General features: G+C 46.3%; 2 protein-coding genes across 6 annotated transcripts; one reads left to right on the top strand and one right to left on the bottom strand.

Moving 5' to 3' along the window:
* The first annotated feature begins 43,573 nt into the window (after nt 1-43,573).
* FAM110A (family with sequence similarity 110 member A) lies at nt 43,574-56,078 on the top strand. Of its 5 annotated transcripts, XM_054468140.2 has the most exons (3): nt 51,130-51,167; nt 51,911-52,006; nt 54,509-56,078. In XM_054468140.2, exon 3 carries the CDS (start codon nt 54,606-54,608, stop codon nt 55,491-55,493), a length of 888 nt encoding a protein of 295 aa, XP_054324115.1. In that variant the 5' UTR covers nt 51,130-51,167; nt 51,911-52,006; nt 54,509-54,605; the 3' UTR covers nt 55,494-56,078. The 5 variants fall into 5 exon arrangements, with proteins under 5 accessions (XP_054324116.1, XP_054324117.1, XP_054324114.2 ...); XM_054468141.2 differs by lacking the exons at nt 51,130-51,167; nt 51,911-52,006 and adding an exon at nt 43,574-43,826; XM_054468142.2 differs by lacking the exons at nt 51,130-51,167; nt 51,911-52,006 and adding an exon at nt 43,591-43,826 and having other exon boundaries at nt 54,512-56,078.
* Nucleotides 49,291-51,092, bottom strand: LOC129022017 (small ribosomal subunit protein eS10-like). The gene is made up of 2 exons (XM_054468143.2): nt 50,804-51,092; nt 49,291-49,857 (listed from the first exon to the last, which is right to left on the bottom strand). Exon 2 carries the CDS (start codon nt 49,826-49,828, stop codon nt 49,331-49,333), a length of 498 nt encoding a protein of 165 aa, XP_054324118.1. The 5' UTR covers nt 49,829-49,857; nt 50,804-51,092; the 3' UTR covers nt 49,291-49,330.
* Nucleotides 56,079-66,157: the final 10,079 nt, after the last annotated feature.

Here is a 66,157-nt window from a genome sequence, read left to right as displayed (position 1 = left end):
TAAAAGGACTCCAGCATGAGGTAGAACAATGTAAAAGAGATATTCAGAATTTCCTATTTCCCTCCGTACCTAAGAGGTCAGCCCCTACCCTCTTCCCTTTGAAAGAGGTACCACAAGTCGGTGGGGGGTGGGGGCGGGCCTTCACTTTGTAAATGCTCCCTTAATCAGTTCAGAAGTCCAGAATTTTAAAAAGGAGCTTAAACTGCTACTGGACGACTCTTACAGAGTGGCAGACCAAATTGACCAATTCTTAGAACCTCAGTTATACACTTGGGTCAAGTTAATGTCCATCTTGGGCATCCTCTTTTCAGGGTAAGAAAGGAGTATGATTCGTAGGGCTGCTATGGTAGTTTGGGAATGTGAGCACCCTCCCAATGAAAACATTCATACCACGGACCAGAAATTCCCCGCCTGGGACCCCCCCATGGGGAAATAACAATGCAGACCACCAGGAAAATATGCAGAACCTAAGGGAGATAATAATAAAAGGAATTCAGAAATCAGTACCCTGAACCCAAAATCTTTCTAAAGCATTTGATATACAACAGGAAAAAGATGAAGGGCCTATGAGATTCCTAGACAGACTGAGGGAGCAAACGAGGCAATATGCAGGCCTCAATTTGGATGACCCCCTTGGGCAAGGAATTTTGAAACTCCAATTTGTCACTAAAAGTTGGCCAGACATTTCAAAAAGAAAGTTACAAAAGATAGACAATTGGGAAGACCATCCCCTAAGTGAGCTTCTCAGGGAAGCTCAGAAAGTATATGTAAAAAGGGACAAAGTAAAACAGAAACAAAAGACAAAACTTATGTTTTCCACCTTCCAACAGATGGCTTCAAACCCAGGTACTTCTAGAGTTTCCAGGGAGCCAGAAACTTTAAAGGGTCTGAACTCTCTTTTAAAGGACCCCAGCCTCCATCTGGAGGACCAAGGTCCTCATCTACCAGACCCCGTAAAGAGTATGGGTAAGCAGGGTTAAAGAATCCCAGAACTAAGGGGAGGAAGGACAAGATAGGTGCTATAGATGTGGAAGAACAGGCCACTTCAAAAGAGGATGTCCTGAACTAAGAAAGGAGAAAGAAGCTCTTTCACTTATGACTTTCGAGGAAGAATAGGGTGGTCAGGGGCTCTGTCTCTTTTATCTTGAATCCCATCAGAAGCCCTTGATAAATCTGGGGGTGGGACCTAAAAATGAGCTTATCCCCTTTTTAGTTGTTTCAGGGGCTGCTCGTTCCTCTGTTTCCTCCCATCAATGTTGTCTCCTCCTCAGAGGAACTTTTAGTCTCCAGGGTAAAAGGAGAAGGGTTAAGAGCAAAAATTTTAGAAAGCACGGAAGTTAGATACCAGGACCACTCAGCTTATATTCAGTTCTTGTTAATCCCTGAAGCAGGAACTAATTTACTGGGGAGGAATTTAATGTTAAAGTTGGGCATAGGTCTACAAGTCAGCCCAAGAGGATTCCTCACCTCATTAAACCTACTCACCACTGCAGATGAAAAATATATTAATCCTAATGTCTTGTCCAAAGAAGGAAACCAAGGGAAACTCCAAGTCCCTCCGATCCACATCAAGCTAAAAAAACCCAGGAGAAGTAGTAAGAAGGAAGCAATACCCTATTTCCCTAGAAGGTAGGATAGGGTTGAAACCTATAATTGAAGGCTTTATTTAGGATGGGCTTCTTGAGCCCTGTATGTCCTCTTACAACACCCTGATCAAGAATCAAGAAATCAAGACTGCTACCAGCCAGTCAAGAAATCAGATGGGTCATACTGGCTAGTACAGGACCTTAGAGCTATCAACCAAATAGTCCAGAGTACTCACCCTGTTGTCCCCAATCCTTACACCATTCTTAGCAAGATTCCATATAATCATCAATGGTTTACTGTAATAAATTTGAAGGATGCTTTTTGGGCATGTCCCCTGGCTGAAGATAGCTGAGATATATTTGCTTTTGAGTGGGAGGATCCATACTCAGGGTGGAAACAACAATATCGATGGACAGTCTTGCCCCAAGGGTTCACAGACTCCCCTAATCTTTTTGGCCAAATTTTAGAACAAGTACTAGAAAAAGTTGTCATCCCAGAACAAATATGCTTTCTTCAGTATGTGGATGACATTCTTATATCTGGTGAAGATCTAGAGAAGGTAACTGACTTCTCTACACATATGCTTAACCATCTGCAGTTTGAGGGGCTATAAGTCTCAAAAAGAAAGCTTCAGTATGTAGAGCCCGAAGTTAAATATTTAGGCCACTTAATAAATGTAGGCAAGCAAATAGGGCCTGAATGAATTGAGGGAATCGTGTCCCTACCCTTGCATCAAACTAAACTCAGGAAATTTTTAGGGTTAGTCAGACACTGTCACTAATGGATTGACTCATATGCACTGCCCAGTAAACTGTTCTATCAAAAACTTGCCCAGGAGAAGCCTAACTGTCTCCTGTGGACTTCTGAGGGAGTTGATCAAGTCGAGAGGTTGAAGGAAAGGCTCATAACTGCCCCCGTTTTAGGCTTACCCTCCCTACAAAAGCCATTCCACCTTTTTGTTAATGTGGACAGTAGGGTACCTTTAGGAGTGCTGACTCAAGAACACAGAGGCCGCCGGCAGCCCGTAGCCTTCCTGTCAAAGGTGTTAGACCCAGTCACTTGTGGATGGCCTCAATGCATCCAGTCCATCGCTGCTATGGCAATACTAGTTGAGGAAAGCAGAAAATTAACCTTTGGAGGAAAATTGACATTAAACATGCCTCACCAAGTTAGAACTATCTTAAACCAGAGAGCAGGGAGATGGCTTACTGACTTGAGAATCTTAAAGCGTGAGGCCATTCTGTTAGAAAAGGATGATTTAACATTGACCACTGATAATTCACTCAACCCAGCAGTTTTCCTAACAGGGAATCCAAATCTAAGGAGGGAACACACATGTTTAGATTTAATTGATTACCATACAAAGGTTTGACCAGACCTAGGAGAAACCCTCTTCTGGACTGGATGGCACTTACTCATAGATGGTTCCTCCCAGGTGATTGAGGGAAAAAGACACAATGGGTATTCAGTGATTGTTGGAGAAACTCTTGTAGAAATAGAGTCAGGAAAACTGCCCAACAGTTGGTCTGCTCAAACGTGTGAGCTGTTTGCACTCAGCCAAGCCTTAAAGTACTTACAGAACCACATCTATACAGATTCCAGGTATGCCTTTGGAGTGGCCCATACATTTGGGAAAATTTGGACTGAACGAGATCTCATTAAAAGTAAAGGTCAAGACCTTGTTCACAAGGAGCTGTTCACCCAAGCATTGAATAATCTTCAGTTGCCAGAAGAAATAGCTATTGTCCATGTTCCCGGACATCAGAAAAGCCTTTCTTTTGAAAGTTGAGAAAATAACCTAGCAGATCAGGTGCCAAGCAGGCTGCTGTGTCTTCTGAAATGCGTGTTTTTCACTTAACTCCTTATCTCCCTCCTCCTACCATAATCCCCATTTTCTCTTCCACTGAAAAAGAGAAACTAATAAAAATAGGTGCTAAAGAGAATTCAGAAGGAAAGTAGATACTGCCAGACCAGAGGAAAAGGTTGTCTAAACGCTTTATGAGGGAAGTCATATCCCAACTACATCAGGGGACCCATTTTGGGCCCCAGGCCATGTGTGATGCAGTTCTCAGAGTTTATGGTTGTATAGGAATTTATACCCTGGCAAAATAGGTTACAGATAGCTGCTTAGTATGTAAGAAAACTAATAGACATACTATAAAATGATTACCTCTCAGGGGAAGGAATCCAGGCTAAAGGCCATTCCAAAGTATCTAAGTTGATTACACAGAAATGCCTCTGATAGATCATCCAAAATATTTACTAGTGATAGTAGGCCACCTCACTCCCTGGGTCAAAGCTATCCCCTTTTCAAATGCAACAGCCAATAATGTAGTTAAGGCCCTAATTGAAAATATAGTACCCAGGTTTGGACTAATGGAAAATATTGACTTAGACAATGGAACTCATTTCACCGCACACATTATTAAAAAGCTATCCAAAATATTAGACATTAGATGGGAACACTATACTCCCTGGCACCCCCACCTCATCAGGGAGAGTAGAAAGAATGAATCAGACTCTAAAGAACCACTTAACCAAATTAGTCTTAGAGACTTGGTTGCCATGGACCAAGTATCTTCCTATCACCCTGCTGAGAATTTGAACTGCACCACGGAAAGACATTGGTCTTTCTCCTTATGAGATGCTCTATGGATTACCTTATTTGCACTCCACTGTTGATATTCCTACCTTTGAAACAAATGATCAATTCCTTAAAAATTATATACTTGGTCTATCTTCTACTTTCTCCTCTCTTAAAACTAAAGGTCTTTGGCACAGGCACCATCCTTGGAGTTCCCGGTGCATCAACATCAGCCTGGGGATCACGTCCTCATCAAGAGCTGGAAAGAGGAGAAGCTTGAGCCAGCCTGGGAAGGTCCTTACTTAGTGCTCCTAACTACTGAAACCGCAGTCCACACAGCAGAGAGAGGATGGACTCACCACACCCAAGTCAAGAAAGCACCGCCCCCTCCAGAGTTGTGGGCCATAGTCCCAGGGGAAAGCCCTACCAAACTAAAGCTAAGAAGAATTTAACTCCCTTTCATCTATTCTATTACTCTTTTTTCTTTCCTCACTCTATTGCTGACCATATAGTTCTTAACATAACCAAGTCAATTTCACCTCAAACTATTGCATTTGATGCTTGCCTTGTTATATCCTGTGGAGATTTGTCAAGCCAAAGACAGCTCTCTACTTCAGAAAAGTACCTCTGTCCCTCCTGGCTCTCCTCAGACTAGGCATTAGTGAATTGGGACCATTTAATCTGGGGAGATTTCTATAAAGGTCCCAGTGGCAACCAGGAGTCTTCCCCAAGTGATGTAGAGCTTTTAAGCCGTAGTTGGTCCAATGTTCTGTGGACCACTAAAGAGCAAGGATGGATTGCCCCAACCAGTTTTTGTAATTTCCTAAAACCATACATTCGTTTTACTAAAGGGACAGCCCCCACTAACTGTCAGCTAAACCAGTGCAACCCTATACAGGTTATTATTTTGAGCCCACAAAATTCTTCCCCTTTTCTAAGCTGGTTCCCTTCTTTAAGCCAGTTTTATGGTATGCGGGCTGAAGTTTCAGGGACAGACCCTATTGGATTCTTTGAAATGCACTTCTTTGATCCCCTGCTGCCTGCACCTGCCTCTGAGTCTTTTTCCAAAACCTCTCAGAACGGAACCATTGTTCCTCCTCTATCTAATGACAAGGACAAGATAGCGATGGTAGAAGTTAAAGACTTAAAACAAACTTTGGCAATTGAGACAGGATACCAAGATGTAAATGTCTGGTTGGAATGGATCAAATATTTCATCCACACGTTAAACAAAAGCAATTGTTATGCTTGTGCACACAGCAGGCCAGAGGCCCAGATTGTCCCCTTTCCACTAGGGTGGTCCTCCAGTTGACCGGGCATGGGCTGCATAGTAGCTCTTTTCCAGGATTCTATAGCCTGGGGTAACAAGTTGTGCCAAGCTCTCTCTCTGCTATATCCTGAAGTTCGACACCTTGTGGGTCAGCCCCCAAGGGCCATCGAGCTTCCATCTCCCAAAACTAAGTTTATTTCCTGTCTCTCATGACAGGGAGGAAACTTAGCATTCCTTGGAGACCTGAAGGGATGCAGTGAGCTTAAGAACTTTTGGCCAGGCGCAGTGGCTCATGCCTGTAATCCCAGCACTTTGGGAGACCGAGGCAGGCAGATCGCAAGGTCAGGAGATTGAGACCATCCTGGCTAACATGGTGAAACCTCATCTCTACTAAAAAAAAAAAAAAATTAGCCAGGCGTGGCGGCATGTGCCTGTAGTCTCAGCTACTTGGGAGGCTGAGGCAGGAGGATGGCATGAACCCAGGAGGTGGAGCTTGCAGTGAGCCGAGATCGTGCCACTGCTCTCCAGCCTGGGCAACAGAGCGAGACTCTGTCTCGAAAAAAAAAAAAAAAAGAATTTTCAAGAGCTTACCAATCAGCCAGCCCTTGTTCATCCCTGAGGAGATGTGTGGTGGTATTGTGGTGGACCTTTACTGGACACTCTGCCGTATAACTGGATTGGCACTTGTGCTTTAGTCCAACTAGCTATCCCTTTCACCCTGGCATTTCATCAACCAGAGGAAGGAAAAATAAGACATCGTAAAGTGAGAGAAGCCCCTTATGGGTCTCTAGACTCTCACATCTATTTAGATTCAATTGGGGTCCTATGGGGAATACAAGATCAATTTAAAGTCTGGAATCAAATAGCTGCAGGACAAGTCAGTATTTTGGTGGGTGACAATTAATAAAAATGTAGATTGGATAAACTACATCTATTACAACCAACAGTGATTTATTAACTACACTAGAGATGCTGTTAAAGGAATAGCTGAGCAAGTAGGGGCTACTAGCCAGATGGCTTGGGAAAATAGGATAGCCTTAGACATGATATTAGCAGAAAGAGGAGGGGTTTGCATCGTGATTAAAACTCGATGTTACACCTTCATCCCAAACAACATCGCCCCTAATGGAAGTATAACAAAGGCATTGCAAAGTCTGACTGCTCTATCCAGTGAGTTAGCCAGCAACTCAGGGGTAAATGACCCCTTTACAGGATGGCTAGAAAAATGGTTCGGTAAATGGAAAGGAATAATAGCCTCAATTCTTACCTCCCTCGTAGCTGTAATAGGTGTACTTATTCTTGTTGGGTGCTGTGTCATACCATGCATCCGTGGGTTGGTGTGGAGGCTCATAGAAACAGCACTTACTAAAACCTCCCTTAACTATCCTCCACCTTATCCAGAGAACCTTCCTCTTTTGGAAAATCAAGCAGAACAACTAAGTCAAGACATGTTAAATAAGTTTGAAGAGAAAGCCATAAGAAAAATGCAAGAGGAGGAAGTTGTTAAATATGAATTCTAACTTTCTCTTCAAAGAATTAATATGTCAGTATGTTCAATTCTTTGCCTTCTACTTTTAAACTTAATTTCCTCATAAAGCAACCTTTTTCAATTACCTACTCCACCCTGACTCATTCCGATTACCTGCTCCACCCTGACTCATTATTCTCCACCCTGCATAACCATTATTTTCATGCCAAAGCACTCACCCCATCGCTCTCTTTAAATTAGCCAATCAGAATTAGTTTAGCCTGTGTGGTCTAACCATAGCCAATAGGGGAATGACATAGCAGCATGGGCCACATCCTTCAGGGATAAGAACCCCTTTCCTTCCCTTGTCCAGATGTGCACTTACCATTGCTCCATCTGTGAGGGTGCACCCTTCTATAGAAGTACCTTGCCTTGCTGAGAATTAAACAGAAAAATTTTATATTCAAGTGTTATTTATTTTGAGGCACTGAAACTTTATATATAACAATATAAACCCGAGACCTTGGCAGGCACACACACAAGCAGCTGAATGTCAAGAGGAGCAGAGGAACGGAGTGGCAGAGAATGGCAGAGAGCGCTGGAGAGTGGCAGAGCAGCATGGCAGAGAGGGAGGGAAGAGGCATCTAAATGTTGGAAGCCACCTTCACTGCTCAATAAAGTCTCCGCATGTATCATCTTTCAAACAGTTCATGTGACCTGATTAATCCAGAATGCCAGACAAGAATCTGGGGAAGTTAACATTCAGCCATCCCTGGATGGCAAGGCTAAAGGAGCACACTGTAACATATGCCCACTTGGGCTCCAGCACCTGTCCATCTGTGTGTTCCCCCTTCCCTCAGGGGTTTGAGCAGTGGGGTGACCAAACAGATGAGCCACACCCCCTGTTGCATGTCCTGCAAGGAGAATCAGGGAACTCTCCTGTTTCAATTGGAAGAGAAAGTGTCCCTCTCTCTCTCGTGGTGGGGGGCCACCTCTTTCTTCTGGGCTATCACAGTCCCAACCTCATCAACCTACCTGACAAGGGAGTCTGGCAGAACAAGGGCAAGTGCAGGGAGAAGCACCTCTAACTCTATTCCTGGATAATAAACAAGTCTCTAAAAGTCATCCTGGAGCTGGGCACAGTGGCTCATGCCTGTAATCCCAGCACTTTGGGAGGCTGAGATGGGTGGATCACCTGATGTCAGGAGTTCGAGACCAGCCTGGCCAACATGGTGAAAACCTAACTCTACTAAAAATACAAAAAAAGTTAGCTAGGCATGGTGGCAGGTGCCTGTAATCCCACCTACTTGGGTGGCTGAGGCAGAAAAATCACTTGAACCTGGGAGGCGGAGGTTGCAATGAGCTGAGATTGTGCCACTATGCTCCAGCCTGGGTGACAGAGTGGGACTCTACCTCAAAATAAATAAATAAATAAATAAATAAATAAATAAATAAATAAAGTCATCCTCTAGGGCTTTGAGGCCGTTCAAGCCCCTATTTTTTCTGTCTCTGTGGATGAGCCTCTGTTAAATCTGATTGTGGCTGAACAAGAGATAATGTTCCTAATAGATACAGGGACCGGTTATTCAGCTTTAAGTGTTTATTACAGCCCAATGTGCTAGTCCTCCATTTCATTATGGGTATTGATGATAAACCTCAGTGAGGCTGTTTCACACCGCCACTCCCTTATAAAATGAAAGGCTATTCCTTTACCCACTCTTTAGTCCTGCCAAGCTGCCCTGTTTCTTTATTAGGTCACAATTTACTCACAAAATTACAAGCGAATTTACAGTTAAGACCTCACATTCTAGCTGTAATTAACTCACACTTCACCAAAAAGTTTGCTGCAGTCTATAGAACATCACATTTTAAAACAAGTGCCGGCCGGGCGCAGTGGCTCACGTCTGTAATCCGAGCACTTTGGGAGGCCAAGGCGGGTGGATCACTTGAGGTCAGGAGTTCGAGACCAGCCTGGCCAATATGGTGAAACACCATCCCTACTAAAAATACAAAAATTAGCTGGGCATGGTGGCACACACCTGTAATCCCAGCTACTCAGGAGGCTGAGGCAGGAGAATCACTTGAACTTGGGAACTGGAGGTTGCAGTGAGCCAAGACTGTGCCACTGCACTCCAGCCCGGGCATCACAATAAGACTCTGTCTCAAAAAAATAAATAAAGATTTTTAAAGTGCCATTTGAGGTTTAAAATACTTCTATTCCTGGCCATTCAAGATCAGCTGCTCTCATCATCATTCAGCTTAAAAATGCCAGTAAGGGGCTGGGTGCAGTGGCTCACACCTGTAATCCCAGCAATTTGGGAGGCCAAGGTGGGTGGATCACCTGAAGTCATGAGTTCGTGACCAGCCTGGCCAACATGGTGAAACCCCACCTCTACTAAAAATACAAAAATTACCTGAGTATGGTGGCAGGTGCCTGTAATCCTAGCTACCCAGGAGGCTGAGGCAGAAGAATCACTGGAACCGGGAGGCAGAGGCTGCAGTGAGCCAAGATCATGCCACTGCACCCAGCATGGATGACAGAGCAAGACTCTGTCTCCAAAAACAAACAAAAAATGCCAATAAGTTCACCAGAACCCCCGATATCCCTTGAAATCAGAAGCACAAAAAGGGTTAAAAGCCCCTAATAACACAATTTTTAACCCATTGATTATTGCACCATGGAACTCCTGCAACACTCCCATTTTATCTATAAAGAAATGAGATGGCTCTTACTGACTAGTACAGGACCTTAGAATTATTAATTAAGCTGTTAATCTTATTCATCCTATTGTCCCAAACTTTTACACCCTTTTCATACAGATTCCCTTCACTACAGCTTGGTTCACTGTACTTGATCTCAAGGACACCTTTTACTGCATTTCTGTACACCCACATAGCCAATTTTTGTTCACTTTTGAATGGTGAGACCCAGATACTCAAATAACTCAACAGTTAACTTGGGACAGTCATGCCCTAGGGATTCAGAGATAGCCCCCATTTTTCTGGGTAGGCCCTAGCTGAAGACCTGTGCATCCTTCACCTTCTCCCAGACAGCAATCTACTCCAGTATGTGGATGACCTACCAATCTGTAGTCCTAACAAGGCTGTTTCAGACCAAAATACAGTATGAGTACTAAACAAACTTGCTGATGGTGGGTACAAAGTATCTCCTTCTAAGGCACAAATGTCTACACAATGGGTTCAATTTTTGGGTCTTATTTTAGCCCCCAATACAAATAGCCTCTCTAGTGCTCTTAAAGATCTTATCTTAAACATGGCAACCCCAATAACCCCAATCATTTTGGTCCTTCTGGGGTGTGGCTGGGTTTTGTAGAATATAGATTTATTCCTTTGGAGTAATAGCAAAACCTTTATATGAAGCCTTCATGATCATGAGAACTGAGGAACAACCTCTATCCTGGACTAATGATATGAAGCATGCTCTAAACAGTTTAAAACAGGCTTTAATCTTGGACCTGGCCTTAGCTTTACCAAATCTGGCTAAACTGTTTTTTTTTTTTTTTTTGGTATGTACATGAACAAGGGGAAAAAGGTTTGGTAGTTTTAGCCCAAGATCTGGGATCCTGTAAGTGCCGTATAGTGTATTTTTCAAAAACTTTAGAACCTAGTATCTCAGAAATGCACTCCATCCCACCCTCCTCACCACCACCTGCTTAAAGCCTTAGCAGCAGTGGGCCTCTTGGTCCAAGAAGACTCAAGAATATATTACCTGCCCCTTCTGAACTCTTATGACTTTGCAGCACTGCCAATAATTATTTAAATGCTTTTCGAGCTTTGGCCCTATGCCAGCTTGATAATTCTCTTCATTATGGTGATTGTACTCTGGGAATAATAGCTCTCACCCAAGTCACTGTCTTGAACATAACTTCCAATCTATAATTCCATTCTAGAAGAAAATGGGCCCTAGGATTTATTGTGGCCATAGTTATGCAAACTATCACAACTCTTGCCCCTTAAGGAGGTTTTACTTACTATGAAACCACACTATGGGAACTTACCGCCTGTCTTGAGATATCCTTAGCAAAAACTGGCACATGTCTATCAGCGCTAGAAAAGTCTTTAGACTGTGAAAGGAAAATAAATCTTGACCCCAAAATCACTAAGCCAAAAGGAAAAGACAAGCTGGGAACTGCATCAGGCAAACTACCTTCCATTCCATGCCTAAATAAGATAGCTACAAAGATTTTAAAAAGCTACATACCTCCCTCACAGTGTTCCCACAAGGAAATTCCTTGTGGACATAGGACAGACAGAACTCAAAAGTCATCCCTCTGCTCATGGGAGACAAATGCATATCTGATGGCTTCCTTTGCCCTATTGTTTCACTAAGCCAGACTAAGGCATACGTGACTATTCCTGTAAATTGCATATTCAGTGAAAGGTTAATCAGAAGCTCAAAAGAATGCAACCCTTTGTCTTTTATCTACTTATGATCTGGAAGCCCCCTCCCCACTTTGAATTGTCCCATCTTTCTGGACCAAACCAATATATATCTTATATATATTGATTGATGTCTCATGTCTCGCTGAAATGTGTGAAACCAAACTGTGTCCTGACCACCTTGGGCACATGTCATCAGAACCTCCTGAGACTGTGTCAAGGGCGTGTTTATAACTCTGGCAAAATAAACTGTCTAAATTGATTGAGACTTGTCTCAGATACTCCTGGTTTACAAATTGGTCATCCAAGGAAGGGACTCGGAGTGGATATGGCCCTGGCTTTTGACAAATATATTGGTGCTTGGTGCTGGGTTGAGCCATCTTTATGGCTCAAACCAATGGGACAACTGGCTGAGGCCTGGGAGCCCCTCTCCAGATAATTGTTGATCTCTCCAAATTTAGTCAAGATATAAAGTTTATTTTACTGTACAACTCTTTTTTTCTTGAGTTTTATTTGCTTCCAATGAGGAAGGCAAGGTTTCCTGCCTCCATGATGACGGAAGGCAGGTAACTCCTTTCTGGAGTTAGAGCTTGCTTCCAAGAGGGAAGGTGAGTTCGAGTTTTTCCTGCTTCTAGGATGGTTGAGAGCAGTCTTCAGCCTGAGACGCATCCCTAGGTAACTAGCTGAATTGGGAATTTTGTCTTGATAAAGTTAATATTAACAACCAGCTAGTCTTAATTTCTTCTTACCATTAGACTGCTCAGTAATCATATTGTTGGGTTTTTTTCTTATTTGTTCTGTCTTTCTTCCATCAGATTTTACCAAGTTTACCCGGCTTCATCGAATCTGAATGAGAATTTCAAATGTTGGGGAACAAGGCCTCTCTGAATTGGCTAAAATTACTCACAGCTGCAAAAACAAAAACAAAAACAAAAAACAAAAACAAAAACAAAAACAAAACAACCACCATGAACTTGGTTTCTGTGTTTGCTTTCTGTCTTAAGAAAAAAAAAAATTGGCTGGGTGTGGTGACTCACGTTTATAATCCCAGCACTTAGGGAGGCTGAGGTGGGTGGACCACCTCAGGAGTCAAGAGTTAGAGACCAGCCTGGCCAACCTGGTGAAACCCCGTCTCTACTCAAAATACAAAAAAATTAGCCTGGCATGGTGGTATGTGCTTGCAATCCTAGCTACTCAGGAGGCTAAAGCAGGGGAATCACTTGAACCTGGGAGGTGGAGATTGCAGTGAGCCAAGATAGTGCCATTGCACTCCAGCCCTGGCAACAAGAGTGAAACTCTGTCTCAAAAAAAAAAGTTGTTCTTTTGTTTGCTTTTCTTTCACCCTGATTCCTCCTTCCCTCTTTGCCATCTTCAGTACCAAGCTACAAAGTTAAGGGTGGCTGAGGACAGTAAACAGAATGTGGTCTTAGCTGGTTTTTTCTCTCCTGGGAAGTTGTTGTTTAGGATCCTAATTCTAGTTCAGAGGTGCATTCTAAATCGTCTTCTCCATTGCCTTTCCCCCTAAAATTAATCTCACACATTGGCTTGTGTGTGCATTCACGTGAAGAACTGAACTGTCATTTTCGTAGATAAATAAGAGATAGAGTTTCCTCAGCTCCAAAGAGAAAGGGCATTTTCTCCTCCCAGTAGAAAGTTATCCGAGTGACTGGAGGACCTTGTGGGAGTGTCTGGAGGTTGAGCCCCTAGCGACATGAAGTGGTTCTGCAGGGAACTCACAACAAAATTAGTTTTGAAAAGGCTTGTCCATGAAGCACATATAGGAGCTGGTCACTCTGAGTTTTGAGCCCTCTTGGAGGTGCTAGACCTCCAGAGAAAACACCAAGACACCTAAGAGGGTGGTGGCAATGATTCAGTGGTGACACACTGTGGAGTTTCACCCACAACCATTACACTTTGACCTACTCCACAAAAACCCTAGGCCACAGCTCAGTTACTCGTTTAAAAAAAGGTGGGAAACAAGTAATCTAAGAATAAGGAAAAACAAGGTGTTGACAAAAAGAGTTAAACTGTGTGAAATAGTTGAAGATATTTATTCTGAGCCAAATATGAGTTACCATGGCCTGTGACATAGCCCTTAGGAGGTCCTGAGAACATGTGCCCAAGGTGGTTGGGGTGCATCTTGGTTTTGTATATTTTAGGGAGGCATGAGACATCAATCAATCAAATACATTTAAGAAATACGTTGGTTTGATTCAGAAAGGCGGGACAATTCAAAGCAGGGGTCAGGGTGGGGGTGGCTTCCAGGCTATAGGCTATAGGTAAATTGGTAAATTTAAACTTTTTTGTTTTTGTTTTTGTTTTTTGAGACAGAGCCTCACTCTTTCACCCAGGCTGGAGTGAAGTGGCACAATCTCAACTCACTGCAACCTCCGCCCCCCAATGTTCAAGTAATTCTCCTCCCTCAGCCTCCTGAGTAGCTGGGATTACAGGCGCCCACCACCACACCTGGCTAAATTTTGTATTTATAGTAGAGGCAGGGTTTCCCCATGTTGGCCAGAGTAATCTTGAACTCCTGACCTCAGGGGATCCACCTGCCTCGGCCTCCCAAAGTGCTAGGATTATGGGTGTGAGCCATCTTGCCTGGCCTAAATTTAAACATTTTCTGATTGACAATTGGTTGAGTTTGTCTAAAGACCTGGGATCAATAGAAAGTAAATGTTTAGGTTAAGATAAAAGATTGTGGAGTCCAAGGTTCTTTTGAAGTCTTATAGTGGCTGCCCTTAGAGATAATAGGTGACAAATGTTTCCTATTCAGACCTTTAAAAAGTTGCTAGACTATTAGTTAATCTGTTCAGGATTGGGAGGGCCTAAAATAAAAAGCTCTAGCTATGTTAATAGAGATTCTTTACAGTTGCAAATTTTCCCCGAGAAAGGACAGCTTGGCAGGACCATTTCAAAATATGGCAAAGAAACATGTTTTGGGGTAAAATAATTGACTTTCTTCTTGGTCATGCAGTGTTATGCCAGAGTCAGATTGGAAAGTAGTCATGATATATAACATTAAATAAAATCCATCTGATGAGAATTTATGATTTGTAGGGCATGACTCCTCAGACCCCTTAGATAGGAATTTAGGCAAGATAAAAAAAATCAGAGCTTAGTCTTCTCACAAGAGAATGACCCCCTTTTAGGCACCCCATTGGTTTTATGGCATCTCTACTTTGCAAGTGTTTGTGTAAAATGGAGATATTATGGTCTCTTTGTGCACAATTATACCAAGGACAATTTAGAGCTTGAAGGTTGACCTCCAACTGTAAAGTTCCTAAGTTCTCTAACTCTCTGCTTTCTTTTCTGCCTGTTTTAAGTCTGCTATTATTTTTTTTATTTTATTTTTTTGAGACAGAGTCTTGCTCTGTGCCCAGTGGTGCAATCTCAGCTCACTACAACCTCCGCCTCTCAGGTTCAAGCAGTCCTCCCACCTCAGCCTCCTGAATAGCTGGGACTACAGGCATGTGCCACCACTCTTAGATAATTTTTTTTTTTTTTTTTGAGACAGAGTCTTGCTCTGTTGCCCAGGCTGGAGTGCAATGGCATGATCTCAGCAAACCAATGAGTTTGTATTAATATCTCATGGCTAGAGTTCTGAGGTAAAAGCTATAGGATCTTTGGTTGTATGAGTGTGTATATGTGTGTGTTTATGCATACATACACTTATTTTGTTGTGTTTTCTAGCCACAAGATACTGAATTGGCTTAAAGTTAAAGAATACTCATAAATTAAATAATAAGCCTAAATGCTTTTCAAGTTCACATGACTTAAGTAAAATCTTTAATAAGCTAGCTTTAAAATTATTGGTAAAGTAATATTAGAAATGTCTTAAAAATTGTTAGAATAAATTTTTGTTTGCATTTATTGATCAAAGGATTTCATATACTGCCAAATACTATATGGTGTCAAAATTTGCCATAGGGTTCTAAAACTACAAACCCAGCTCAAAACAGAATGATCTTTGCCTGTGTAATTTTTGAAAAATAAGACATTGATATTGGTTTAATGAAAACAGCTAAATCATGAATTATTTAGTAAAATAACCATATATTTAATCTTAAGGTTCTTACTTAGAAAACACCTGAAATTCACAGGCTATCAAATGGTTGACAGGGAAATAACTTTAAATGATGACTATCACAGTTTTCATAAATAATCTGGATAAACTATTAAAATATTTAGGTAAATGTAATGGGATAAATACTTGCAGACAAACTTGTCATAATTTAGGATCTAAAGTTATGTTAAATTAAATAATAGATATTTCATTAACTGGGTATTTTTTAATTAAAAAATATATTGTAGGAAATAATTTTTTTCAAAAAAAAGTGTTCTTGTTAAAAGGAGGATAATTTTTGTCTAATTCAAAGCTTATTTAAAGGTCATGTATAAAATAAGGTAAAAGAAACAAGAAAATAAATGTAAAGAAGTTATAGAAATAAAAAAGTGTTTTTGGTAAGAAAGCTTAAAGAAAAATAATTTTACATGACAAAGAATCTTGTATGGTACATTTTTGTCCTAGAATAAAATGACTGGTTGTTTAAGAAAGAGGAAATGTTCATACAAACCAGAAAGTCCAAGCATGTGGTGAATGGTCTGTTTAAGTTATAATAAGAGCATTTATGAAAAAAAACCCACAAACTTTTATATAATCAAGTTGTCTATAATTAAAGGAAATTATTTATAATGATCTTTCGAGAGATTGGGTTTTGATATTAAAAAACACTTAGACACTATAGAATTGGTTAGAACGACATTTTCTTAAGGTATTGCTTTACTTCTAATAAATTACAAGACTATATATATATAATATTTTTTTTCTGCAAAGTTCAACTTTTATTGCATCTCACTGTTTTCAGCTTTCTCTCCCCTTTTAAAGCACCTGAAATAATAACTTTATCTTTCAACTCATTTTTAGCTCCTGTAAGTTTTTTTATTTTCTCCTTTGGGTTCTAACTGTTGTGGCCTGATGTTAATAAATGTTTTATCTTTGTGGTCTAAAGGAAACATTCCTTCCAACATAATATTCCCTGTAGGGAACAGCAGTTGAAATGCAGAGGGTCTTTTGTTTTCCCTTTGGGAAACTGGCCTAATAAACAGATTTTATGCTTTATTGAAATAATTCCTATGTCATTTTACTAAGTTTTGGTTTGTTTAGAAAAAAACCTGAGATTAAATTCTTTTTTAATTAAGATTATTACATCCATGTAACCCTCTGTATGTGCTTTTAAAGTCCTTGTGCCATTAAGTTACAGAGCTTTGAGTCCTTGGTCTAAAAAGAACACGAAGTCCTGCTAAATGTTAAACACTGACAGCAGTTAAAACCTCATTTTCTGACCTGGTAGAAGATACCAATCAAAATAAACTGTGTTCATGAGACAGAGGGCCAGAAATTAAAAGTATTCAACTCCTCAAGATCCAGAGACTATCACAGAAGAGGTGGGTGCATGAGATTGTAAGGGCCAATTTTGAGAGATCAAATGATTATAAGGCCAATTTTGAGAGATAAAATAATTGAGTTTCTCTATAAATTAACCATTAATCTCAAAGGCACACTGATGCAAGACTAGCATATGGGCTGCTGTGTCACATTAACAAGATTTTCATGGAGAATTAACCCACTTCTTAATAAAAGGTTATAAAGGTTATAAAAAGGCTTATGGAATTTTTATCTTGTGATCAAGATGATTAAAATTTTATAGATTGTTTATAAATTTTGAAAAACAAATTTAATTGGCCTCATGTTGTTTTTATTAGGGCTTACTGTCTAGGAAATTAAGTCTTCTCTTTCAAAGAATCAAGGTTTTTGCCTTTTTTTTTTTTTAAATCTTTGAGTTATCAAGTTAAGTAAATGAATGACTTATTTTACAATGACTTGATCTGTGGTCCTATTTTGTGATATCAAGCATTTTATTTATTTATTTATTTATTTATTTATTTATTTTTGAGATGGAGTCTTATTCTGTTGCCCAGGCTGGAGTGCAATGCTGTGATCTTGGCTCACTGCAACCTCCACCTCCTGGGTTCAAGCAATTCTCCTGCCTCAGCCTCCCAAGTAGCTGGGATTACAGGTGCCTGCCACCATGCCTGGCTGATTTTTGTATTTTTCGTAGAGACAGTGTTTACCATGTTGGCCAGGCTAGTCTTGAACTCCTGACCTCAGGTGATCCACCCACCTTGGCCTCCCAAAGTTTTGGGATTACAGGCATGAACCACTGTGCCCAGCCAAATCAAGCATTTTAAACTTTTTATTTTTATTTTTAAAATGTTAATTTTTGAGATGGAGTCTCTGTCACTCAGGCTGGAGTGCAGTGGTGCCATCTTGGCTCACTGCAACCTGTGCCTCCCAGGTTCAAGCAATTCTCATGCCTCAACCTCATGAATAGCTGGGATTACAGGCATGTGCCACCACACCCAGCTAATTTTTCTATTTTTAGTAGTGACAGGGTTTCATCATGTTGGCCAGGCTGGTCTTGAACTCCTGACCTCAGGTGATACACTTGCCTTGGCCTCCCAAAGTGCTGAGATTACAGGTGTGAAAGGTGTTTAAAGTCCACTGTGCCTGGTCTTTAAACTTTTTATATTTGACAAACTTTCCAAAGTCAAATTCTAACTTGGTTCCTCAATGGTTTTTTGATATTAGTCCCCTGAAGTCCAAAAGAGACATAGTCAGCTTATTTGGTATAAAAATCATACAGGAAGCATTGTCAAATATGAAATAGTGTTTGGCTTTCTTCAGGCTGTATTTGTATAAATATGTTATTGGCATGTGTTCCAAAATTATGGGAAAATCCTATAATTCTGAATGACTTAGTATATGTTATTAATCATTATAATTATTACGTAAAATTGTTGTATGATATGGAAGTAACCAAGTTTCTTTGTCTATTGTGTCTTAAGTATGACTTTTCTAAAAGTTTTGTCATCCACAGTTTTTTACTTTTATCCTTTTCAAAAGGATGGTTTTATAATCAGCATAGGACTCTGACAGTTGCTCTTGAATACAGATTTTGGAGACTGTGACACTAAAATAGAGAAAAAAAATCCAATACTCCCATAAAGAGCTGAAATATTCATGAATATCAAGCAGAACAGGAGTTAACTGCATGGACTGAACTAATAGAAGACTGAAATAATCCTTTTATGAGTTTTTGCTTAAAACGTTGCTAATCCTTTGTTTTTCAGAGCCAAAAAAACATTTATTTTGAGCTTTTAAAAAATTTATTGTTATTATTATTATTTACAAATAAATAATCTTCTTTCTTTTTTTTCTTTTATTTTTTCTCTGCAAGGCAAGTTCTATATTTACAGCTTTTAACAATTGAGGAAATTATACTCCTATAAACAAAATTTGGAGCATATTTCTCTTTACCTGGTTTCTCTAAAATTTGGAAACTAGCTGTGAGTATTCTTAACTTATAGCAATATAGTTATCTGCACAAGTACAATAAGACTCTGTCTTCTTTTGTAAGAGGACATAATTGGAGACAGTGGTCATTTTACCAAGGTTTTGACTGGAAGAACATGCTGTCAGATGCAGACTGCTTTAAGGAATCAAAGTTGACTTACAGAGCTAATAAAAGCCCCTTGGGAAAGCTGGCCTCCTATCTTGTCTACACAGTCCCTGCACAGGTTCCTGACCTGTGGTAAGTAAAGAATGTCACTTTCTAACAGGCCCAGAAGCCCCAAGTCTTCCTGAGATGAGGAATTCACCCAATTAATACAGGTATTTGTAGGCACAGGCTGGGCTTAAGACATTAAAGTCGAATGTGAGATTACTTATGGAATAAAGTTCCAGGAAAGCCAATTAAAAAAAAAGCAGCCTACATGGCAAATAATTATTCTTGATGATTTTATGAAAATACCCCAGCCAAATATAATAAGACAGAAACTTATTTTGCAAATGAATTTTGTCCTGTAATTTGTCCTCAGTGAAAGGGGACTGGAGAGAGAAAAAATTATGTTTCAAAATCACCTATAGTACACCTGTTGTTAGACTTTAGTCTCGCTTAATGTTTTTAAATTTTTATTATTTTCTATAGTTTGGACTAAATTCTAAAATTTTTCCTGGCTACAAGTCTCCAAAATAATTTTTTTTTCATTTTTTTCTTTTTTCCTTTCCTTTTTCCCCCATATTTTTTCCTGATTAGAAATCACTAAACATTAGACTGTGCTTTCCTAAAGCCCTGTGAACTAAAGCTAGACAATCTATTTACATACATAAGCTACTTTCGTACCTGCCTACTGATGTATAAACTTCAGAGTAATATGGCCTATATTGATTTTCCAGGATTATTGTTGTTGTTGTTGTTGTTTTTCTCCCTTCCTCCCCTATTTTCTCTTAGGACATGAGAAAATTTCACAGCCTGCTAAAATGAGCTTTCCTAATAATGTGGAACCTACCTGTGTATGAATAAACTGTCCTAGTCATGAGAGATCAGACAAAACCTGAGACCAGAGACTAATTTTCTTCTAAAATGCTTTGAAAAAGAAAAGGGGGGAAATGTAAAGGGAAAATAAACTTTGGACCCTCAAATCACTAAGCCAAAATGAAAAGTCAAGCTGGAAAAGGCATGGGGCAAAACTGCCTCCCATTCTATTCCTAAATAAGATAGCTACAAAGATTTTAAAAAGCTACATACCTCCCTCACAATTTTCCCACAGGGAAATTCCTTGTGGACATAGAACAGACAGAACTCAAAGTCATTCCTCTGCTCCTGGGAGACAAATGCATATCTGATGGCTTCCTTTGCCCTATTGTTTCACTAAGCCAGACTAAGGCATAGGTGACTACTCCTGTAAGTTGCATATTCAGTGGAGGGCTAATCAGAAACTCAAAAGAATGTAACCATTGCTCCTTTATCTACCTATGACCTGGAAAACCCCTCCCCACTTTGGGTTGTCTCACCTTTCTGGACGGAATTGATGTACATCTTACGTATATACTGATTGATGTCTCATGTCTCCCTAAAATATATAAAACCTAGCTGTGCCCCAACCACCTTGGGCACATGTTATCAGGACCTCCTATGGCTGTGTCACTGGTGTGTCCTTGACCTTGGTAGAATAAATTTTCTAAATTGATTGAGACTTGTCTTAGACAACTCTTGATTTGCAGTAAGTAGCATTTCTATACATCTCTGGAATGCATGCATATTGAAACTCATTATGCAACCCTTGCTGACATCAAGGCAGGAAAATGTCTACAAATGTAATCATTTAGCTTGACCTATGTGGCTAATGTGGTCCAAATTATCCTTGAGCTCCTGCTTTAAGGTCCATAAATGCCCCTGAGGAAAAATCCACCTTGGCACTCTCCATCCTATCTTGCTGAGATGCTCACCTGCACTCTTCTACAGAGTTCTTTCTTTCTAATAAAACTTTCCTTTTTTCAAACCAATACTATTATCCATAAATTCTTCTCTTTTTTTGTTTTTTTGAAATGGAATCTCACTTTGTTGCCCAGGCTGGAGTGCAGTGGCGTGATCTTGGCTCACTGCAACCTCCGCCCCCCGGGCTCAAGCGAGTCTCCTGCCTCAGCCTCCAGAGTAGCTGGGATTACAGACGTCCACCACCACGTCCAGCTAATTTTTGTATTTTTAGTAGAGATGAGGTTTCACCATGTTGGCCAGGCTGGTTTTGAACCCCTGACCTCAAATGATTCACCTGCCTTGGCCTCCCAAAGTGCTGGGATTATAGGTGTGAGCCACCATGCCCAGCAGTAAATTCTCCTTACTAATCCACAAGTGGACCACTTTCCAATGCTGAGGCTCTGACACCTCGCTGGGCAGCCACTTTTGATTATTTTGGGTTGTCAGGCCTCAGGGACACAAGAACTTGCTCCCTAGGGGAGCTGGAGGCCTGGTAGGGATTGCTTGTTCTCCATCAGGCCCCCAGTAGGGAGGCCTCTCCTGTCCCCAATCCCTGTCTCCCAGGGATGCTCCCCTCCAAACCCCAGCAGGAAGTTCCCCCTTAGGTCTGACCCACAGCCCTGCTGCTGTGGTCTCACTGCAGGTCATATTCTCACAGGGGCCTCTTATATTATTTTAATTTTAATTTTAATTAAATTAAATTAAATATTTTTTTTAGATGGAGTCTTGCTCTTATCGCCCAGGCTGGAGTGCAGTGGTGTGATCTTGGCTCACTGCAATTTCTGCCTCCCAGGTTCAAGTGATTCTCCTGCCTCAGCCACCCGAGTAGCTGGGATTACAGGCATCCACCACCACGCCTGGCTAATTTTTGTATTTTTAGTAGAGACGGGGTTTTGCCATGTTGACCAGGCTGGTCTCGAAATCCTGGCCTCAAGTGTTCTGCCTGCCTCAGCCTCCCAACGTGCTGAGATTACAGGTGTGAGCCACCGTGCCTGGTCTTGTATTATTTTAATTTTAAATTTAAGAATACATTCTTAACATCAACCTTCAAAGACTCCCTGTTGCTTACCAAGTTAAGAAAACTACTTGAACCTCACATATAATTCCTTTCTCAACTGGGATCAATAAACCGTGACAGCTTTATTGAAGGGGGCCAGCCCCTCCACACCTGTGGGTATTTCTCGTCAGGTGGGATGAGAGACTGAGAAAAGAAATAAGACACAGAGACAAAGTATAGAGAAAGAACAGTGGTCCCAGGGGACCGGCGCTGAGCATACGGAGGACCCCCACCGGCGCCAGCCTCTGAGTTCCCTCAGTATTTATTGATCATTATTTTTACTATCTTAGCAAGGGGAGTGTAGCAGGGCAACAGGTGGGGAGAAGGTCAGCAGGGAAACATGTGAGCAAAGGAATCTGTATCATGAGTAAGTTCAAGGAAAGGTACTGTGCCCGGATGTGCATGTAGGCTAGATTTATGTTTCTCTTTACCCAAATATCTCAGTGTAGCAAAGAGTAACAGAGCAGTATTGCTGCCAGCATATCTCGCCTCCAGCCACAGGGCGGTTTTCTCCTATCTCAGAATAGAACCAATGGGAATGGTCGGCTTTACACGGAGACATTCCATTCCCAGCGAGGAGCTGGAGACAGAAGGCTTCCTCTTATCTCAACTGCAAAGAGGCCTCCCTCTTTCACTCCTCCTCCTCAGCACAGACCCTTTAAGGGTGTCGGGCTGGGGGATGGTAAGGTCTTTCCTTTCCCATGAGGCCATATCTCAGGCTGTCTCAGTTGGGGGAAACGTTGGACAATACCCAGGCTTTCTTGGGCAGATGTCCCTGTGGCTTTCCGCAGTGCATTGTGTCCCTGGTTAATAGAGAATGGAGAATGGCGATACCAAGCATATTGCCTACAAACATATTGTTAACAAGGCACATCCTGCACAGCCCTAAATTCATTAAACTTTGATTCAATATAGCACATGTTTCTGTGAGTACAGGGTTGGGGCTAAAGTTACATGTTAACAGCATCTCAAAGCAGAAACAATTTTTTCTTAATACAGATCAAAATGGAGTTTCTTAGGTTTCCTTTTCTACATAGACAGAGTAACAATCTGATTTCTCTTTCTTTTCCCCACACTTTATCATGTGTTCTTTCTTTCTTTTCTTTTATTTTTTGAGATGGAGTCTCACTCTGTTGCCCAGGCTGGATTGCAGTGGTGTAATCTCAGCTCACTGCAACCTCTGCCTCCCAGGTTCAAGTGATTCTCGTGCCTCAGCCTCCCGAGCAGCTGGGATTACAGGCGTGCACCATGACGCCCAGCTAATTTTTGTACTTTCAGTAGAGACAGGTTTCACCATCTTGGCCAGGCTGGTCTCAAACTCCCGACCTCAAGTGATCCACCCACCTCAGCCTCCCAAATTACTGGGATCATATGCATGAGCCACCATACCCGGCCCATATGTTCTTTCTTGTACTTTAGGCTTTGCTACTTACAACCAGAAGTGTTTACCATTCTGTCAGAGGCCTTCCAATCAGGGCAACTCCATCTTGAATAGGGGCTGGGTAAAATAAGGCTGAGACCCACTGGACTGCTTTCCCAGGAGGTCAGACATTGTTAGTCACAGGATGGGATAGGAGTTTGGCAGGACTGGTATCACAAGTACAGGTCACAAAGACCCTGCTGATAAAACAGGATGCAGTAAAGAAGCTGGCCAAAATCCACCAAAACCACGATGAGGATGAAAGTGACCTTGAGTTGTCCTCACTGCTCATTATATAGGAATTATAATGCATTAGCATGCTAAAAGACACTCCCACCAGCACCATGAGAGTTTACAAATGCCATGGCAACGTCAGGAAGTTACCCTACATGGTCTAAAAAGGGGAGGAACCCTCAGTTCTGGGAATTGCCCATCCTTTTCCTGGTAAAACAATGAATAATCCACCCCTTGTTTAGCATATGATCAACAAGTAACTATAAGTATATTCAGTTGAGCAGCCCATGCCGCTGCCCTGCCTATGGAGTAGCCATTATTTTATTCCTTTACTTTCTTAAATAAACTTGCTTTCACTTTACTCTATGGATTCACCCCAAATTCCTTCTTGCGTGAGGTCCAGAAACTCTGTCTTGGGGTCTGGTTTGGTACCGCTTTCTGGTAATAATTCTGTAAGTATTTATAGTACGCTGAACCACCAAAATTTCCATACTGATCCTTCCATTAGAATATCCTTTCTGCCTGTCTCTTTCTGGCAGGATCTGATCCATATTTCAAAGCCAGTCTCAAATGCCACCTTTTCCAAAGACACCTGTCCTGATATCTTTATCTAATATAAACAGTATATATTGGGAGCCTAATAAATGCTTGTTGCATACATAAATGAATGAACCCAAAACCAATGCATTTCTCCCTTCCTTGTAATCTCCAGAAATTTTTATAACCTTTGTTGTTTATTTATTTGTTTTATTTTTATTTTTATTTTGAGATGGAGTTTTCTTCTTGTCGCCCAGGCGGGAGTGCAATGGCCCGATCTCGGCTCACCGCAACCTCTGCCTCCCGGGTTCAAGTGATTCTCCTGTCTTAGCCTCCCGAGTAGCTGGGATTACAGGTGTGCACTACCACACAGAGCTAATTTTTGTAGTTTTAGTCGAAATGGGGTTTCACCATGTTGGTCAGGCTCGTCTCAAACTCCTGACCTCAGGTGATCCACCCGCCTTGGCCTCCCAAAGTGCTGGGATTACAGGCGTGAGCCACCGTGCCCGGCCTGTTTCTATTTATTTAATATACTTTATTTTTTGAGCGATTTTAAGTTTTTATATATTTATTTATTTATTTTTGAGACAGGGTCTCCTTGTCACCCAGGCTGGAGTGCAGTGGCATGATGTTAGCTCACTGCAACCTTTGCTTCCCAGGCTCAAGTGATCCTCCCACCTCAGCGTGCACCACTATGCCAGGCTACTATTTTTGTATTTTTAGTGCAGACAGGGTTTTGCCATGTTGCTCAACCTGATCCTGAACTCCTGAGCTCAAGCAATCTGCCCGCCTTGGCCTCCCAAAGTTCTGGGATTACACGGGTGAGCCACTGCATCTGGCCTTAGGTTTACAGAACAGCATTCCATCCATGTTATTTATGCAGGGGAGCACACCACACACATCACTTTGCAGCTTCCTTTCTCCTTTTATATGTCTTAAAGATCTTTCTGTGTTCTGTACATTGAGACATTCATTGGCTTCACTCATTCATTTGAATTCATTCCTTTGTTCAACAGATATTTATTGTCAGCTCTATGTCAGGCACTATGAGAAGTGCTTGGGATATAAAACTGAACAAAATAGCCAAAGTCCTTTCCATTGGAGAGATGACATTCTAGTGTAAGGAGATAGACAATAGATAATAAATACAACAAATAAATACATGATTTAGTATGTTATAAGATGCTTTCTGTAGGAAAAAAGTGAGAGGGACCTGGAGTGGAGGGAGGATCGAGTGGGGACAGGTGCAGGGTGGGGGCAGCCAGTAGAGCCCCTCTGAGGAGGAGTGGATCACAGGAGGATGACTGGCAAGACCTAAAGGTGGCAAGCTGTCTCTGGTGCTGGCTCTGAGAGCAGGATAGCTGGAGTAGAGTGAGGGAAAGGCGAGGTCAGAGGTGAACCTGCAGGGCAGGTGGGGCTCCTTCCTCTAGCGCATGGTGTTCCATTATCCAGATGCACCAGGACAAATGTCGCCCACTGCCATTACTAGGTGCTTACCATGTGCCATCAAGAACAATACCGCAGGCCAGGCACGGTGGCTCATGCCTGTAATCCCAGCATTTTGGGAGGCCAAGATGGGTGGATCACTTGAGGTCAGGAGTTTGAGACCAGCCTGGCCAACATGGTGAAACCTGGTCTCTACTAAAAATCCAAAATTAGCCTAGCGTGCAGGCGCACTCCTGTAAACCCAGCTACCTGGGAGGCTGAGGCAGGAGAATCTATTGAACCCAGGAGAGAGAGGTTGCAGTGAGCCTAGATTTTGCCATTGCACTCCAACTGGGCAAGAGCAAAAATCTGTCTCAAAAAACAAACAAAAACAATACTGCAATAAACATTCTGTCAGTCTGTCTTTTTGCCCATGGGCAGAATATCTGCAGAATTAATTCCCGGCAGTGAACTTGCGAGAGATCACCCAATTGCCTTCCATAGGAGCTGTGCCTGGACCACGGGTTTCAGCACAAAGTGCTGCTCCCTCCAACTTGTAGACTCTTCTGGCAGGTCACGGTGGAGCTCACATTCTAGCGGGAGAGTGTCCAGGGCAGAGATATTCCATTCCGTGTCTTTTCTCCTAGGGCTCGCACAGAGGGTTCACGCGGTAGTCAGTAGGTGGGCAGTGCTTGGTAAAGGCATTGATGGGGGGAGGGATTGAAGGATGAATGAATGGATTAGGGGCTGACAGTGCCGCTGCAGTTACTCAAAGGAGCCACCAGGAGGCGCAAGGAGCCCACATTCTGGAGACAAACCTTTTAAAAAAAGCATCTGGTGACTTAAGACCTTTTCACCAAGGGCTTGTGTGGGGCCTTAACGCTAGGGTGAGAAAAAGGTGGGAGATGGAAGAAAGGGGAGTGGGTAAAAGGACATGTGGGAGAAGAAGGCAGAGAGAGGGCCTTCTGAGGGGGCCTCCACGCCAGGTAAGGACCATTTAGCTCCCCATAAGAGCTTGCAGCATTGATGCAAACCCCAGCAAAGCCAAAACCCCCTTATGCCCACAGTTGAGCCCCAAAGCCCAGAACAGAGGGGAAAAATGAATTTCAGGATAGGCCAGGTGAAGTGGCTCACGCCTGTAATCCCAAAACTTGGGGAGGCCAAGTAATCCCAAGTACTTTGGGAGGCTGACAGGGGAAACTCTATCTAAAAAAAAAAATAAGAAATGGAATTTCCAGGATAAATATGTACAGTATAATCCCATTTATGTGAAAAAAAAAACTCCACCAATAAATTCCTGTGTGTGTGTGTGTGTGTGTGTGTGTGTGACGGAGTCTTGGTCTGTCGCCCAGGCTGAAGTGCAGTGGCACGTTCTTGGCTCACTGCAACCTCCGGCTCCCAGGTTCAAGCAATTCTCCTGTCTCAGCCTCCTGAGTATCTGGGCTCACAGGCGTGCGACACCACACCCAGCTAATTTTTGTATTTGTGGTAGAGACGGGGTTTCACCATGTTGGTCAGGCTGGTCTCGAACTCCTGACCTCGTGATCTGCCCGCCTCAGCCTCCCATAAATTCTACATATTAGTTTGGGGTGTGTGTATTTACCACATACACATCTATAGGGAAAATCTGGAAAGGTAAATGTCAAATTGACAACAGTGGTTACTTTTGTTATTGTGTGTGTAGAGAGGGGCAGGGGACAAAAAGGAAAATGAGGAGTGATCAAAGGGGACTTTAATTTTCTTTTTATTTTTTCGAGACAGAGTCTCGGCTCACTGCAACCTCTGTCTCCCGGGTTCAAGTGATTCTCCTGCCTCAGCCTCCCAGGTAGCTGGGATTACAGGTGCCCGCCACCATGCCTAGCTATTTTTCGTATTTTATTTTAGTAGAGACAGGGTTTCACCATGTTGGCCAGGCTGGTCTCAAACTCCTGACCTCAGGTGATCCTCCTGCTGCGGCCTCCCAAAGTGCTGGGATTACAGGCATGAGCCACCGCACCTGGCCCCCAAAGGGGACTTTAGACTAAACTGAAACATTTTAACTTTCCAGGAGTCTGTAACCCAGCTATTATATAACCATAAATTAAAAATTACTTTAAAAAATGAAAAAAAAAAAAAAAGGCTGGGAGCAGTGGCTCACTCTTGTAATCCCAGCACTTTGGGAGGCTAAGGCAGGCGGATCACGAGGTCAGGGGTTTGAGACCAGCCTGGCCAACTTGGTGAAACCCTGCCTCTACTAAAAATACAAAAATTAGCTGAGTGTGGTGGCACGTGCCTGTAGTTCCAACTACTCAGGAGGCTGAGGCAGGAGAATGGCTTGAACTTGGGAGGCAGAGGTTGCAGTGAGCCTAGACTGCGCTATTGCATTGCAGCCTGGGCAACAGAGCAAGACTCCGGCTCAAATTAAAAAAAAAAAAAGGAAAAGAGGAAAAAAAAAGGAACAACAACAACAACAACAAAAATAAATGCTATCTTGTTACATGCAGCTCAAGGGAGGTGACAGCCCCCTCTGCTCTGCTCAGACCACACCTGGGACCTCCTTTCCTCTTCTTGGCCCTGTTCTGTGAGAAGAATAATGACAGCCTAAGGCATGCTGGGGGTTGGAGGTGGGGGGAGGCTGGGGCCATCTGCACGTGATACAGATCCAGGAACAGGCCCTTTACCCAAGCGGGAGAAACTGGGCAGGTAAACAGCTTCCAGGTTTGTGGATGGAAAATGGATGCCAGACTTTAGGATAGGAATCCAGGGGTGCAGGGGATGGAAAGTCCAGCCCAAGAGGGGGCAGAGTTTTCCCACCCAGCTAGGGAGGGTGGGTAGGGGCTACTCTGGGGTGTCAGGAGAGCCGAAGCCTGAGATAGGTGCAAGCCAGGTAGCATGCCAGCATCCTTCCAGAGGGTGTCGTGTAGCTGTGGAAAACAATAGCTGGGAGGCCAGCAGGGGCAGTGGTGGAGGAGACCAGAGCTCAATTCTAGGTGGGTCACAATAGCCTCATCTGTAGAATGAGTGAGGGGTGGGGCGTAGTTTCAGTTTGTTTGTTTTTTTTTTTTTGAGACGGAGTTTCATTCTTGTTGCCCAGGCTGGAGTGCAATGGCGCGATCTTGGCTCACCGCAACCTCCGCCTCCCGGGTTCAAGCGATTCTCCTACCTCAGCCTCCCGAGTAGCTGGGATTATAGCCATGTGCCACCACGCCCGGCTAATTTTGTATTTTTAGTAGAGACGAGGTTTGTCCATGTTGGTCAGGCTAGTCTCGAACTCCTGATCCGCCCGCCTTGGCCTCCCAAAGTGCTGGGATTACAGGTGTCAGCCACCGCGCCCCACCAGTTTCTGATTTATTTTATTTATTTATTTATTTATTTATTTTGAGACGGAGTCTCGCTCTGTCGCCCAGGCTGAAGTGCAGTGGCGCGATCTCGGATCATTGCAAGCCCCGCCTCTCCGGTTCGCGCCGTTCCCGGGCCTCAGCCTCCCGAATAAATAGCTGGGACTACAGACGCCTGCCACCACGCCCGGCTAATTTTTGTGTGTGTGTGTGTATTTTTAGTAGAGACGGGGTTTCACCATGTTAGCCAGGACGGTCTCGATCTCTTGACCTCGTGATCCGCCCGCCTCGGCCTCCCAAAGTGCCGGGATTACAGGCGTGAGCCACCGCGCCCGGCTCAGTTTCTGATTTTATGCAGCTGGCAGGATCTTGTTTTTGGTCCTTTAAGGCCCGCAACCTGAGGGATTGCAGTTTTAAAAATTCGCCAGCAGAGGTCGCCTTCTGACGTATTTGACCAAAAAATCCATTCCGGTGGGAAAGGGGAACCTGAGCCTGGGATTCTCGTCTCTTACCTTATTTCTCTTTCTCTGTTTCTCTTTCTCTTTCTCTCTCCCTCTCTGTCTCCCCCTCCCTCCCTCCCTCTCTCTCTCTCCCCCCGTCCCCCTCTCCCCCTGTCTCCCTCCCTCCCTCCCTTCCTCCCTTCCTCCCTCTCTGTCTCTTTCTTTGAGACAAAGTTTCACTCTGTCACCCAGGCTGGAGTGCAGTGGCACGATCTCCACTCACTGCAACCTCTGCCTCCCGGGTTCAAGTGATTCTCGTGCCTCAGCCTCCCAAGTAGCTGGGATTACAGGCATCTGCCAACACGCCTGGCTAATTTTTGTATTTTTAGTAGAGACGGGGTTTTGCCATGTTGGCCAGGCTGGCCTCTAACTCCTGACCTCAAGTGATCTGCCTGCCTCGGCCTCCCAAACTAAGACTCATTAGTTGACTGAGTGAATAAAAGAGGAGACATTGAAGAGGGGGACCTAACTGGATTTGGGGGTGAAGGAGGAGTTGAGAGTGACTTTGAGGCTTCTGCTTGAGCAATGGGTGGAGGGTGCCTCTCCTGAGCTGGGGAAACTGGGGCAGCACTGACAGAGGGGACACAACTACAGAGGGGACACAACTACAGAGGGGAGAACCCTCTCCTGCCGGGGCTGCGGGTTACAGCCTGCACTGCGATTCCCTCATCTCAGGGACCTCAGACTTCTGGGGCCCTGTCCCCTACCTCTGTGTATGACCCTGGCTGGCTGAGGGCTGAAGGCTTGCTGTTGGCTGTTTCTGTGCCCTCAGCCTTCTCATTCCTCTTCCCTCTGCAGGACTGTGTCCTGGGTCCTTAGGAAGAGTCCAGGCCCCAGGACAGGGAAGTTGGGTCAGGCCTGGACCTCAGTTTCCCTGCCTGTCCCATGAGGTGGACAGTGAGAGGATAGATGCCTGGACCCAGATCCAAGGGGGTGGAACCAGCTGATGAAAGGTGGCTGGGCCCTCTGCCCCCTCCCCAGCCTAGACACTGGCAGAGTGGCTAGGCCTCCCAGGGCTTGGGGACAGCTAAGCTGTTGGACTCCTCCCTGGCCCCAAACCCAAGAGCAGATGCCAGGTGCCAGGGCTGCGGTGGAGAATCAGGGGGGCCCAGGGGAAGGGGCTGCAGATGGGGGAAGAGATAGATGCACAGGACCTGTGTGCCTCCCAGATACAGGGCCGGCTTTCCCAGCCCAGAAGGTTCTTTCTGCCTTTCCCAGTCTTCTTCCATTCTCATTTCATGTTCACACTTTTGGCCATACCCAAGGTCAGCCAGGAAGATTGTTCTCAGAATGTTTTCTTCCTTCCTTCCTTTCTTTCTTTTTCCTTCTTTCTTTCTTTCTTTCATTCTTTTTTCTTTTCTTTCTTTCTCTCTCTCTTTCCTTCCTTCCTTCCCTTCTTTCTTTCTTCTTTCTTTTTTTGAAACAAAGTCTCACTATGTCACCCAGGCTGTAGTGCAGTGGCACGATCACTGCTCACTGCAGCCTTGACCTCCTGGGCTCAAGTGATCCTCCTGCCTCAGCCTCCTGAGTAGCTGGGACCACAGGTATGCACCACCATGCCCAGCTGATTTTCTAATTTTTTCTAGAGATGGGGGTCTCACAGTGTTGCTCTGGTTGTTCTCAAACTGTTGGGCTCAAGTGATCCTCCCGCCTTGGCCTTCCAGAGTGTTGGGATTACAAGCATGAGGCAGCACACCTGGCCAATGTTTTATTTAAATCAACTCACTTAGATTGAATTAGAATAATTTTAGACACACAGAAGAGTATGTCTATATAATTTTGAATTATATACCCGACACTCAGATATAACATTAGCATTTTGCCATATTTGCTTCATCTATTTCTTTCTGAAATATTTTAATGTAAATTACAGATATCATGAATTTTCATCCCCAAATACTTCAGTCTGCATCAGTCAAAGATATCTAATATTTAATCCACCGTGGATTTCCCCAGTGGCAATTCTTCTAAATTGTGTTTTACAGTTGACAGTGGATTTATTGTAAAAGGAAACTTGATATATCAAATGACAAGCAAGTTATCTTCTGTTATAAATAGAAAGGATCCCTGGAAATGGACACGGTGCCAGGCCTAGAGCTGTGGGTGGAGACCTGCTCTCTATTTGACATAAATAGGAGATCAGTGGCTACTAAATCTGAAGACAGGGCAGCAGCAAAGAACATTTTCTCACTGATGTGATGAGACTTGAAAGGGACTCAGAAAGGGGGTCACTTTCTCCAGGTTGGGGTAACTGTTATTTAAGCCAGGGTTCATCTGCAGGGTGGGGGGCCAGAGGGTGGCTCCTTCCCTAGGTGACGGAGGTGGCCGAGGCTCCAGAAGTTTCCAGAGAAAGATCTGGTGTTCTTACAAGGCCAGAGGCAGGGGGAAGGGCACTAGACAGTGGGGCTGGAGAGTGTGGGCCTGTCCCTGCTCTGATTTTGGGCACTGTATTTTTGCCTGTAAGAAGGGGATATGTGAGGCCAGGACAGGGTCTCCTACTCTGTCCCCACTCCCACACCAAACAGGGCCTTGAGGACTCTCACGACCTCCATGATCCAGCTTCCCTCCTACCCCAGCCCCAAGCCTCTTTTTGTTCCCCTCCCTCCCTCCTGCTTGATCTTTGAGCCTCAGCCGGATGTTACCTCCTCCTAGAAGCCTGCCTTGGCCCCTGGAATGGATTAAGGGACTCTCTCCTGGGCCCCACAGCTGTCTAGGATCACTCAGCACTGTAGTGCCCTGTTGGCCTTTGCCTCCCTCCAGCTGTGGACGTACAAAGCAGAGAGCGAGTCTGTCTTGCTCACCACTGTACCCCCAGCCCCTACTGTAGCACCTGGCACATAGTAGTAGTGCGGCACACTTGTTGAATGAATAATGAATCATTACTACTACACTTCCCACTCATAAATGTCTGCGTCTTCAAGGGGCTCAGAATGCACATTTGGTCCTTCATTAACTCATTTACTCACAATTTTTTTTTTTTTTTTGAGACAGAGTTTCACACTTGTCGCCCAGGCTGGCGTGCAATGGTGCGATCTCGGCTCACTGCAACCTCTGCCTCTCAGGTTCAAGCGATTCTCCTGCCTCAGCCTCCCGAGTAGCTGGGATTACAGGCGCTAGCCACCATGACTGGCTAATTTTTGTATTTTTAGTAGAGATGGGGTTTCACCATGTTGGCCAGGCTGGTCTCGAACTCCTGACCTCAGGTGATCCACCCACCTCAGCCTCCCAAAATGCTGGGATTACAGGCGTGAGCCACCGTGCCTGGCTCATTTACTCACAAATATTTACTGAGCACCTACTATGTCCCAAGCAGTATTCTAGGCACTGGAAATGGGGCAAGGCTGCTGCCTCTGTGGAAATTACACTAAGGTGCGGGAGGCAAAGAAAAACAAGCAAACATACATACGAAATAATTTAAGACGTCATTTGTGGTGGGAGGGACTGACAGGAGCTGCTGTGGAAGAGAGCATTAGGAGGGCCTTGCTGAGGGGTGACTTTATTTCAGCTGAGAGTTGGATGAGAAGGCACCTGCAGGGGAAGAAGAACCAGGGGAAGGGTGTTCCTGATGGAGGAACAGCCTGTGCTAAGGCCCCAAAGTGAGCACCAGCTGGGTGCTGAGGGACAAAACCAGGCACAGGGTCGGCTAGAGGAGGTCTGAGTTCCCAGAGGAGACAAGATAGGGGAAGGAGGGGAGGGCAGGCCTGAGCCACAGAAGGCCAGTGGAAGGTTCCGAGTGGGAAGAGGATGGGATAGGAGTTACATTCTGAAAGGTCCGCATGTACTGGATGGAGGATGGGTGGGGACAGGCAGGAGCAGCCCAGGCTCCGATGCAGCCTCCAGGCAGAGATGGACCAGGGGAGCCCATTTCATGTCCGGCCACTGTGGAGGGTCTGATGGTGTTGAGCAGACAGGCCCCGGCGTTGGAAGTCCTGGGTGTCTGGACCCGCCTGCCTGTGGGCCCCAGCAGAGAGGAAGGGAGGCGGGGCTCCCAGTGCCTGTTGACTCATTTGCATCTGATTTGCATGTGAAGCACAGAGGTCAAGTTGAAAGCTGGGAAGGCCTGTGCCAGCCCTGGGTAGAGGGTCTTGGGTGTTAGTTCCCACAAAGACTCTGTCCCCAGGCCATGACCTTCCTGTTCAGGAGGGGCTCTGCCTTCCCTTGCCTCCAACGCCCCTCCGGCCTGGCCCTGTCATCTGGGGCTGGGGAAGGCCCACGGGGACAAGGTTGTTTCCTTTTAGGAGAGGTCTGCATGCTATGAGGACAAAGGCCAAACCCCCACCCTCGGGAACCTCCTTCCCCAGCAAAATCCCATCTGTCAGGCTCAGCCTCTGACCTTCGACCTCTCTGTCAGCACAGGCTGCAGCGCTGGGGAGGGGAGGGTCCCCACCCCCAACCCTAGGGGAGACCCAAGCCTCTCCCCCCAGCCTTCTCCATCTGTCCTCTTCGGCTTCTGCCACCTGCTCCGTGTGATCCAGGCCAGGTCACCTCCGCTTTCTGGGCCTTGGTTCCCCCACTTGTCCAATGTGGCTTTCCCAAATACCAGTGACTTGTGTCCTTCCCACTTTTGTAATTGTAGCCATCTCCACTTACTATTTCTTAAATGAACTTACTCTCCTTCACTTAAATAGATTCAATTTAAAAAGAAATTTTATACCAGCTCTGTAAATGGAAAACCAGTTTCATCTGCCACAAGTAGAAACATAATAGGAAAAAATAATGAAATGGAAATAAAACAATGTTACTCTAGTCTAGCCTCAAGTGAAAAAAGTCAGACACAAAAGGTTACATTTATATGATTGTCTAGAAAAGCAAAACTAGAGAGAAAGAAAACAGACCACTGGTTGCCAGGGTTGGGGAGAGGGAGCTGACAATATCAAGGGGTGCAGAAATTTTTTAGGGTGATCCAGTTTTTTGATGATGGTGGTGGTTACAGATTGTATACATTTGCCAAAAATCACCAAAGTGTACATTCAAAGTTGGTGAGTTTTATGTATAAACCACCTCAAAAAGACAAATTTTAGAGAAGAAAACAAAGAAAAATGCCGGTTTAGCCCCAAGTCTGAGGCTTCCTCTCTGTTAAATTAGCAAACAGAAGGCCAGGCATGGTGGCTCATGCCTGTAATCCCAGCACTTTGGGAGGCTGAGGCAGGAGGATCACTTGAGGTCAGGAGTTCAAGACCAGCCATGGCCAACATGGTGAAACCCTGTCTCTACGAAAAATACAAAAATTAGCTGGGCGTGGTGGTGCATGCCTGTAATTCCAGCTACTCAGGAGGCCGAGGCAGGAGAATTGCTTGAACCTGAGAGGCGGTTGCAGTGAGCCGAGATCGCACCACTGCACCCCAGCCTGAGTAACAGAGCAAGAGACTCCATCTCAAAAACAAACAAACAAACAAGGAAGAGCAAGAGGGATTTCTCTCTCTCTCTCTCACCAACTCTCTAACCCTCCCTAGTTCCATGCACCAAGGAAAAGCCATGTGAGGACATAGGAGAAGGTGGCCAGCCACAGGCCAAGAAGAGAGCCTTCACCAGGGACTGAATCAGCTGGCACCTCCATCTGGTACCTCTAGGCTCCAGAGCTGTGAGAAATAGATTTGTGCTGTTTGAGCCACATAGTCTCTGATATTTTGTTTTGGCAGCTAGAGCAGACTCATGCTCTCTGATATCATCATTAGCATAATGCCTGTTTATAGAACCATGCTCTGGGCAGGCTCTGTGCTAAAAGCTTTGCCAGCATCATCTCAGAGACTTGATGTGACATCTTACATTGTAGGGGAAATTATCGTTCCCATTAAAGATGGGCCCACAGTGTGGCTGAGCCAGTGGGGCATGTCCTCAGACCTGGAATGCTCCCATAGGAAGCTGGGCCTGATTCTTTCTGAAGGTGTGACCTGCAGGCAGTGATGGTGGTTTGAGAGGCATGGGCTGTGGGGAACTGGATACTGAGGGCAGTCCCTGTGTCCCAGGGGAAGCACTCTGTGCTTTCAAGGGGGGCACTGGCAGAGAAGGAAGTGTCCTTCATCACATCCTGGAGACCCACCCTCTGGAGACAGTGTTTTCACGATTTCTTTTCTTTCTTTTTTTTTTTGGACAGGGTCTCCCTCTGTCATCCAGGCTAGAGTGCAGTGGCATGATCTCAGCTCACTGCAACCTCTGCCTTCTAGGTTCAAGTAATTCTCTTACCTCAGCCTCCTGAGTAGCTGGGATTACAGGCACCCACCACCACGCCCAGCTCATTTAAAAAAATTTTTTTTTTATTTTTAGTAGAGACAGGGTTTCACCACGTTGGCCAGGCTGGTGTCAAACTCCTGACCTCAAATGGTCTGCCTGCTTTGGCCTCCCAAAGTGCTGGGATTACAGGCATGAGCCACCATGCCTGGCCATGTTTTCACTATTTCTATGGACCGTTTTGTAAGTGTTGTGTGGACATAGGGCTCCAGGGTTAAATGTGTTTGGGAAATCTGGTATAAGCAAAGAGAAAGAAGTTTCCACTCTAGTACTTCTCAGAGACTTTAATGTGGAGATAGGCATGGCGAATCTCTCACTGCAGGATAAGTGGGCAAGAGAAGTGTGGATGCTGCCTTCTGGGCACTCACAGTTGGTGGAGGAGACAGCCAACATGCAAGCACAGGCTACACCACGTGTCTGGAAGTTGGAACGCTATGCAGAGACCACAGGAACCCTGGGGGAAGGGGGAGGGATTTCCCAGAGGAGATGACATTTGAACAAAGATGCAAAGGAAGTGTGGAAGGAGGTAAGGAAGAGCTGTATGACTGTCTGGGGGAAGAGAAACCCAAGCAGAGGGAACAGCAAATGCAAAGGCCCTGAAGCCCAAGGTTGCTTGGTGCATTTGACAAGTAGACCAGGGCCATTGGCTGGAGCCAGGTGGGCTGAGTGGGGAGTGATAATGGATGAGGTTGACCTGGGTCTGCTCCCAAAGGCCATGGAATTCAGAGCATACTGGACAGCCCTTAGCAGGTTTGGACAGACAGTGATACCTTGGGACACACAGCCTCATGAGCTCATACTGATCAAACAAACCCCCCAAAACAGCAGCAGAAACAACAGCCACAGGGTGCCGAGGGTCATTCAGGGTGCCTCTCACAAGCCTGGGAAGTAGACATGTGATATGGTTTGGGTGTGTCCCCACCCCAATCTCATCTTGATTTGTAACTGCTTCAATTCCCATGTGTCGTGGGAGGAACCCGGTAGCGGGTGATTGAACTATGGGGGCGGGTCTTTCCTGTGCCGTTCTTGTGATAGTGAAAACGAGTCTCACGAGATCTGATGGTTATAAAAATTGGAGTTTCCCTGCACAGGCTCTCTTTTTTGCCTGCCGCCATCCACGTAAGATGTGACTTACTCCTCCTTGCCTTCGGTCATGATTGTGAGGCCTCCACAGCCTTGTGGAAGTCATTAAACTTCTTTCATTTGTAAATTGCCCAGTCTCGGGTATGTTTTTATCAGCAGCGTGAAAATGAACTAATACAGCATGGTTAACTCCCATTTTACAGGTGAGGAAGCTGAAGCTTAGAAAGATAAAAGAATTTGCCTGTAACCCCGAACGTTCCGTCTGGCTGATGCATTGTTCCTACCTGCTCTGTTTCCTTGTTTATGAAGCTTGCAGGCTCCATGGTCCTCAACCCTGGCTACTACACACTGGAATAACCTGGGGTGGCAGAGTGCGTCTCCCCAGGATGGCCACACCAATACATCTCACACCCCACATGCTTGGCCAATAGCATATGACAGACGTGACAGTGGGTTACTTCTAAAGCTAGGCCATAATAGCCATCACAACCCCACCATGATCTCTGGGATTGCTAGTTCTGAGGGAAGCCAGCTGCCATGTCCTGAGGTTACTCAAGAAGCCCTGTGGAGTAGGCCATTTGGGGAGGGACTGAGTGCCCCAGGTGACATCTGTACCAACTTGCCAGTCATGTAAGTGAACTACCCTTGTCCAGCCTTCAGATGACACCTCATGAGAGGCCCTGAGAGAGTCTTATTGTCCCATTCACCATTCCTGTTGCCCTGTGGCCAGCTAATTAGCTTGTGGTGGTTTTCTTTTCTTTTTTTCTTTTTTCTTTTTTCTTTTTGCCGTTAATAGCAATGCCAGGCTGGGCTCGGGCTCATGCCTGTAATTCCAGCACTTTGGGAGGCCGAGGTGGGTGGATCACCTGAGGTCAGGAGTTCGAGACCAGCCTGGCTAACATGGTGAAACCCCGTCTCTACTAAAAATACAAAAATTAGCCAGCTGTGGTGGTGTGTGCCTGTAATCCTAGCTACTTGGGAGGCTGAATCATGAGAATCACTTGAACCCGGGAAGTTGAGGCTGCAGTGAGCCATGTTTGTACCACTGCACTCCAGCCTGGGTGACAGAGTGAGACTATCTCAAAAAAAAAAAAAAAAATTAGCAATGCCATAGTAAATATTCTTCTAATTAAGCCCTTCTGAATCAGCTTAATTATCTGCTTAGGGTCAATTTCTAAATGCACAGTTGCTGGATCAGAGTACAAGTCCATTGATACAGCATTTAATTTTTTCAAAGAATTGTGACTGGGCCGGGCACGGTGGCTCACGCCTGTAATCGCAGCATGTTGGGAGGCCAAGGCAGGCACATCACCTGAGGTTGGGAGTTGGAGACCAGCCTGACCAACATGGAGAAACCCCGTCTCTACTAAAAATACAAAATTAGCCGGGCATGGTGGTGTATGCGTGTAATCCCAGCTACGCGGGAGGCTGAGGCCGGAGAATTGCTTGAACCTGGGAGGCAGAGGTTGTGGTGAGCTGAGAGGGCACCATTGCACCCCAGCCTGGGCAACAAGAGTGAAACTCTGTCTAAAAAGAAAAAAAAAAAAAAAGAATTGTGACTATAGCTGGCCGTGGTGGCCCATGCCTGTAATCCCAGCACTTTGGGAGTCGAGATGGTCAGATTGCTTGAGTCAAGGAGTTTCAGACCAGCCTGGAAAACATGGCAAAACCCTGTCTCTACAGAAAAATTAGCTGAGCATGGGGGCAGACACCTGTAGTCCCAGCTACGTGGGAGGCTGAGGTGGGAGCATCACCTGAGCCTGGGAAGTCAAGGCTGTAGTGAGCTGTGTTTGCACCACCGCATTCCAGCCTGGGCAACAGAGTGAGGCCTTGTCTCAAAAAAATTAAAAAAAAAAATGTAACTATATTCTCCTTCAGTAGCAACATCTCAATTTACCTTCTCATGCACAGTGTTTGGAAGGACATATTTTGGGATGAGTTTTCTTTTACTTCACTACCTTATTTTGTTCTCTCATAGAATGCCTTTAAAATGTTACTTTAAAAAAATAGATAATACCTTTACAAGGTACAAAATCCAAAAGGTATACAAATATTTTCTTTTTTTTTTTTGGAGATGGAGTTTCGCTCTTGTCGCCCAGGCTGGAGTGCAATGGTGCGATCTTGGCTCGCTGAAACCTCCGCCTCCTGGGTTTAGGTGATTCTCCTGCCTCAGCCTCCCGAGTAGCTGGGATTACAGGTGCCCACCACCACGCCCTACTAATTTTTGTATTATTAGTAGACATGGGGTTTCACCATGTTGGCCAGGCTGGTTTTGACCTCCTGACTTCAGGTGATCCACCCACCTTGGCCTCCCAAAGTGCTGGGATTACAGGTGTGAGCCACCACGCCTGGCCAAAAATATTTTATAAAAGTCTTTCCCCCACCCCTTTCCCCTCAGTCAGCACAAGTAGCCACCACTGGGACCAGTTTCTGGTGGATGAATCCAGAAAAGTTCAGGTGCAAGTAAACACATAGAGAGAGAACACCCTTTAAATTAAATGAAACTAAAGAAAACAGAGCCATAGGTGCACAGGAGACAGAGAGCTGACATCTGGGGCTGATTTCATCTTGGTTTCGAGCTGAGTGGCAAAAACACTGCTAAGGTCAACGTTCTGAAGGAGGCAAAACCCACACACGGAACCAGCCATAGGCCTGTCAACAGGGCGAGATGTTATCATTGCTCACGTGCTGGGTCAGGATAAGGCCATATAGACCGCCCAGTTCTCTCTGATCTGGGTGTAGTTAATGACAGTTTATCCACCTTTTTCTTCTCTCTCACCATTCCCCATGGTGGGGGAGGGGAAGGACTGGGAGGCCTTATGCCCACAATTCTAGAATCTGAGTGCGCCCAGATGATCTCTCTTTACATGGCCTAATTTGGGATCCTGACAAAGTTCTTTCTGCCCTCTGCCCCACTTTCTCAGTCTAGGAATGGGCCTCTCGGTTTTTGTTTTGTCTTATTTTAAGCTCTGGGGTGTGCATGGCAGAGGCAAACTTGAAGATGCAAGGGTCAGTGAGCAGGGCCTTTATCCAGGTATCTCAAATATCTCCCAACCCCTGATTAAAGTTACATATCTCAGAGAAGAATTTGGTCAACACCATTGTTGTCATTCCTGGTTAATAACAGGGAAGTTGAGGTCTGGGAAGCACCCTAGTGATGTGTTCACACGGCCATGTGCTTCTGTAAAATTTACCAACGTAAGACATCTTAACCTCATTCTGTTAAAAGCACTATCTCCTTTCATTCCAACTTCCCTTTGCATCAGATGATGTTGGGGTTGGTGTGAGCAGTTTGCGCATCTTGCTAAAAGGATCTTAACATTTACTTTGGGTTTAGTGGGATATATTTATATTGTTTCCAGTCACTTTTGTGAAAAATTATTACTAACTGACCTGGTATTGAAATGGCTTCCAGGAATATCCATACTGAGCATACTGAGCCGACTCAACTTGTTGTGACATAAAGATTCAGGATCAGAGGTTATATCTCGAGATATATGAATGGTCCTACAGCACTCAATTCCACAAGAATGTGAAGGAGAGGTTTGAAGGTATATATGGAGCCAGCAGCTAGTTTATGGAAAGTATTACAGATGTGTTTGTGAGACAGGTAGTTAATAAAAAGAATGTTATTTTTCTGGGTTTTGTAACATTTGTGCAATTTCTCTTTTTTTTTTTTTTTTTTTTTGAGACAGGGTCTTGCTCTGTCGCCTAGGCTGGAATGCAGTGGTGAAATCATGGCTTACTGCAGCCTCAACCTCCTGGTCTCAAGCAATCCTCCCTCTCAGCCTCCTGAGTAGCTGGGACTATAGGCACGTGCCACCATGCCTGACTAATTTCTTTTTTCCTTTTTTTTTTTTTTGAGATGGAGTCTCACTGTCGTCCAGCTTGGAGTGCAGTGGCACAATCTTGATTCACTGCAACCTCTGCCTCCCAGATTCAAGTGATTCTCCTGCCTGAACCTCCCAAGTAGCTGGGATTACAGGTGCCCACTACCACATCCAGCTAATTTTTTGTATTTTTAGTAGAGATGAGGTTCTGCCATGTTGTCTAGATTGGTCTCAAACTCCTGAGCTCAGGTGATCCACCAGCTTTGGCCTCCCAAAATGCTAGGATTACAGGTATGAGCCGCCGTGCCTGGCCAGCTAATTTCTTTTTAAAATTTTTTGTAGAGCTGGGGGGTCTCACTTTGTTGCCCAGGCTGGTCTGAAGCCCCTGGGCTCAGGCAATCCTTCCACCTCGACCTCCCAAAGTGGTGGGATTACAGGCATGAGCCACCTTATTGTGGTTTCTTGTCTCTTTCTAACCAAATCTTCACTTTATTACTTAATTTCATATCTGTAATTTTTTCTTAAAGAGGTCTCCCTAGGGCTGGATGTGGTGGCTCACACCTGTAATCCCAGCACTTTGGGAGGCCGAGGTGGGTGGATCACCTGAGGTCAGGAGTTTGAGACCAGCCTGACCAACATACTGAAACCCTGTCTCTACTAAAAATACAAAAAATTAGCGGGTATGGTGGCAGGCACCTGTAATCCCAGCTACTCAGGAGGCTAAGACAGGAGAATCACTTGAACTTGGGAGGCAGAGGTTGCAGGGAGCTGAGATTGTGCCATTGCATTCCAGCCTGGGCAATAAGAGTGAAACTCTGTCTCAAAAGAAAAAAAAAAAAAAAAAAAGAAGTCTCCCTAGGCTGAAGCCACCTGCTCAATTTTCTCTTGTGTCTTACAGGATCACAGGATCCCCCTTGCCTTTCCTCACTGTTACTCCCAAACAGTTCTCACATGTTTACAAGGGAATGTAACAGAGTGGATCAGAGAATTCACTCTGGATCCAGACCGACCTTAGTTTTCTCATCTATATAATGGGAATAATAGCAGGATCTCTCGCCTTAGATAGTCATGAAGTCCAATGAGATGATGTGTATAAAGCCCTAACACAATGTAGCAGAGGGCACAGGGCCAGGTTTGATATTTAGCTGGTCCTCACGGATACAGCAGACTCCCTGTTTATCACAGTGGTTGGCTCTGATTTGGTTGGTGTCCATGCCAGAGTGTACAATCATTATTAGCTATTGATGTATTATTAGCTCCCTCCCCTGCCCACCCAGGGGTTTACGCAGTAAGTTCTCAATTATTGGCAATCCAAACAAAGAATAAAAGACACCAGCTGGAATAAAACAGAGAAGCTGGTTCCAAATTGAGCAATTCAGACTGACTGCTATAAAATTTCCTCACCTTAAAGGTCCTTAGAGTTAATTCGTTCTAATCCCCCTAAAAATATACTTTTCTGACATGTTCAAGTATTGGAAATTTGGAAAATTCACAAAAACACAAAGAAGAAATTAACTGCTGTGATTATAGATGATTATACACATATACGTATGTATTTAATACATATTTATGCTGTACATAGTGTTTTGAAGCATACTGTACTTCAAAAAAATTTGGGAGGGGTGCATTGGCTTATGCCTGTAATCCTAGCAATTCAGGAGGCCAAAGCAGGAGGATCACTTGAGGCCAGGAGTTCTAGACTGGCCTGGGGCAACATAGCGAGACCCATAGCTTGACATGGTGATGCAGGCCTGTAGTCCTAGTTACTCTGGAGGCTGAGGTGTGAGGATTGCTTCAACCTAGGATACAGTGAGCTATGATTGCACCACTGCACTCCACCCTGGGCAACAGAGTTAGACCCTGTCTCTAAGAAACATAAATAAACCAGTGTTTAACACTTAGCATTTCCCCCTATCTTTAAATATCTTTTAGTTACTTCACTTTTATTTTTATTTTTTTGAGATGATCTCTTGCCCAGGTTGGGGGTGCAGTGGCATGATCTCAGCTCACTGCATCCCCCACATCCCAGGTTCAATCTATTCTCCTGCCTCAGCCTCCTGAGTTGCTGGGATTACAGGCATGTGGCACCACGCCTGGCTAATTTTTGTATTTTTAGTAGAGACAAGGTTTCACCACGTTGGCCAGGCTGGTCTTGAACTCCTGACTTCAGGTGATCTGATCGCCTCAGCCTCCCAAAGTGCTGGGATTACAGGTGTGGGCCGCTGCTCCTGGTGGCTACTTCACTTTTAATGGCTGCATAATATTCCTCATCAGAAAGTGGGAAAAATTAGGCTAGGTGGCATGGCACATGCCTGTAATCCTAGTACTTTGGGAGGCTGAGTTGGTAGAATTGCTAGAGCTCAGGAGTTTAAGACCAGTCTGGGCAACATGGCAAAACCCCGTCTCTACAAAAAATACAGAAAATACCGGGTGTGGTGGCACACACCTGTAGTCCCAGCTACTTGGGAGGCTGAGGTGGGAAGATTGCTTGACCCCAGGAGATTGAGGCTGCTGTGAGCTGAGATCCCGCCACCGCACTCCAGCCTGGGCGACAGAGTGAGACTCCATCTCAAAAAGAAAGAAAGAAAGAAAGAAAAAGAAATAAAGAAAGCGTTAATAATTAAAAGTACTTTTAGAGGGTTATGTCATAAGCCTTGACAAGGGTTGTTCTGTAAAGCTACCTGGCATGTAAAAAGCTCAATTAAGTTAGCTCCTCCACAGGATGGAATTATATAACCAATCCCTTTCAAGAGGCATTGAAGTTGTTTCCATTATTTTGCTATGATGAATAAGGCTGAGCAATATTAATCTTTGCTCATATCTTTGGTCATTTCCTTTGTAAATTTCGGGACTGCTGGGTATGCACATTTTAAAATTAACTCACTCATCATCATGCAGTTAGGAGAACAGAGAAAGGAAGGGGCTTGCACCGGGTCACATAGGGAGTTAGCGTCAAAGTCAGGACTAGGAACCAGCCAGGGTCCTCTAACTGGAGCTCTTCCAGCTGGGGTCCTAGAGGAAGTCCCAGCTGGACGCGGGAGGGAGGAGGAGGAAGGGAAAGAACCAGGCGCCGGGGCTGAAGCGGCGGCAGGAAGAAGGTGGGGCCGGCTGGGAGGAGCGGGCGGAGCTGCTGAGCAGCGCCGCTCCTTCGGGCGGGTGAAGCTAAGCGGTCGCCTGGCAACCCCGGCGGCGCGCCGTTCGAACGGAAGCGAGGAACCAATCAGGAAGTCCGGGGCGAACCATTCTGGTGTGAAGGGGGGCGGCGTGCTCACTTCCCCTTCCACGGCGCCCCAGGGACTTTCCCTGCGGTGGGGGTCTTCGACAGTCAGGGACCCGCTCAGCTCGACTGCGGAGGGCAGCTCCAAAGGGGACCCCAAAGGTGCCCACGCGGGGCTGGGGCCTCCTGGGCGTCGTTGGGAGCGGCCACTACCGGCCCGGGTCCGAGCTGTCAGCCTCTCCAAAGACTGCGCGAGAGGAGCCGGGACACGCCTAGCGCGGGCTCCAGGTGAGGGCGCGGGTGGTTCCGGGTGCGACCCCGGGTCTGGGGGCTCCGTTCCCCGAGCGTCTGCTGTCTGCTTTCTCCCCGCGTCGTACCTGCGTGTCATTTCACAGATGAGGACTCTGAGGCTCAGAGAGGCAAGTGTCCCGGCCCGGCGAGCTCTGGCGGAGAATCCAGTTCAAGTCTTTCTGCCCCACCTCGCAGCCCCTAGTCTAGTCACATCTAGACTTGCCTTGAGAGGCCCAGACGGGCAACTGGTAGTCATTTTCCCAGCGTTTTATCGGCAGGGACACGACCTATAGACCCCTGGCTGGATCACATATCCCCGCGCCCCACACTGTCCTCGGGATACCCCTTTTGGGCGTCTGTCTTTCCTTCTCCGCAGTCCGGGGTTGGACTCGGCTCATTTGGCGCCCTTCTGTCTACGGGGCTCTGAACAGAGGACCACTCTTTGGGGATCGGACGGGACTGAACTTTCTGCTGGATGCAGGGGCAGCAGATTCTCAAGCCCCCAGAGTCGCTGCTGGCCTCTTGGGAATCATCCCCAGTTTGGGGAAGGGAATAGAGCCAGTCCCTAAACCAAAGCCACTAGTCACCAGAGACTTTGGAATTGGGAGTGGGGCCGGAATCCCCCCAGGTGGAGCATCTGACCTAGGCCAGACCCTGCTCTGTCTCCTGGGGACACCCCCTGCCCCCTAGGTTGCTATTGTCAGTCTCCTTTTGTAGGTGGGGAAACTGAGGTTCTAAGAAGTTAAGCCCCTTTTCGAAGTCACAGTCAGACAATGCAGTGGTTAGCTCCTAGTCCCTCTGGCTTCAATCTTAGAATCCTTAACACACAGAATCATGCATTTTGAGAGTCTTGAATCTCTTCATAAGGGAGTTACATATCCTCTCTCCTCTGGAGCCTCCCCCTGGCTTTGGGGGACAGGATCTCCGAGGACTCAGAAAGAAAACAAGCCTTTCCTTTATTCTTTCAACAAATATTATTTATTTACTTCATAAGCCCTGCTCTGGTTCTTGCATGTTTTGTTTTTCTCAGTAGCATTTACTCCACCTTATGTCCTATATATTTTACTTATTAGCAAATTTATCATCTTCTCCCACTGTGATGCAAGGCAGGGGCTGAGGCAATTGAGCCAGTGCAAAATTTAGGGATGCCCAAAACCTCAGTAATCAAGATAACTGAAACTAACGTTCATGGACCATTTGTGTGTTCTGCAGGCAGGAGGTTAACTCACACAGCCTTCATGAAGTGCAGTCCTCCCATCTCTCTCTCTCTCTCTATATATATATATACACACACGTATATATATGTATATGTGTATATATGTATATATATGTGTATATATATGCATATTTATAAATCATGAAACCACTGCCCTGTCCCTGACTTGCTCTGTGACATTGAGTAAGTTTCTTCAGTCTCTGGGCTGAGCTAAGAAGTCATGATGGTGCACTCAGGCCTGGGCAGAGTGCAGTCTAGGATAGGAAGTGGGCTTGGCTGTGGATCTGCCTCCCCCTCACCTTTCTAATCCTGCGTGCCAGGCCCTTCCCCAAGACCTTGCATGTGTTATCTTTCATTCTGTCCCCACTGCAAAATCCTTCATCCCCATTTTGCAACCTCAAGTGCAGACCTAAGCCTAGAAGATCAACTTGCTATCAGTGGGCCTAGATGTCCACATCCACACCCATTCCACAGCCTACTCCCTTCTCCCTTCCTAATGTTAGTGCAAGGCCACCCTGAGCAAGGCTGACTCCTGGGCAGGCCAGGGCACCAGAGTCTGGGAGGCCTCCAGAAATAGCTGAGGGCCTGGTGTGGCTCTGGAGGCGGCCCAGCTGGGTGTCCCTGACCTGGACAGCTGGGCTGAAATTGAGCTGGGGCTGCCCTGCTGGCTGGCCCCTTGCCACTGCCTGGAGCCTTCCCGATCTCCTCTGGGGCAGGCAAGGGCCTCCCCAAATCTAGGCCAGGCTTCTGCTGAAGGGAAAGAAAGAAGCAGGTGGGAGGAAGGGGGTGGGTTGGGTGTAGAATGTCATGAAAATTATAACCTTTGGAAACCACACCTCCCACCCCCTCACCAAAGAATAAAAATCACTAACACCTCTTGAGCATTTACTGTGTTCTAAGTACTTTACAAGTATGAACTCATTTAATTCCCTCAACTCTGTGATATAAGGTAATTACTGCTGTTCTTATTTCCATCTTGCAGAGTGGAAACTGAGCACAAGAGAGGTTTAATAATTTGCATAAGATAACCTAGAGGTGGAGTTTGAACCCAGAGAGTCTGGCTCTAAATTTTACATTTTTTTGGGGGGGTGTGGTGGGGCGGTGAGTGAATTAAAATGTATATAAAATAAAATTTACCATTGTAACCACTTTTAAGTATACAGTTCAGTGGCATTAAGTACATTCCCCATTGCCTCTCCCCCCAGTGCCTGGCAATCACCATTCTACTTTCTGTTTGAGTGAATTTGACTACTTTGGGTACCTCTAGGTATTATAAATGGAATCATAACAGTATTTGTCTTGTTATGTCTGGCTTATTTCACTTAGCATAATGCCTTTAATTTTCACCCATGTTGTTGTGTTAGAATTTCCTTTTTAAGGCGGAATAATATTCTATTCTAATATTCTATGTATATGCTACATTCTGTTTATCCATTCATTCCTTGATGGACACTTGGATTGCTTTTGGCTGTTGTGACTAATGCTGCTTTGAGCATGGATGTACAAATATCTGTTTGAGTTCCTGTTTTTAATTGTTTTGGGTATACACCCAGAAGTAGAATTGCTGGGTGATCCTGTGGTAATTCTGTTTAATTTTTTGAGGAACTACTTTACTGCGTTTCACAGTGACTGCACCATTTTATGTGTCCATCAGCAGTGCACAAAGTGCTAATTTCTCAACATCTTCACAATACTTGTTATTTTCTGTTTGTATTTTTTTTTTTTGGTAATGGCCATCTTCAGGGGTGTGATGTGGTATCTCATTGTGGTTTTAATTTACATTTCCCTAATGACTAATGGTGTTGAGCATCTTTTCCTGTGCCTGTTGGCCATTTGTATATCTTTGGAGAAATGTCTATTCAAGTGACTCTGCATTTTTTTTTGTCTTTTTGTTTTTTTTTTGAGACAGAGTTTCGCTCTGTTGCCCAGGCTGGAGTGCAGTGATGCCATCTTGTCTCACTGCAATCTCTGTGTCCCAGGTTCAAGTGATTCTCCTGCTTCAGCCTCCTCAGTAGCTGGGATTACAGGCCCCCACCACCATACTGGGCTAATTTTTATATTTTTAGTAGAGATGGGGTTTCACCATCTTGGCCAGTCTGGTCTTGAACTCCTGACCTTGTGATCCACCTGCCTCAGCCTCCCAAAGTGCTGGGATTACAGGCGTGAGCCACCGCACCCAGCCATGACTCTGCATTCTTAACCATTACCTGTGCTTCTCTTAGATTTGTAACCTCTGAGAATAGTGGATCAGCATTCTGGGCTGATGAAGGCCTCCCTCAGGAGCTGGGCACTGGATGCTCTATTTGGTTTAATAGTTATCATAGCCTGCACTTTGGTGACATTTGTCATGCATAGACCTCATGCAGAGAGGGAGGCACTATTGTGAGTCCTGTTTTGCAGTTAGGGAAACTGAGATATGGAGAAGTTGAGTATTTTATCCAAGGTCTCATAGCTAATCATCAGTGGAGCTAGGATTTGAATGGGTTCTGGAGTCCATGCTATACCTTACAGATATGGCCAGGGGGATGGAGTAGCAAAGACCACTGCAGGCAGCAGAACCAGTGTGTGCAGAGGTTTGTATATGGTGGCTTTGGAGAAAGAACAGGACTTGGGTAGAAGTGGTCAGAGCCCAGCTCGAATGGGGGTGACTTGAAGTTGGAGGAAGAGTAGGACAGGTCTGGAAAGGCCAGGAGCAGGGTCAGGGTTTGGGGAGGAGGCTTGGTGCTTAGGGACCCTGGCCTTTTTTTTTTTTCTTCTCACAAGATATTTATTAATTATAAAGGGAAAATAATAACTGTAGAGTGGAGAAATTTGGCAGATACTGCCTTAACCAAGGAATTGGCTGATCACTAAGATTAAGACAAACTGTTGTTATGAGTGGGTGTGGTAATGTACCTATAGTCCCAGCCACTCAAGAGGCCGAGGTAGCAGGATTGCTTCAGCCCATGTATTTGAGGCTGCAGTGAGCTATGGAGTGCACTCCAACCTGGGCAACACAGTGAGACCTCACTTCTAAAAAAAGAAAAAAGAAGCCTCCTGATACCACATACTAAGAAGGACACAACATCACTTTTGTGTTATTCTTGACAGATATGTTTAACTTTCTCTCCTTTCTTTCTTCCTCTCTTTCATTCTTCTCTCTTTCTTACTGATATAAGAAAAAGCTTTATACATTTAATATATACCTCTTGATGAGTGGCCTTGGCCTTTGAGGTGGCCTGGGTCCAGAACAGCCAGTTGTTCAATGGTATTTCCTCTTGTGTTTGGTCCCTGAAGGAAGAAAATTGGAAGGGTGTGATGGAGCTCATGGTCCAGTGGGAGAGATAGGAAACGAGTTATATTTCCTATCCTAGATAAAAGGTTATCTAAAATGACAGGATGTAATGAGTGCTCGTAAGGGAATAAAATGGGTGAAATTGCTGAGGGGGTCTCTTGGAGGAGATGACATTTGAAATGAAATCTGAAGTGGGTGAGGGAAGAGGTTCCAGACAGAGAACAGCTGGTGCAGAAGCCCTGAGGCAGGAAAGACCTTGTGTTCAGGAACAGCAGGGAGGGCTTTGTGGCCAGAGCAGGAAAGAGGTTGGAGATAAGATGGGAGATTTGGACAAGGACTGAGTTCTGGAAGGCCTGAGGGCCAAGTGGGGAGCTTGGATTTTTTTTTTTTTTTTTTTTTTGAGACAGAGTCTCGCTCTGTTGCCCAGGCAGGAGTGCAGTGGCTCAATCTCAGCTCACTGCAGGGAGCTTGGATTTTATTGTCAGGGAGCCACAGGAGGGTTTAAACACAGCAGTAATGAGACTTTATTTCTGCTGGGAAAACATTGCCATTATTGCCCCCATTTTACAGCAGAGGAAACCGAGACTCAGAACCATAACCAGGGAGTGCTTCCTAAGGTGGTTTCTCCCTCTGGGGTCCAGCCGACGAGGCAGTAGATTCTTTGGGACTTCCTTGGGGGGCACATCTGGTGAGTGGCCAAAGCCCAACACTGAAAACACTGTCTCTTCCACCTCCCCTCCCCAGACGTGAGCCTGGGTTCCAATCCTGGCTCTACCATTAATCAGCTGTGTAATTTTGGGCAAGTGGCCTTACCTCTTGGAGCCTCAGTTTTCTCATCTGAAAATGGGCATAATAATAGTAGCCCCCACAGGGTAGGTGTGAGGATTAAATTAGTTAACATTTTGTAAAGAGCTTAGAACAGTGTCTGGTACAAAGAAAGTGCTCAGATGAGATTTGTTCTTTTCTTTTTTGGCTGTAAGTTTATTCAATGTGAAATAATCCTCTCCAATTTTACTGAGGTGGCTGACCACGTCCACGACCACATCCGCCTCTAAACTGGAATTCGGTTGCTGACCCAGCCCCAGCCTCGGCTTTCTTGTAGGCACCAGGGGGCACAGAACACTGTCTGTAGGTATCTCTGTCGGCTTCCCCTCTTGTGAGTCTTGCAGGTCGCTTACCCTCCAGACCTTTAGGCCGAGGCCTGCCAATCTCTGGACGGCTGTGGTGTAGGGTGGCAGGAACAATCTCTGGGGGCAGATGAAGGTAATCACGGAGATACTGGATACCCTCATTGGTAAGGTACCAGTAGAAATGTCTCCAGGCAAACTGTTCCTTCACGTAGCCTCGGGACTTGAGAGACTGCATGGCCTTCATGAGATGAAGGTTGGGCACATTCTTGTCTGCCAGCTCCGGGTGCTTAGGCATGTGGACATCCTTCTTGGCCACCATGACTCCCTCCTTAAAAAGGAGTTCATAAATGGCAATCTGGTTCTTCTTAGGCATCACCATCTTGGCAGCTGTAGGGTCTGGGGCTGGGGCTGGAAAGGAAGGACTGTTCTTTTCTTTGCTATTATGAAAATCATTATTGTTGCTTTGCTGTTACTACTATTAGTGCCTGAAGGAGCCTTCCCTCCCCATCCCCCATTTCTGCCTCAGTAGAGGGCTAGGCAGGGCCCAGCAGGCCATTTGGAGGATGATGGACTTGTTGCCCCATCCCCTGTAAAGTCAGGGACTGGAGGAGGCTGCAATGCTGAGGGGGAAGGAAAGCTGATGTGAATCACTGCTGGCCTTCTCATGCCCTATAACCTAGTCCTGGCCCAGCTCCCACAGGCACAGACATGGAACAGGAGCCTCTTCAGCCTGAGCCGGGCAGAGGGCTGAGGCTGAGGCCTGGGGGACAGCTCCTTCTCTGGGCCTCAGGATTCCCATGAAAAAATGGCCTATCAAATGTTCCTACCTGCAGTGAGTTATAGGACTTGGGGTGGAAGAGGTGACAGTCACCTCCCTGCGGGAATTCCTTCCTGCAGGGCTACAGTCTCATGGGATTAAATGAGGGGGCTCTGGGGATTTAAATGAGTATGGTGCCTGGCATCCAAAAATTCTAGTTACTGTTGTTACTATGACGGCTGTTGTTACCGATGTTAACAGTTTTCACAAGGTGGCTAAGGCATCCTCAGGCTCAGCCTGTTCCAGAGGGATGGACTCTACACCTGACAGAATGGAGCACCAGGAGGGTCCCGCAGCCTGGTCAGGGACACACAGCTAGAAAGTGGTGGCGTTAAGGCTTGGTCTGGAGGGAAAGTGCGCAGGCTGGACTCCCCAGAGTGATTTTGGGCTAGTGACTCAGCCTCTCCCAGCCTCAGTTTACCATTAGTCAAATGGGGTAACAATAGAACTCACCAGACAGTGATTGTTGGGAAGATTAAAATGGGTTACCCGATACCAAGAAAAACACTTCCCCGTGCCTGGCACAGTGAACATTACCTGGCAGTCGTTCTGAGTGTCAGGGAGGGGGGCTCAGTTTGTCCATCTCTAAGATGGTTGCGCTTGCCTGCCAGAGCCACTGGGACTCCGCGCGCCAGGTGTGCGGTGGGCGGGTCTCGGCTCCCGGAAGAACTTCCCTGGGTGGTCCTGGAGCGGGTCGGACCCAGTTCCTGAGCCAGGCCAGCTGCCAGCGGCCGGGGCTCGGGTTCCAGCCCCTGCCTGGCTTTCCTTACCCTTTTCGGGTAATACCTGGACCGACGGGTTCACTTGCCCGCGGCCGCCGGAAGTTGCGCAAACTCAGGTTGCCGGAGTCCCAGGTGGGCCGGGCCGGAGGAGCGCAGGCCAGCGGCGCGGGCGCAGCCAGGTACGTGCGGACCGGGGCGGGGGGCGCCCAGCCGGGGTAGGGGGCGGCCCGAGCACCCCTCCACCCCAGGACGGCGGGAACGGGGCAGGGATCTATAGACCTTTCGGCTTCAAGAGGACCGCGGGGATCGTGCCGCTGTCTCCCTCATTTGAGAGCCAGGCCAACTCGGACTCAGAGGGGCGGCGAGTGGCAAGGGTCACACAGCGCCCTGCTAGCCGTCCCCCTATCCCCCGCCACCGGGAGTCCTCAAGCTTTTCCGGAATTGAGGGAGAGCAAAAGCCAGACTGAGGATCTGAGTTCCCCCCAACCCTGCCCCGCGGCCTCTGGAGGCTGACGCTGGGGAGCTAGTGGGGAGGGGGCCAGGTGGGGATGCGTGCCCCCGGGATGCAAACCAGAAGGGCCGGCGGTTGGGGGCATTCATGGGAGGCATTTGAATCCGTGGGTGGGGCATTGGGCGGTGAGAGGAGGCCTGAGAGGGGACATTGAGTCCCGCTTGGGGACTTGGGACCCTGGCTTCACCTGGCAGGAGCCGCTGCACCTCCGTTTGCCCACCCGTGACATGGGGCTGTTGAGGTCAGCTCACTGATCAGCCTCTGTCTTGGGCCTGCTTTGTCCGCGGTGTGGGCTGGGACAGACCCTTGTGGGGCTTGCTTAGAGACCTCTACGTGGGGGTGGTCTGTGGACTTGGTTAGTCAAAATCTTAAAGACCAGGAGCCTGGTTCGTGGCTCCGCCTTTTTGCCAGATGCTGAGGAAAGCCCTCGACCTGTTTGATCTCTCCATCCTTATCGTGACCTGGAGGCTCCGGAAGGTCTATTTTTAACCTCATTTCACGGATAAGGTAACCGAGTCTGTAAAGAGGCGAAGCTGCTTGCGCAAGGCGCACAGCGGGCGGGTGGGCGAGCCGAAGGCCGGCGGGCCCGCGGCGCCAAACCCGGGGTTGGCTCTCATATCTGTCCCGGCCCCTCCAGAGGGGGACCCCAGGGCCAGCAGATGGGGCCAGAGGGGCTGGGGGCCCGATCGGGGTCGTGCACGGGATTTCTGCCCCGGCCCCGCCCGTCTGACCTCCTTCTCCCTCTTTATCCGGATGGTGCCCGCAAGGGAACTGCCACTGCGGACGGGTTGGACTGGTTTGGGAGGTGACGGCCTGGGGGTGGGGCAGAGTTTGGCTGCCTCTACTATGCTCCTTTCCTGTCAGGTCCTTCCCACCTGTGGTCTCCTGGGGGTCGGCCCTGGTGGAGCGAGGCTTCCTTTCCCATCCACTCCATCTCTCCTGCCTTGGGAGCAGCACCCAAGGATCTATTCCCAACTCATGGCTGCTGCAGAGGTCTCCAGCTGGTGGTTGGGGGCCAGATGGAGGAGGAGGGGACAGATATGTTTGCAGACATATTTTGTTTGCTGTATATGCAATGTTTTAATCATTATTATTGAATATGCTGACAGTTAAGAATCTAGAGTTTTTATGTACTCCTGGATTTCCAGCTTCCTGGAACAATACACCTACCACCTTGGACCCATATGCCTGCAGCAGGCAGGGTACCTAGATGTCTCTAGTTCATCCCTGATCACCCAGTTCACATCTGGCTCCCATAAATATTTCAGTTCAATAAATTTTTATTGAATATTCTGCCCTAGTATGTGTCTAGGGCAACCCCCTGCCCTCATGGAGCTGATATTTTAGGGGGATGGGGACAACAAAGAGTAAAACAACCATATACAAATAGAGTGCTTGTGCAGGGGATAAGGAGAAAAGGAATAGTGCCGGGAGGGGGTCAGGAGCACCAGGGAGAAACAGGATGTGGTATTGAAATCAGTGCCTTATTTATCTATTCTGGGACCTGGGAAAGTCACTTCTCTGAGTCTCAGTTTCTCCATCTGCACAACGACCCACAGGCTTGTGGGAGGTTATAGGGAGGAAGGCACCCAGCAGAGATCCCTGCCTCCCCACCCCAATCCAGACTCGCTCCCTTCTGGATTTTTGGATGTCTAGGTGGGGCTGTCCAATGTAGCTTCCTACCATGGATGGAAATGCTCTACTCTGTGCTGCCAAACACAGTGGCAACTGGCCACATGTGGCTATTGAGAACTTGAAATGCCACTAGTGTAGCTCAGGAACTGAATTTTATGTTTTTATTTCATTTAAATTTAAAGTTAAGGTTGAATAGCCACATGTGGCTGCTGGCTATTGAGCTGGACAGCACAGGTCTAGATGGCTTGAACTGTAAGCCTTCTTGGGGAACACCCAGATTAAGTACCTGCCCCCTCCATTTTACAGATGAGAATGTTTGGGACTTGGTATGTGGGTTTTCTTCTGTCCCATCTCCAAGGGGCCTTGTGGGGTGACTCTGTGGGCTTGGCCCTTCCTTGGAAACAGGGTCAGGGTTGGCTTGATGTCTGGGGCATCAGGCCCTGACACTTGGGTGACCACGTAGACACTTGTGCATCCAGGTGTATGCCCTCCTCCCAGGTGAGTGCCCATTCCATGGCTGCAGGCAGATCGAGGGTCTGCCGGATGCCTCCATGCACGGCTGTGTGATTTTGGACATTTCCAGCTTCTCTCAGTACAGCATAGCTCAGGGCTGACTTTTCCACGTGACAGGCATTTGTGGATCACCGTGGGCCATCCAGTTCCATGCAGGAAGCTGACGGATGTCTGGACTCCACTGGGGCGGGGGTGGAGATTTTCTTTGCTCCTTCCCTATAAGCTCTGCCCTTTGCCTGGGGCCTGGCATGTCTAGGCGGGTGGATGGCACAGGGCAGCTTCCTGCCTGGATGGGTGAGGGGTAGAGGTGGTACCAGGCTCCCTGTGGGGAGTCCAGGTGGAGTGTGGGGCTGGAGCCCTTTTTCTTGGTCATTTAACCCTACACCCCTGTGCCAGCACCTTCCTTTTTGGTGGTAAGGGGCAGAGCCACCTACTCGCTGGGTTAAATTAAGCAAGTTGGTTGCCTCTCTGGGCTTCAGTTTCTCCATCCAAAAAATGGGGCTGTTGAGAGGGCCTGAGGTTGAGTTGACTGGTGCGTAGCACAGAGCCTGGAGCCTCCCTTTCTCCCTTTAGCGCGTGCCTTGCCCTGTCTTTTCTGCTCAGGTTGCCCAGGTCTTTCTTCTCTAGCACCTTTTTTCCTCTCTTGGTCTCAGCCGGGCCTGGTTCCCCCGGGGCAGGAGGGAGGGGGTGTGGGTGGGGCCTGAGGCCCCGCAGCTGTTGCCTTGTGCCTGCTGATTGGCTCCTTATGGAGGGGCGTGGTCTCTACCTTATAATAGGGAAGGCGTCTTATCCTCTCTCAGCCGTGGCTGAGCCTCTTTGTCTGAGGGCGCTCGGCTTTTTTTTTTCTCTCCTTCACTGCAGCAGTTGCCGGTGTCCAGCTGCCTACTTTCTGCCCGGATCTCTGGCTCCTTATTTCTCCGGTCTCCTCAGACTAAAGCCCTCGGGATATGCAGCAGCCATGCCTGTGGACACGCTGAGCCCTGGAGCCCCGTCCGCCCCCGCCCTACCTTGCCGCCTGCGGACCAAGATCCCTGGCTACCTGCTACGGAGGCCGGCAGATGGTGGAGTCCGGAAACCGAGTGCTGTGGAGCGCCTGGAGGCCGACAAGGCCAAGTACGTCAAGAGCCTGCATGTGGCCAACACCCGCCAGGAACCTGTGCAGCCCCTGCTGTCCAAACAGCCACTCTTTAGCCCTGAGACTCGCCGCACAGTGCTCACGCCCAGCCGCCGAGCCCTGCCTGGCCCCTGCCGACGGCCCCAGCTGGACCTGGGCATCCTCAGCAGCCTCATCAACTTGTGTGATAGTCCCGTGTCCCCTGCCGAGGCCAGCCGTACTCCTGGACGGGCAGAGGGAGCCGGCCATCCTCCCCCAGCCACCCCTCCACGACCGCCGCCCAGTACCTCTGCGGTCCGCCGAGTGGATGTCCGCCCCCTGCCTGCCTCGCCTGCCCGGCCCTGCCCATCACCGGGCCCTGCCACCGCCTTCAGCCCAGCCCGGCCGCCGGGTTTGCAACGCTCTAAGTCGGACTTGAGCGAGCGCTTTTCTAGGGCAGCCGCTGATCTTGAGCGCTTTTTTAACTTCTGCGGCCTGGACCCGGAGGAGGCAAGAGGGTTGGGTGTGGCCCACCTGGCACGGGCCAGCTCGGATATCGTGTCCCTGGCAGGGCCCAGTGCTGGGCCGGGCAGCTCTGAAGGGGGCTGCTCCCGCCGCAGCTCGGTTACTGTTGAGGAGCGGGCCCGGGAGCGCGTTCCCTATGGTGTGTCGGTGGTGGAGCGCAATGCCCGCGTGATCAAGTGGCTGTATGGGTTAAGGCAGGCACGGGAGAGCCCAGCAGCTGAAGGCTAGGCACCACTGGGCCTGGAATTCGCCACAGGACAGATCTTACAGAGGCAAGTGGTCCCTGGACCTCTCTTGCATCCATTCTCTGGATGGCCATGTCAGAGGCTCCACCCTGGTGTGAACTTGGTATGGAGGCAAAGGCTTAGAGGCTGGACCAGCATTCTTGGGCGAGGACTGACTCTCGGAGGCTTTTGTTCTTGACTTTGGACACCTGAGAACCTCCTTCTCCCCTCCTCCAATACAAGGTTTTTGACATGAGTGTACTCCTGCTTAGTTCCTCTTGTGGGGCTGCATTTGGGGTGCTTTACCCTCCCCACTGAGAGTGAGGGGCCAAGGGATCTCCTGAATCCTGTCTCCCCAGCGGCTGTGTTTCCTCCTTCCTTCCTTGGCCTCTGTACTTTGCTGACTTCCTCTTCCTTACCCAGCAGAACCCACCCTGGGGTGGGGGCAGTGCGGAGGGGCCTATCCACTGCTCTTCCTAGTCCTCGGCAGCTGGCCTAGGTGGGCAGACTATAGGAGGGACTGGTTAGAAGTCTGCATTGCTTTGACTTCCCTCTCCTTGGTTAATAAACACAAATGCTTGTTTTTCAAGGGCTGGGCCTTCAGACTCTTCTGTGTTCACAAGAGAAGGGGTGAGAGAAGGCTTGGGGTGGGGCCATCAAAACAGTAATTGTTCACCCCGAGATCTAGTGGTGGGGCATGATGATAGCGGCTGGCCTGGCTGGAGACATGTCCCTGTGGTGGGTTCTCATAGCTCTCCTGGAAGGCTAGCAGGCCTGCCTCATCGAGGAGGAAACTGAGATCCAGCCATGAGTGAGCTGGAATAGAGCTGGGAGTAGGAATGGGGTCTTTCCCCTGCACCAGAAAGGGAGCCTGCAGGGGAAAGGCTGATGGGGTGCATAGACTCTCCCCAACCATGAGTGTTGCATCCAAGCCCTGCCCAGTTCCCAAGGGGGCAGGAAGCTCGGAGAGGGCAAATCCTGAACTTGAGGTCACACAGACCATAGAGTGAGGATGAGAAGTGGGAGTTTTTGGAGGAAGAGAGACTTGGGGTGGATGGCACAAAATGAGTGGCCTTGCCTGGTGATCTTGGACAAGCCAGTTTCCCTCTGGGCCTCAGTGGGAGAGTTAGGCAGCACAATCTTCCTTGGGTTGGGGCACTGGTGCATTCTGGGCCCTTCATGCTATATTCCAATACCTGGGGAGAGGAAAAGGAAGGGGCTAGCCCTGGGCTTCGAGGCCTCAGCTTCTCCCAGTCTCCCTCCAGGTCAGTTACCTGCTGGGAGACCCCACCTTGGCTAGTGAAGCAGCTAGGGCTAGGGCTGGGCCTACAAAGGGCGAAAGCGGGGGTGGCCTCTCTGGTGCCCCATGGTGGGAGTGGAGAGGGGGTGGGTGGCGCTTCCTTTCACAGGCTGCCTTGGCTGCAGCACTCAGAAACAGGAAGCTCTAATGGGGGCCCTGGTGACAGGTTTGATGTAGGTTTTATTTTAAGCATAAAGAGGAGATTTCCGTTGGACTGTTGACAAACATCCAGATCAGCCCAGCTGTCCATCTCTCTGTCTGTCTGTCTGCCTGTCTACAACTAGCCCCCAGGGGCCTGGGATGGGCCTGGGCAGTTTGGGGAAAGAAGGGAAAATTGGGTTCTAGAAGAGGATGGTGTTCCAGCTCATGAGACTGGAGTTCATGATACTGGTGGGGAGACAAGCATGAGGAGGGTGGTGACCTACCTACAACCCCCCGTGGTGCCCAGCAGTTTTGACAGTGCAGGAGCTGGGCCTCCAGGGTCCCCATGCTGAAGGAGTGATGGTGTCAGGAGAGAGAATCCAGGCAGGATCTGCAGACGTGGTGCCCTTTGAGGTGTCAAAGACTAGATTTCCTAGGCAACCCTGCTAGAATTCAGGGCTAGTCATTGCCCCCTGCTGTGACCTGGCAGCCTCCGAGTAACCCAAGAAGGTGGATGGGCTGGCTGCATTTTACATGTGAAGAAATTGAGGTTCAGGTCACAGGACTGGTGGGTGACACCTTGTTTCTGAAGGAGGGTACAGTGCTTGAATCCTCAAGGTAGCCTTTTGAGGACCAGATATATTGTCAGAGCAGGATGTTGAGCTCAGGGAAGGATAGCGACTTGTAGATTGTCACATAGCAGGTCTGCAGGACAGCCTGGGATCACACTCTTGCCTGCCAGACACATCGCAGTCTGGATTCCTGGTTCTCCCAGCATGTATCCCACCACTCTTCCTCATCTTGGCAGCCTTTTCTTCTGGTCACTTTGTTACTGAGCATCTACTGGGTGCCCAGCAGTGGATAAGACAGACATGGCCCCTGTCCTAGTCTGGAGAAGAGAATGGGCAACTAAACATTCAGCACATAAATAATCATAGAATGTAAAGCAGGTATACTTAGGGACTTCTGGCCCTAAAACCAAAGCTGTTCCCAGGAGCTGGACCAGGGGATAGCTGAAAGGAGAATGCCTTTCCATAAATCCATTGGGAGGGTCTGTTGGGGAGAGAGCAGGGAGGGATTCTTGGAAGTGGGGAAGGTGCCAGATTGAGTCTTCTCCAGTGGTTATGGCTTGGTCTTGGGAGGGCTCCTCCTGTTCCAGGATTCTGTAGCCTCCAGCCTTCCCTGCAGGCCTCTGTGGAGAGAGCAGGGCAGGGGGCTTTTGCACTCCTCCCTCCCCCAACCCTGCAGCCTCGGGGATCTGTGGAAACAGCCCCTCTATTGTTCTGCCTCCAGTTGGAGTGTGAGCCCTGGGAGGGCCTGCAGCTGCTGCCCTGTCTCCTGGGGCTGCCCAGCCCTCCGAAGCAGCTCCCCCAGGCCAGCCTGGCCCCAGCTGCTTAGCCCCTAATTAGGCAGAGATGAGATCTGCTCCCTGATCCATTTCCCACCAGCTAATTATATACACGTGGATTTGGGAACCAGGCAACCTGGCTGCTCACTTCTATCATGAAGGTGGATGGGCCCTGGGAAAGGCAGCCCCCCACGGACCTCAGTTTACCCTTTTGGCAGAGGATGGAGTGTAGCTGCAGAGGCCTGTTCCCTGTCCTTGGTTAAATAGTTCTGTTCCTGCTACTGAAACATTCAAGGAGACCCCCCACCCCCCATCTTACCTGATATCCTGTGTACAGGGGACCAGGAAAGGGCTGAGGAATTTGGCTATAGGTCCTTGACTCTAGGACCCCAGGGTAGGGTCATAGGATATAGGTGAGAGCGTGGCTGCAGCTGGCTGCCAATTAGATGGAGGGCTTACAGTTGTGCTGGTCCATCCAGGCTGGTCCATCTGGGTAGGCTGAACACCTGGCCGGGTGCGGTGGCTCACACCTGTAATCCCAGCACTTTGGGAGGCCAAGGCGGGCGGATCACTTGAGGCCAGGAGTTTGAGACCAGCCTGTACAACGTGGTGAAATCCCGTCTCTACTAAAAATACAAAAATTAGCTAGGCATGGTGGCGGACACCTATAATCCCAGCTACTTGGGAGACTGAGGCATGAGATTCGCTTGAACCCTGGAGGTGGAGGTTGCAGTGAGCCAAGATCGCACCACTGCCCTCCAGCCTGGGTGACAAAGCAAGACTCCCTCTCAAAAAAAAAAAAAAAAAAGGAGTGAACACCCCATCCAGGTTTTTAAAAAGGTAATATTGGTTGATGGCTACAGCAAACCACCATGGCACATACATACCTATGTAACAAACCTGTACATTCTGCACATGTATCTCAGAACTTAGAATAAAAATAAAATAAAAGATAATATTATTTTTCAGATAACTCATTCATATATTTCTTCCAACATTTTATTAAGAAAAATTTCAAACATAGAGTTGAAAGAATTATACAGTGAACATTCATATACCCACCTACTAATGCACACTTGTTAATATTTCACTATATTTGCTCTATCAGGAATCTACCCATCTCTCCATTAATACAACTTATTTTTTAATAAAGCTTTTCAAAGTAAGTTGCAAATATCAGTACACTTCCCTTAAAGTCACTGTAGTATGCATGCCATTAGCTAGAATTCAGTATTTGTTTGTTTTGTTCCTCTCTAGGTAAGATTTACCTGGAATGAAATGCACAGATCTTAAAGGTGCCATTTGCTGAATTTAGGCAAATGCATACTGTACCCCAAACCCCTATCAGGGTATCAAGCATTATCACCTCAGAAAGTTTCCTTGCATCGCTCTCCTGCCGATTCCTGCCTGCCCACCATGGACATATTTTTATATCCATATATATCAGTACTAACAAGCAGCATCCCTTGTCTTTTCCTCTACATCAGCCTTGCTCCCTAAAAGCAACCACTTACAACTTCTTAAACTATTTCTTCTGGTACTTGCCTCCATATTTTTAAATAACTTGCTTTTCCTGCTGTTTTCTTGATTAATTTTAGGCATATATATATATATATAAATTATCTATATTTATTTATATATATTTTTATATATAAATATATAATATTATATATAATTTATATATAAATTATATATTATATATATTATATAATATATTATATAATATATATAATATATAATATATTATATAATATATAATATATAATATATAATATAATATATATTATATAATATATATAATATAATATATATTATATAATATATATTATATAATATATATAATATATATATTATATATTATATATTATATATATTATATATAATATATAATATATATTATATATAATATATAATATATAATATATATTATATATTATATATTATATATTATATATAATATATTATATATATAATACATATTATAATATATAATATATATCATATAATTATATATAATATATCATATAATTATATATAATATATAATATAATATATATAATATATCATATAATTATATATAATATATCATATGATATATATTATATATCATATAATTATATATAATATATCATATGATATATATTATATATCATATTATATAATATATATTATATATCATATAATATATAATATATATTATATATCATATAATATATAATATATAATATATCATATAATATATAATATGATATATATTATATCATGCAATATATATTATATTATATATTACATATGTAATATATAATATATAATATAACATATGTAATATATATTATATAAAATTATATATATAATAAATATATTTATTTATATATAAATATATATATTATAAATATATTTATTATATATATAATAAATATATTTATAATATATATATATAAATATATATATATTTATTGAGACAGAATCTTGCTTTGTTGCCCCGGCTGGAGTGCAGTGGTGTGATCTTGGCTCACTGTAACCCCTGCCTCCCAGGTTCAAGCGATTCTCCTGCCTCAGGCACCTAAGTAGCTGGGACTACAGGTGCGCACCACCACGCCTGGCTAATTTTTGTATTTTTTGTAGAGATGGGGTTTCACCATGTTGAGCAGGCTGGTCTTGAATTCCTGACCTCAAGTGATCCACCCACCTTGGCTTCCCACAGTGCTGGGATTACAGGCATGAGCCAGTGTGTCCGACCAATTTTAGGCACATATTGACTGACTTTCTGGTCTGATGTTTTCATAGTGTGGCCTCCACTGCCTGGCTGCCTGGCTTTGGATCCCAGCCCTTCCTCTTTCTGTGTGATCTTGGGCAGTAACTTAACCTCCTTGGGCCTCAGTTTTCTCATTTGTAAAATGAGGGTGATAATAATAGTGCTGAGGTTATTGGATTGATATAAGGATTCAAGATGTAAAAGGCTTAGAATAATGAACATCACCCAGTGAGTAGTCAAACTTTTTCTTCTCATAATCATTATTATCAAGAAAGATTTAGCTTTTGGTTCCCCCCTTTCAATTGGCATTTATCACAATTTTTTGTGAAGTGGATTTTAGTGTTATTTATATTATGACTATGTAAATACTGTTTCCTTTCAAGCCAAGTCATATATTTTGGTTACATTTCCTTTCTTGTACAACTCTTTGTTCTTCCTGGAGTTACTACTCGCTTTGCTTTTTTTCATTTGCTCAGTTTCCTCTTAATCCATCCTTAATTCTCTCAATTCTTTGACACCCTCAGTCTCCCCATAGTTAACATTACACATCTTGAAACCCTTCAAGTGCTTTTAAAGAAGCATCCCCGTCCATTTAAAAAAAATTGGAGCCAATTTTAAAAATAGAATCTCAAATACAATCTGTAAAATAAAGATTTGTGAGCATCCACTATGTGCCAGGAGCTGTGCTCGGCAGAGTAGGAAGGTAGCCAAATAGGGCATATCCCTGCCCATGTGGGTTTCCAAGAGGGATGAAAACTGAAGCTCCACACCCCCAGCCTCTGCATTAACCTGGGAACACCTCAGCACCTCTAGGAATCTCAGGACCTCAGGGAGCCCAGATTTACTTATTTGTAAAATGAGGATCATTTTGTCATTCTGCAATCACTCCTTAACCATTGTTGTCTGGGGCTGTGTTGTGGATGCTGGGTACACAGCAATGATCTCCCCATCCCTTGAGGGGCTCACAAGAGTTGTGGGATACAGTGGAGGCTGTGGATGGCAGCAGAGCAAGGGGAGCTAGGGAGTGGGTTTCCCAGAGGAAGTACCGTAGGAGGAAGAGGTAAGGGTATTGGTGGATAAGGGTAGTAAACGGCTGTTACGTTCCAAGGGCTGTGCGAAGAACTTCCATGTATTATCCCATCAAATCCTCCCAAAGACCCATTGAAAGGGGTCATATTTTTATCACAATCTCATAGATGGGGAAACTAAGGCCAAGAGAGTCCAAGGCCAGGGTCACACAGCTATAAGCGGCAGAGGCAGTATTCGAACCCATGCAGTTGGGTTCTTAACCACACGGCACTGTCTCTCACATCCAGATGCCCAGCTCCTGTCCCCACCCCATCCTGTAGCTGCCTGGTCCTCTCCTGTCTACCCACTGGTGCTAACCTCTGGCTCATTCCATGCCCTTCGCTTTATTCATCCATTCATTGAACACAAATCTACTGGGTGCCTTTTCTACGCCCAACCCTGGGCTGGGCAGTGCCAGGGACATAGAGCTTGGGCAGTATTGACTCACCCATTCCCAGATAGGCATTGACATTGACATGCGAGCGGCCAGGAAAGTTGTCTAAATAAAGGGGTGTTTGGGGTTGAGTGATGGCTGTGTGTGTGTGTGTGTGTGTGTGTGTGTGTGTGTGTGTGTGTGTGTGGCCTGCAAGGGGTGTGTGAGTGTCTGTGTGGCGGCAACAGACTTTCTGTGGAGGCCATTTATGAAGGCATATCTGTGTACTCTCGAGAGTGTGTTGTCTGCAGAGGGTGTGTCCACCAGGTATGTGGATCAGTGAGGCTTTGCTGCATAGCAAACCACTCTAAGCCCAAAAGCCTAAAACCACTTACTAGCCCGTGTGAAGTGGCAGTCTGGCCTGGGCTTAGCTGGGCAGTTCTGGTTTTACCTGGGTTCACTTGCCTTGCTGCAGTCAGCTGAGGGTGGGGGTCTGGGAGGGCTTCACTCACATGCTTAGCAGTTGGCAGGCTGTTTGCTGGGGTGCCTCCATTTGCTTCGATGAGGCTGGCTTGGGCTCATTCTTATGGTGACCTCAGGGTTCCACATTCAGCAAGAGAAGATAAGCTCCAACGCACAGTGCATTTTGAGCCTCTACTTGTGTCAAGATTATAAATGTCCTAATAGCCCAAGTGACATGTCAAGTCAGATTCAAAGGATGGGGAAATAGACTCTCTCTCTCTCTCTCTCTCTCGGTTTTGTTTTTGTTCTTTGAAAACAAGTCTGGCTTGTCTGGCTCCATCGCCCAGGCTGGAGTGCAGTGGCGCGATCTCGGCTCAGTGCAACCTCCGCCTCCTGGTTCAAGCAATTCTCCTGCCTCAGCCTCCTGAGTAGCTGGAACTACAGGTGCGTGTCACCACGCCCAGCTAATTTTTGTATTTTTAGTAGAGATGGGGTTTCACCATGTTGGCCAGACTGGTCTCAATCTCTTGACCTTGTGATCTGCCCGCCTTGGCCTCCCAAAATGCTGGGATTATAGGTGTGAGGCACCGCGCCTGGCCTAGAATCCATCTCTTAGTCACATTACACAGGGCATGAGTACAGATATGGAGGAATTATTGTAGCTGATTTTCAAACAACTTACGCGTGTGTGCAGGTAAAGAACTAGGGACAGTTCTCAGTTTTGGAAATAAAAAAAAATCTGGGCTGCAGTCCTGGCTCTTCCGTCCTTGCTGTCTGACCTTAGTCAAGTTGCCTCATTCTCTGAGCTTCTGTAAATTGGATAAAATTGAATGAAATGAGATGATCTTTATAAAGTGTTTATGCTACTCATTTGTTTACAAACGCAGCACATATTTATTGAAGCCTCCTATGTACCAACTACTGGTCCCACCCCGAGGATATTGCAGTGAACAAAATGGACCAAAACACCTGCTCTTGGGAAGCTCACAGCCTAGGTTGTGGACAGATGTTAATTGATCATCCTAATAATTTTATGACCATTGAGAGTAGATTCTGGAAGGAGAGATTGCTGACCTGGCCGGATTGATCTGAGAAGCCAAAGATATTTAAGCTGAGATGTGAAGGATAGGTAGGAGACAACGAGGAGAAGAAAGATAGGAGTGGAAAATGATTCTAGATGGAGGGCATGTGCAAAGGCCCTGTGGTGGGAGGAGTAGATTCCAGGAACAGAGAGAAGGTGGGTGGGGCTGGGCCTGAAGCACCAGGGCCAGATGGTGTGGGGCTGCTGGAGCCTTTGAACAATGTGAGGGTCTGTCTTGCCAGGCTGCCTGAAATAAAACCGAAAGGCCTAACACCTCCACAAGGCCCTCATGATCTGGGACCTTGTTACTCCTCCAGTCTCCCCTTTACCTACTCTGCTGCAGCCATGCTGCCTCCTTCCTGTTCCAGGAACACCCTGGACACATTCCTACCTCAGGGCCTTTGCACTTGCCATTGCCTTTACTAGTATCGATCCTACCCAGATATTCTGACGACTCATTCTGTCACTTCATTTCCATCTCTCCCTCTTCAAAGGGGCCTTCCCTACCAACCCACCACAACCCCCGCTGCCCCTCCAGCTAAGCAGTCAGCATCCAACAGTCTCTACTTCTCTGGCCTGGTTTATTTCTCTTCCTAGCACATATCACCTCCTGGCTTATATTAACTAGAGGCCACATTGTCTGTTTCTCTTCTGGATCTCTCACTAGAGTGCAGCTCAGCAGGCAGGGACTTGGCCTTGCTCTAGGCTGTGTCCTCAGCCTCAGGGGAAGAGTCGGCATTCCATAAACATTTGTGAATAAAGAAATGAGTGAAAATGAGTGAGTGAATGCTGGAAAGAACTAGCTCCTGGAAATTAGGAGGTTTGGGTTCAAGTTCTAGCTGGGTGATCCTTTCTGTTCCTTGGTTTCTCCAGTTGAGCTGTGAGGCATTTGTGGTCTCTAGGGAGGTTCTAGGACAGGAAAGGAGTACTCCAGGCTGTGGAGGGGGCAGGGCCTATGTGGGAAGAAGGGAGCTGGGGCCTTCTCTTTGGCCTTCTGGCATTTGAAAATAGCCTAGCTCAGCCCCTAGCTTGGGCCCCTACCCTCCCTGGGGTGCCGAGCTGGAGCCAGGGGGCTCTGTCTGGAGCCTGCCAGCCTGGTGCTGGGCTGGGATCAAGGCCACCTGACAGCTGGGCCAGGCAGTCCTGGAAGGTTCTTAAGGGCAAACAGGGCCTGCTGGATGTCCCAGACCTCCCTCCCCACCTATTGTCCCTCCTCCCTCAGTGTCCACCGGCAGGATAAATCCCTTAATCCTCTACAGGCCTGCAGCCCTTGCAGCTTGCAAATCTTTTTCTTGGTTTGTTTCTAATTTCACCCCTGCTCAGTAGCTACTTTACTGGTGGGGACACTGAGGCTCAGAGATGACAACTGCCTCACTGAGGTTACATTGCAGTTATGATTCAGGCCCAAGTCTTGCCCAGCCCTGTCCTGTCACCGCGTGCACGTGTGTGTGTTTGTGTGTGTGTGTGTGTGTGTGGTCTCACTATCAAACAGTGCCCTCCTTTAACCAGCGGTCCCCTGGGTCTCTGATAAGGTGTGATGATTATGAGCACCTGGAGCCAGGTGGCCTGGGTTCAAATCCCACCTTTGCTACTTCTGCACTGTGTGGATTGCTGGGCCACCCCCACCTCAGTGTCTGTTAATAGGACAAATCCCTTAATCCTGGGCACTGGGGCACTAGCAAGACTAGCATTGTATACATTGCACAGGTTTTAAAAAATGTAATATGTAGGCTGGGCACAGTGGCTTACACCTGTAATCCCAGCACTTTGGGAGGCCGAGGTGGGTGGATCATGAGGTCAGGAGTTCAAGACCAGCCTGGCCAACATGGTAAAACCCCGTCACTACTAAAAATCCAAAAATTCACCAGGAGTAGTGGTGGGCGCCTGTAGTCCCAGCTACTCGGGAGGCTGAGGCAGGAGAATCGCTTGAGCCCGGAAGCTGAGGTTGCACTGAGCCGAGATTGTGCCACTGCACTCCAGGCTGGGCAATAGAGCAAGACTCCGTCTCAAAAAAAAGGTAATTTGTTGTCAATATTTACACATTTAAACCATTGGAAGAATGATGTATATATAAACCAGCTAATGAACGCCTACCAAGGCCCAAGCACCAACTGTGCGTCCAGTACAGAGCCAGCTGCTC

Source organism: Pongo pygmaeus, chromosome 21 (genome assembly GCF_028885625.2).
Source record: "Pongo pygmaeus isolate AG05252 chromosome 21, NHGRI_mPonPyg2-v2.0_pri, whole genome shotgun sequence".
Taxonomy (NCBI): domain Eukaryota; kingdom Metazoa; phylum Chordata; class Mammalia; order Primates; family Hominidae; genus Pongo; species Pongo pygmaeus.
Note: the sequence above shows the minus strand (reverse complement) of the source record. Positions and strands in the feature narration are given on the sequence as shown.

Bases quoted from the DNA above. Each gene is read 5' to 3' on its own strand.
- LOC129022017 (XM_054468143.2), bottom strand. From the start codon at position 49,828: ATGGTGATGCCTAAGAAGAACCAGATTGCCATTTATGAACTCCTTTTT.
- FAM110A (XM_054468138.2), top strand. From the start codon at position 50,857: ATGGTTGCGCTTGCCTGCCAGAGCCACTGGGACTCCGCGCGCCAGGTG. The intron at 51,168-54,508 runs GTACGTGCGGAC...CCTTCACTGCAG, and splicing joins AGCGGCGCGGGCGCAGCCAG to CAGTTGCCGGTGTCCAGCTG.